The 57,378-nt window shown below is 33.9% G+C and overlaps 4 protein-coding genes across 4 annotated transcripts; 1 reads left to right on the top strand and 3 right to left on the bottom strand.

Annotated features, from left to right (window-relative positions):
* Positions 1 to 10,691: 10,691 nt before the first annotated feature.
* Positions 10,692 to 15,316, top strand: LOC120086310 (protein O-glucosyltransferase 1-like). Its single transcript, XM_039042889.1, has 6 exons — positions 10,692 to 11,086; positions 12,264 to 12,868; positions 13,993 to 14,185; positions 14,345 to 14,409; positions 14,507 to 14,717; positions 14,870 to 15,316. The coding sequence occupies exons 1-6, from the start codon at positions 10,898 to 10,900 to the stop codon at positions 15,230 to 15,232; spliced, it is 1,626 nt and encodes a 541-aa protein (XP_038898817.1). The 5' UTR covers positions 10,692 to 10,897; the 3' UTR covers positions 15,233 to 15,316.
* Positions 15,317 to 15,470: 154 nt separating this feature from the next.
* On the bottom strand, positions 15,471 to 22,569 carry LOC120076526. The gene is made up of 9 exons (XM_039030384.1): positions 22,146 to 22,569; positions 20,769 to 20,910; positions 20,446 to 20,537; positions 20,213 to 20,315; positions 18,063 to 18,211; positions 17,842 to 17,863; positions 16,928 to 17,043; positions 16,182 to 16,441; positions 15,471 to 15,774 (listed from the first exon to the last, which is right to left on the bottom strand). The coding sequence occupies exons 1-9, from the start codon at positions 22,446 to 22,448 to the stop codon at positions 15,624 to 15,626; spliced, it is 1,338 nt and encodes a 445-aa protein (XP_038886312.1). The 5' UTR covers positions 22,449 to 22,569; the 3' UTR covers positions 15,471 to 15,623.
* Positions 22,570 to 24,496: 1,927 nt separating this feature from the next.
* LOC120076518 lies at positions 24,497 to 25,861 on the bottom strand. Its single transcript, XM_039030372.1, has 2 exons — positions 25,528 to 25,861; positions 24,497 to 24,705 (listed from the first exon to the last, which is right to left on the bottom strand). Exons 1-2 carry the CDS (start codon positions 25,859 to 25,861, stop codon positions 24,497 to 24,499), a joined length of 543 nt encoding a protein of 180 aa, XP_038886300.1.
* Positions 25,862 to 38,316: 12,455 nt separating this feature from the next.
* On the bottom strand, positions 38,317 to 40,126 carry LOC120089821. The gene is made up of 3 exons (XM_039047227.1): positions 39,947 to 40,126; positions 38,916 to 39,266; positions 38,317 to 38,796 (listed from the first exon to the last, which is right to left on the bottom strand). Exons 1-3 carry the CDS (start codon positions 40,011 to 40,013, stop codon positions 38,594 to 38,596), a joined length of 621 nt encoding a protein of 206 aa, XP_038903155.1. The 5' UTR covers positions 40,014 to 40,126; the 3' UTR covers positions 38,317 to 38,593.
* Positions 40,127 to 57,378: the final 17,252 nt, after the last annotated feature.

Raw genomic sequence — 57,378 nt, 5'->3', positions numbered from 1 at the left:
AATGCATTTTTCCTGCATAAAATAAGTAAATTAGCTACTTTTATGCGATGGGGCATGCGATCGCAATTTCTTCAATTTAGCGCTTTTGGACATGATATTGTTTATTTTTACCGTCGCATTCTCTCATTGTTTTACTTATTTACGTTGTAATAACGTGTATTTCTACCCGTTATCACACCTCCAAATTTAAAACAATGCTTGTCCTAAAGCATAAACGAAAGATTTTCTTTAAACAGTTAACCGCTTTTACCCTACCTAGATTTCTCATGGTGCCTTATTCAAATTTCATGAATCAACGCCTTCTTAATTTCTATCCTCATCTTTTCCTAAAATATTTCTAATACTTAGGGACCGCAAGTTTAACCTTAAAAAAAACTTTACTCATTTTCAGGACATCGCATGATTTATTTCAAAACATTCTCCAACCGGGGTATTTCAAAATAATTTTTATCCTTGCGTTGTTTAGATATTCCTTTTGTGACCTTGCGCTGATCCAAGTGCCTAGTCTTCGTTTTGGCTTGCCCCCACGAGTGTCATGCGAGCATCTAACTACGAGCAAGGCGCTATTTTTCAGTCTATCTCATGCCTATTTTATTTGCCAACAGATTTGTGATCACTTTTTATGCGTTGATCACGATTCCTACCTTCGTTTTTGTTTGGCCCCACGGGTGTCATGCGGACATCCAACTACGAGTAGGATCCGATCTCAACGTTATGATTTTTTTTTTAGATTGAAATTTCTAAAAGTAGCAAGGTGGGAAACAAATACTAGCACCCCCAAATTTATACACAGCAATGTCCTCATTGCTAATAGACTGAAATAACTCGTGCAATGCTCTTAGGAAATTTTGTAAAAAATCTTTTGAAAGAAAGTTGGTGGACCGCTAACTTCTAGAAATGTTTCATGAATTGACTATCCTGAAATAAAGTTGACTCCAATACATGCAATAAAAAAATAAAGGCATGAGTTTCATCATTGAAATCATAATTGGTACGGGGAAGAATGCGGTGACTAAATAAAGTAATCAAAATTTAATGATTGCGACAAAACAAAGTGGGAGCCTTCATCACTTATTATGACACGTGGGGTACCAAAACAAGTGAAGATGTTTCTTCGCAAGAATCTGGAGGCTGTCGCCGCATCGCTTGCGACACATGATACCGCTTCAATCTATTTAGAGACATAATCGACGGCCAACAGAATGTATTTGTGACCATTTGATGGTGGAAATAGTCCCATGAAGTCTATGCCCCAACCCTCGAAAAGCTCTAATTCCAATATAACATTCATCGGCATCGCATTCTTCCATGAAATGTTTCCTATGTGTTGACATTTGTCGCATTTCATAGAATAGTCTCGCTCATCCTTGAATAGAGTTGGCCAATAATACCCGCTTTGTAACACTTTCGCTGCTGTACGTTGACCTCTGAAATGTCCACCATAAGGTTAGTCATGGCACTGGGAAAGTATGTGCTGATAAGCAGTCTCTGGCATACACAGTCGCAAGATCTGGTCTGACCCCCTTTGTAAAGATTTGGCTCATCCCAATAGTAAGATTTACATTCATGCATAATCCTGTCTCTTATACACATCTAGATGTGTATAAGAGACAGACATACAAGTGGATCATGTCTTGAGTCATAACCAAAATGGTCTGTAGTATATGGATATAGGAGGGAAACCTTATCCTGGTAACGCTACGGATGTGGCCCGCTTTGTGGAAAGGTCACAAGCTGTCTCTTATACACATCTAGATGTGTATAAGAGACAGTCTTTACATAAGCCGTCTCTTTTGGTGGGCTGTGTAATTCTACGAAAATTGCCCACAGACCAGGTAATTGCTGTCTCTTATACACATCTAGATGTGTATAAGAGACAGGCATACAAGTGGATCATGTCTTGAGTCATAACCAAAATGGTCTGTAGTATATGGATATAGGAGGGAAACCTTATCCTGGTAACGCTACGGATGTGGCCCGCTTTGTGGAATGGTCACAAGTGTTGTGACTTGTCACAGATGGTCTGATCTTGATCATTCGTATTGGGGACATGTAAGCGGTGGCATCCTATACAAAGAGTTTGTATAAGACCTGACCACGAAGTGTTAACGTCTCGTTATATAACACCGTTCATGACAGAGTCTTCACTTCACTAGGATGACCATAGGTACAAGCTATGCGATCATGCTACCCACAAACAACAACATGTCATCTCTCAATGCAAATGCCATAATTCCTATTTCTAAAACGCATGCGATGTATAAGAAAAAGTCAATAGGACTTATATCTAAGCCTCTATTCTTGTCTATGCGATAATGCATGATACACACATAAAACAAGGTGACCGCATACTATCATATCCTATTTTTAGGGTGCATACGATGTGTAAATAGCGATAGAACTTATGTCTAAGTTTCAATTTCTTGCTTATGCGATTCTAATCTAACTCTCTCAAGCCTAGATTCTAATCTGACTCTCTCAAGTCTAGATTCTATCTTTAGACTACTCTCTCAAGTATCTCTAAAGGGTGAATGACACATACATAAGACAAGATGATCGCATAAAATATAAATCTTAGGTCATGTAAGCTAAGTACTTCTCAACCCATTCGAAAAATTAGCTACTCATGCGAAATGTGGAGAGATTGAACATAGATTGAAATGAGATTTCCATTTTCTATAAATGAAGTGTTGAATACAAAATAACAATGGAATTTAAAGATAAGAAGCCTGGTAAGTAATGTCTTGCTTCCCGTGGCCTTTTACACTGTCTTTTTCAATTCAACTCTGTCCAGATGAATATTCTTGCTCTCGCAAGTGTTGGCCCTCTCTCACTTTGTAGCGCTTTCCGGCAGTCTCTCAATCTGTCCGGGAATGATCTCTCTGCTTCTTCATCTCCTAGCTCGTCTCTATCCTCTAAATCTAAGTATGTACGTGAACAGACTAACGACTCCTAACTTGTATATGATCTAACTTGTTAACCCCTGTTGCAATGGTGGTCTTCAGTATTTATAGAGCTCAAGGTGAAGCAGCCTTTCTCTCTAATGATTGCAATGATTGGCGGTCATTAAATCTTCTTCTCTAATGCGCCAATTAATGGTCATCGATAGTTGAGTGTACTTGCTACAGTGCAGCTTTAACGGCTTTGTCAACTAAATCAGATTCGACCTTCATCAGCTTTCCATCCCATCATGATTATTATGTTTCACTTAATGGCAGTCTTTATGTGGCCACTTCTTGAGCAACTTCTCACGATCGCAATCATTTTCAAGCGCGTGGACACCTAATTCCTTGGATCGCAATTTACTTGCCAATGCATTTTTCCTGCACAAAATAAGTAAATTAGCTACTTTTATGCGATGGGCGCATGCGATCGCAATTTCTTCAGTTTAGCGCTTTTGGACATGATATTTTTTATTTTTACCGTTGCACTCTCTTATTGTTTTACTTATTTGTGTTGTAATAACGTGTATTTCTACCCGTTATCACTTACTGACAGTACTTTTGAGCTTCACCAAGACACCCTCTGTAGGTAGTGGAAGTTCGAGCACTTCCAATAGGATAGTCTTTGCCTCGAGGCAAAGGCTAGAACTGACTTGCAAAGTCTGAGTAACCTTGTTTCTCAGCTTGCAACTTCAGTTAGGAGGCCGGACGAGTCGTTGCCAGACCATTCCTTGGATTCCCCAATGGCCCAGAACATGAGGTAGTCCATGTCGACGCGGTGGAGGAGGAACCACTTCCTGGAGATTCATGCATAGGTATGACTTTGGAGTTCTTAATTTTTAAACTTGCTAATAGCTTTCTTCAATTTCAGCAAGATGTTCAAGCTCAATTGCAAAGCATGACTGACCATGTTGCCTAACTGACAGAGGTCGTGCAGAGATTGGAAAGCGTCCCAGAGTAGTCCATCATTTGTACCTTGGAGGCAAAGTTCCTTTTGGAGTGCTACTATTCCAATGATGATGAGGACGTCATACCATGCTTCCCAGTTTGTGAGGTTAAGGAGGATCCCAAGCCTTACCGGGCTATATTAACTCATCTAAGAAAGACTAGAGAAATACGAGAATTTCTTTATACCTTGACAAGGAATAGGTCACATCAAGCAACCGATGTTAAAAATTTGTCCTTCCAAGAAGGAGCCAGTTGATAAAATTTACTGCTTTCCTTTACCGCTTTCTAGTTTAACTTCTTGTTTTTCTTTTGTAGGCTCTTTCCACTGCCCTAAAAGAAGAAGAAAATCAATTCATACGCGAGCCCTCATACCACCATCCCGTGTGCGAAAATGTCATTATAGGAGGTTTTCTGTTCCCATAACTCTTTTATTTCATTGGGCTTAGATTAGAGATACATTAGGGACAATGTATCATACTAAATTGGGGGTAGATTATGTTGTGATAGCTTGGGGTCCTTGAGCATTGTGCTCAGACGATGTTTGTATGCTTGAATTGCTTGCTTGCTCTCTTGCTTGGTTTGTTATGATGAATAGTTGATGATGCACCCTCTTTGTGATTAGGTTTTGAAATTATGCTTAAAGAGCATGATCATGATGTTTAGCCTGTTTTAAAATTCTTTCTTATCTGCCATGCATTTTTAAGTCCTTTATCTAACAAAATTAGGTGTTGCATGCTTAGAATTGTATTATGTGGCTTATATTTTTGTTGTCACCCCGAAAGGCCTAGGTAATATGTGTTAAGTGACTGAAAGTTCAACCTAGTAACGCATGCCTAAGTTTTTTGCCAAACTCTTATTTTGTATTGTAAAAGTCAAGTGTAGAGTAAATAAAAAAAAAGTTTGTAAAAGGCGAAGTATGTTGTAAAGTAAAAGCAAGTTTGTATGTTATTTTTTAAGGTGATTGCTCCTCTTTCTTTGGGTTATTGTTAACCTGGGGCGACTATGACACCCGTAGTTTCCCTCTTAATTAAAGCACCCCGAGGAATGCGTAAGCTTTGGCACTTGTTCGAAGACGTTGCTCGTAACTGGATATCTTTCACATAACCTGTGTGGATAAGCCAAAATGAAGGTGACGTGTCTAGATAAGGGTTCCTCTTCTATGTAAAGTAAGAAAATAAAGGGAAAAAAATAGAATAAAAGTTTGGTTTCCTTAAGTGTGTCATTGCATTGTTGAGCCTAGGAAGCTTAGCTCTTGAACCTGTGAGCCAAAGTAAGGGAAAAAAAAATTGAGAGCTTTATAAAACCATTTTAGGTTTTGTCGGCTTAATTAGTAGGGCTTGAGGCTTATTCATGCATGGATGGGTTTAGAATCATTTTTAAAATGTGCTTATTGATTGATTGTGATCGAATTTTATTTTTTGTTGCAAATCTCATCCTTAGAGACCGATGAAACTAGAGTAATAACCTCTGTGATTGAGCAAGCATATATTTTTTATGTGAATGTGTGATTCTACCTTGCTCGAGAATGATCAAGAATTAAGTTGAGGGTGTTTGATAGCATAAAAAATGTGTTATTTTCCTCTTCTTAATTATAGGTCGTTACTATGTGTAATGTGTTTATTTAATGATTTTATAGGCATCAAGCATCTTAGAGGTAGAATCAATTGTTACAAGATATTCGGGGTTAATTTGGAGCAATTAGAAGCTAATTTGAGCAACAGACTTCAGAAGTATGTGAAATGACGAAAATTTTTTTGGATGGAGTGTTGCAATGCTAAAAAAATAGGCATGTGGTGTTGCAACACTCCGAATATTTACGGAGGCGCACGCGAGGCTTCGTAACATTGCAACGCTGCGTTGCAGTATATGACATTCTTCTTCATTTTAAGGCAGAAAAAATGAAAAGGAATCACCTCCAATCAGCCCTCATGTCGGTTTTCTTTTCTTCTCACCTCTCCACTTGTGTTTTTTCTCCATTTTTCTCTCCATCTCATGTAATTAATAAAGACATTATCAGGTTTGAAGGTAAGATCTAACTCTCTAGTTTAGAGATTTAGAATAATGTACTTTTTGAGAATTTTGTTTGAATATAATTTCTATATTCTTGTCTATGGGTTTCAATATGAATTTTGTGTTTATGAATTGCATAATTTTATTATTGATTGACAACCAATAATTTTTTGCATAATTTGAATGCTTAGAGATTGGCTTGTAATATGTGATCTATAATTATAGGTTAATCTCAAATGAAGCAATAGGTTAGTTAGGCTTGCGATTCATTGTGTAAAATGAATAGTATTACTCCCATCAACCTAGAGAGAAACCACATTGAATGTTTGATTAGATGGTGGAAGTCGAACGTTCATCCTAGCTTTATCCTATAACTTAATGTGATTTGTCAATTTGTATGGAGCGGATTCATTTTCTATGCATTTCGATTAATTAGGTAATTAGGACTATTGATTTGGATTCCAATCAATTGGGCTAGGCATAGTCAAGAACCTAAAATTGCATTTAAATAGCTTGATGAACAAGAATTGCAGTAGTTCATTCCATTTTCCTAAACTAGAATGTCATAGTTAATTGCATTTCTATCTTTTACTTTCATTGCATTTTATTTCTTTTATGAATTTCCTGTTCCAATCCATCAAACTCCCCCATTTTACCACTTTAACTAAAAAAGCGCTTCGAGGAACTTATCTTCCATGCTTATCTGAGGTTCAACCCTGGACTTGCTACTTGTACTACTAGTTAATATAAGTTGTTCGTTTGGTGAATTATAAGTATTATTTGATCGGTTATCTCTTGAGATCCACACCAAAAATATTTTCGTCTGTCACTCTCATCTAAGCCTTCAACCTCCTACTTCCCATGGTTAAGGTGTCTTTCAACAGATTAGTTTCTTTCCACCTCCTACTTCTCCTTGCACCACTTGACTAGCTTTCAGCCACCTCCACATTCTTCATGCAAGCACTTTCTTAAGAGCTCTCCATCTCCTACTTCTTTTACATGATGAAGTGTCTTAACCAAATTAATTCTTCTCGAATTCTTACCTTTTTCTTCCCTTTAATCTATTTTAATGAAAATCCACCCATCCCCAATTTTTGGCTTCCAAATTAATTCCAATCTTTTATTTTAACTTTACTTTCTTGGTTAAAATCTTAAATGTATCTAATTAGGGAAAAAAGGGCTTAAAATTAATGGTTTTCATTCATAGCTACTATCAACGATAGCTTTTGATTTTAGAAAACTGAGAAAAAGCACATGAAATCATAGGTTGGGCATAGATTTTTAGTCTTTTACCAAATTTTTGTGCTATATATGCAATTATTTTATTCTTGTACTACATATTCTATTATTTTGGGCTTGAATGTCATTTATGCAACTGACCAAAAAATAAATTATGCTTGAAAGAGTTGAAAGCTAAAAAGATTATATACGAAAAAAAAATATTTTTTTGGTTTTAGGTTTTTGGTCTAATTTACATTTAGTCTCTAGGTTTCAAAAGGTTATCATTTAGTCCTCGAGTTTTGAGTTTGGTTTCAATTTAGTATCTAGGTTTCAAAATGTTACAATTCTATCCTTGAGATTTGAATTTTTTTTTTTAATATGGTCCTTAGGTTTCAAGGTTTACACTTTAAACTTTAATTTTTCATTAAATACTTTTGACTTGTGTCTATTAATTAGTTTAAAATAATTATGAAGTGAAATTTTAAATTTAATTTTAATAGTGATAAACATAGGGAAGCTTAAGTAGTTATAATTCTTTTAGTCCTTTTAAATTAATTAATTGACATTAACAATAAAGATAAAAAGGTCAGTATTTATTGACAAACCAAATGTAAGAGTAAAATTGTAAAATGTTGAACCTAGGGACTAAATTGAAACCAAACTCAAAACTGGAGGACTAAATGTGTAACATTTTGAAACCTAAGAATCAAAAAGAAACTAAACCAAAAACTTAGGTATCATTTGGTAACTATTTTGTTTTTTATTTTTATTTTTTAAAATTAAACCTATATACGCTACTTTCACCTCCAAATTTCTTCTGTTGTTATCTACTTTTTCACCGATGGTTTAAAAAACCAAGCCAAAGTTTGAGAATAAAAAAAATAGCTTTCAAACCGTTGTTTTTATTTTTGGAATTTGGCTAAGAATTCAACCATTGTACTTAAGAAAGATGCAAATCATGGTAAAATATGTGAATGATATAGATTTAATTTTTAAAAATAAGATGATTATCAAACATAATCTTATGGATCAAAAGGTTGTTTTTCTCACAAATATATTAATTAATTGGACAATACTTTCTTTCCATTGTTATTTTTGTTATTATTATTTTATTTTGAACCAACTTTGAACTTTCTTTCAATTATTGATGCAACTATTAAGGTGACGAAAGTTCTCTCAACTCTCTCAATAAATTTTATAATTAATATTTCTCTTAATAAAATTGAATTATTCATTATGGTTCCAAATTCTCTCTCACAATTAATTGAAGAATCAATTTACGAAGCCATCTATTAACATTACAACTTCCTTTCAAATCTCTCCATTAAATTATAATTAATTCTACTAAATCGACCATTAATTTCACAACACAATTTCAACTCATTCTCTCTCAAAACAAATTGCCAATAACAAATATTATTACTAAAAAATTTTACAACTCTCCCAATAAAGTACAGATGCCACTAGGTAGGGAAAGTTTCTCCGTCCCTGCCCCTAAGAGTGTTTGGAAAAATCGAAAACCACAAATCGATCAAATGTGGTTGCCGATCCAAGTTGAAGTCGATCAGTCATATTCGAGTTAGGCAAAAAAAACGGATTGAAAAATATCGAACCGGTTGATAAAAAGGCAAACATATATATATATATATATATAACAAGTGTAAGAATTTATTTCAAAAGGTTCTTCCATCAAGTTGGTAAGGATTCACGCCTAGAGGGTAAGATTTTATTTTATTTCAAAAGGTTCTTCCATCAATTGGCATCTATATCATCTTACCTTGAAGAGTTGTATCCCGCCAACATCAATTGCACTTATTCAACTTAAGATTTAATTTTTTAAATATATAAATTTATTTTGTAAACTAAAAATTTGAAAAATCACCTACACTGTCTTTCAAAAAGACATCTACACTCGAAAAGTCACAACTACTCAATAAAGGGCAATATGGAAATTTATGATAAATTTAAGGACAAAAGGAAAAAGTAAAAATTCTCTCTATATAACCTCTTTTAATACGGTAGTTCTATTTTAGTCCAAATAAAATAAGTAGTATCACTTTTTCTTTTTTTTTTTTGTGAAACATAGGATATCAAATTATTCTTACTAATAAGCTAAAAAAATGTAACAAGTTAACAATGTCTCATCAAACAAAAAATTCTTGAATAATTTTGTAATCACAATACAAGCATTTTATTTTCATTTTATTTATTTATTTGGAAGAAAACAAATACAAGCATTTTAAACACATATAAACTAAATCCTAAACATTATTACATGACTTCAATTTCAAATAACTATTAAGAAGAAAAATGAATGAAGAAGTACGTGAATGGTATCCCTAATTCCTACCAATAATTCTTTGGCTTGTTTGATATGCACTTTTAACTTTTTAAGAATTTTTTTTGTGAGAAAAAGAGGCTAGAGAACTTGGTGTCTAAATAGACAACAAAATTCATCTTCAGTTTGTTTAATAAATTCATAAATTTGAAAAAAAAAATAATAGGCAAAAAGATATAATAAGATGTTGCGCTTCCAAAAGATTAAAAGATTCAAATCTTTGTTACTTCATATTTATAGTATACTTTAAAAAAAAAAAATTGAAGAGATATTACATATGTCCTACATTCAAGCTTAATTCAATTTGTCTAATATGTACATATATTTGTCTAATGTATACATATTTTTTTTAATATAATAGAATAATTAGAAGATACAAACCATAAACCTCTCGATTTATTGTTAATATATATTGTTGAAATATCTTGAAATTGATTATTTGACGCTTTAAATCGTCTAAGTTGTATTTGCGTTATATGTTATTTACAATTTTGAACCTAAGATTTGATATGTGTGATACAGAAACCATCTAATCTTATTTGTGTCTCTATATCTCTAATAATAAAATTATTCTCTCCTTTTGTCCACATACATAACTAATATACTATTACTGAACTATGTCAATTTTTACTGTTTATTAAAGGTGTATATGGGTTGAGTTGATGGTGTTTCCAAAAAAATCTAAAAATTCGGTTTGGTTGGGTTGGTAACCCAAAAGATCCAACTAAAAGTCTCCAACCCAAACCCAACCCAACTCGAATTTGGTTGGGTTGTCGGGTTATAACTTTTTTTTAATTAAAAATATGTAATTTTATATACAACACTTGGCTAATAACTAAAATTTTATAAAATTCAAATGCTAAATACCAAATATGTATGATTTTTATTGCAAACCCCAAGCAAAGATAAATATCGTAATAATTTTAAAAGAAATATGTTAAAAATTTACAAACTAATCACTACGAAGTAATTCAGTTTATGTTGAAACAACCTAAATTTTTTACGACCTAATTCAATCCAACAAAAATAGAAAAATTTAACCGAATCTAATTCAAGAACAAAATTAATCCAACCCAACCGTTATTTTAGATGGAATAATCTAGATTATTTGGATTGTCTGTGTTATTTGATATTTATGTTTTTTTTTTTTCTTAGTATGTTTTGTAGAGTTGTTATTAGACACGTCTACGAATCACATTTGAGTATGTAAAGTTGTAATTTTGAGGATAAAAAAGGGGTATTTTTATTATGTTTATACAAAATTTCTTAATTCAATATATGATTTCAGTGAAAGCCACACGATCCCATCTAAAAACCCGCATTCTCTCATCTAAATATCAAAATTACACTCTGACGTTGCCGCACGGCGGCGGCTGTGGTGGGTCTAAAAAGGCAGAATGTGGGGGAGTGAGTGAAGGAAGAATAAAGAAGTTTTAAAATGAGAGAAGCCGGCAGTTTCCAGCAGAGGTTTTCACATTACGCTTCATCCAACTCTCGCTATTTTTCCGATCACCGTCTGTTAAAGCCATTTCTGAAATCTCCGGCCACTTTCTCTCTCTTCTTCTTGTTCTTCTCACTCTTCCTCCTCACCGGCGTCTTCTTCTCCACGCGCCTCCTTCATTCCTCTGTAAGTTCCCGTCTTTAATTTCATTTATTCTCTGATCATCACTAATTAAATTGCTTAATTCTTTCAATTTCTCCTCTCTTAATTTCCAAGAACAATTGTTTTTTAAACTGTCAAGGTTACGAAACCGACATGTCGTTTTCCAGTGTCATAAGTAACCACGGATTGGCCGAACTGTCGGTTCTACATTTTTCCTGGAACAATAAGGCTGTTCACTTTTCGGACGCCTGTTCCTCCTTTATTTAGATTTTGCCACGTTCTTGTGGACACCACTTTTCCTTTCCCAAAAATATCAATTTATTTTATATTTTGTACTCTGGACAATCAGACATTTTATTGTAATTATATTTTAAAAGTTATTCACGCATCAATTCTCACGTATGCATATATCCATTTTAAAATATGACAATTAATTAGAAGTGATATATAAAAAAATTATAACAAAGAATGGTGCATATAAATGATTGGTAATTATTTTAAATATATAGTGAAATGTCACTATCTATTAGGGAGAGATTGCAATAGATTATAATATATTTTTATCATTGATTCAGTTAAATAAAATAGTTCATTTTCATTTTTTTAAAAATAATTCTAAAAGATGGGACTAAATACAATTATTATTTAAAATTTAAATGGATATAATTATTTGAGGGTTATTCTAACGTGTTTTTGTTTTTCTTTTTACATTGTTCTTAAATCTATGCATGTCTATTCTAGAAAAGTCCTCAACTTTACACTATATTTGAAAAGTACGCATGTCTTTTCTAGGTTTCATATTCTGAGTCTTTCATAAACACCTCAAATTCAAAGCCACTTTTGGAGTACAAATACTTTAAAATTTTCTTACCTAAATTTAGGTTTAATGACTAATGAGTGATGTAGAATGAAGATTTGAATGGTGAAATCTTTTTATTGTTTTGTTTAAGTCAACGCTCCATTGTTTCATGACCATTTTTCTTTTATTCTTACAATATTTCATGTCCAAATGTTCATAGAATTTTTTTTTTTTTAAAAAAAAAGTTATAATTCAAAGATAATTTTGAATGGTTTATGAAACATATTTCTTTTTTATAAAAATGGTTTTTCCTTCTTTCTAATTTCCGAGAGATTAGGGATACTGTTAAATTTGTCGGCAGAAAAATTTAATGAAAATTCGTTGGATTGGATTTTATTTCAGACGACAGCGCATAATTTATCTGGAAACACAATAAAAGGGAGTGCGAAAGCCCAATTTTACCCCAACAACACTTCCCAAATCCCAGAAAACCCAAACCACCGACGACAAGTCGAATTCACACTCGATTGTACGTCCTTCAATAACATCACAAGAGGAACCTGTCCTCCCAACTACCCGACCAAATGGACTGTCGAGGAAGATCTGGACCGTCCATCATCAGCCACGTGCCCCGATCACTTCCGTTGGATCCACGAGGACCTGATGCCGTGGGCCCGGACGGGGATCACGAGGGCCACGCTAGAGGCTGGGAAACGGACGGCGAATTTCCGGCTGGTGATTTTGAATGGGAAGGCTTACGTGGAGACTTATAAAAAGTCGTTTCAAACGAGAGATACTTTTACAGTGTGGGGGATCCTACAGTTGTTACGGAGGTACCCCGGAAAAGTGCCGGATTTGGAGCTGATGTTTGATTGCGTTGACTGGCCTGTGATTTTGACCAGCCATTTTAGTGGGCCTAATGGGCCGACCCCACCTCCTTTGTTTCGTTATTGTGGGGATGATGCCACGCTGGATATTGTTTTTCCTGACTGGTCCTTCTGGGGATGGTGAGTCAATCTTTCACTTTTTATTTCCCCCCTTCAAATTTTGCTTACATTACAACATGCTGTGAGAATTGAATGTTTGTTCTTATTGCTTTGCTTTGCTTTGCTTTCGGTTAATGTCTTGTTCTGTTCCCTTTTTTTAGTGCAATGAATGGGGAGTAGAGATTCAAATATATGACATTTTGGCCCAATAGAATGTATCTTATTATGTTATGCTATAAGAGGTAGGCATACAAACACGGTCATTATGGTTTATTAAAAATTTGTGACACGAACATGATAAAGATATGTATGTAGACACGGTGACATGCTTAAAAAGTGAGATGGTAGATATATAGTGATTCATATCTGTTTTATTATGCATATAAGTTTTCGAGCAGTTGTCGGATTTGTAATCACTTGGTAGAACTTGTGTTTTATACATATCTCACAAGTATGTGATATGTTGGTGCATGAAACTCGCACATGGGCCATGAGCACTCCTCCAGCCCGGCATGGACACGTCGTTGAAGCTAACCTGTGCAAGAGTACTTTCACCAATGTGGTACCGAGCTTAGCACACTCCGATGCTTAAGTTACTATAGGAAGTATTTAGCTCAGCTAAGCACATAGAGAATTAGTTACCCCTTGAGGTTGTTGGTATGGGGCTCCTCCAACATTTGCCTTGAGATATGTGCAATACCAACGATGTTAGAATGAGTGAGGCCCTTGAGGTTGCAAAGTACCAACGGCAAGCTCGACTCAGTTATTTTCCCCTTGATGAAACTTCACAAGCTTGGCTGGTTGACACAGGAACTAAGTGTTTTACTTTCTCTTTTTTGACGTGCGGAACCCTATGCAAACCTCTGCTCCTCTTTGGACTTGAGCCCGCTTGTGGGCTTTGGGCCTTCTCTGGATAACCCTCAACTTGATACATTATCTAAACTAAAGTTTTTGTGCTTCTTGGAAATTAATTGTTTGAGACCGATCATGGGAATTGCCTTTAAGAAGATCAAAATGAACTTTTAAACTTTTGACTCTAACAGTAACATTAGGTCTGAAATCAATAGAATAAGTAAAATGTCGTTTCCTTGAAGCTTTAAGTGTTATGATGATTTAATAATTTATATAGTGGTGTACTTTTGTAGGCCAGAGATCAATATAAAGCCATGGGAGGCATTGTTGAAGGATCTAAAAGAAGGGAATAAAAGGATCCCATGGAAGAGAAGAGAGGCTTATGCATACTGGAAGGGAAATCCGGAGGTCGCTGAAACCCGAAAAGATCTACTCAAATGCAATGTCTCTGACCAACAAGACTGGAACACTCGTGTATTCGCTCAGGTATCGGTTCATGTTTGAATATTGTTGAATATAAAGCCACTTAATGATTCATTCAAGTTCAGAAACAGAACTCGATTGCGAGTGGATCGAGCTTGACTCATAATATTGGAGTAGGAACTAGGACAGGAATTCTTATAATGCTTGAAAAACAATTTTCAGGATTGGATGAAAGAATCCCAGCAGGGATACAAGCAATCAGATCTTGCAAACCAATGTCTTCATAGGTACAATTTGAAGCTCTCTCTTTGTTCATTCCAATATTATTAGCCAATCTCTCACTCAACTCAACTCTGTTTTCCTTTGTTTTAAACACATTTGCAGATATAAAATCTATATAGAAGGATCAGCTTGGTCTGTTAGCGAAAAATACATTCTTGCTTGTGATTCCGTTACCCTAATCGTAAAGCCCCATTACTACGACTTCTTCACAAGAGGTTTGATGCCGGTGCACCACTATTGGCCCGTAAAGGATGATGACAAGTGCAAGTCTATAAAATTTGCAGTTGATTGGGGCAACAGCCATAAGCAAAAGGTAATTCTACAATAGGCCAAACTGGTTGCTAGCTGTATATATTGGTATCAACTTTTGGTTTGAATTCATGTCAAGCTACTTATCGACTTAAATTCTCCTTATACGCTTCGAGTTTCGGGTACAAGGTTATGTATCATTTCGTGGTTACTCAGGCACAAGCCATTGGTAAAGCAGCTAGCAGTTTCATCCAAGAGGAGCTGAAGATGGACTATGTCTATGACTACATGTTTCATCTTCTAAGTGAATATTCTAAACTCCTTACTTTCAAGCCGAAGATACCGCGCAATGCGATCAAGCTTTGTTCTGAGGCCATGGCTTGTCCAGCTGAAGGGCTCACCAAGAAATTTATGATGGATTCATTAGTGAAAAGGCCTGCAGATTCGAGCCCCTGCGCAATGCCACCCCCATATGATCCCGCATCGCTTCATTTTGTTCTTAGTAGAAAAGAGAATTCAATCAAACAAGTAGAAAAATGGGAGACAAGTTTCTGGAATACTCAAAGTAAGCAGCCATAGATAAAGACACCCCTCTACTTCAATAGAGAAAGCTTAATCAATGATGATCAAACCATACAAAAAGTCATCTGGGTGTTCTTCTCTTACATGTTTTCTTCTTCAAGTTGAAATCTTTTTCTTACCATTTTAAACTACACATAAAAACAGTAAGTGAAAGAAGGAAGTCCCTTTTTTATATATAGATATAGAATTACAACAGATCATCAATACAGCTTTAGAGATCAGTGAAACCCCATGAAGCAAAAATAAACAAAGCTGTGAAAAAGATGAAAAAGTAAAAAAAGAAGAAAAAAGGGGGCAAAGAAAGTGAAAGAGTAATGTCACAACATTAGTTATGCTTAGTCTCAAAAATGAAGATGGAGAAAAAGAGAGAGAGGGAGGAAAATCGAGCTTAAAAAGCTCGAGCTTTGATTATGTCGAAGCTCATTTCGCTAGGATCCGTGGCTTGTAATTCCACCTGAATTCCATCCAATTCCCTCTTGAATCTGTCCTTGGAGCTTGCATAAACCATTTTATTTCTCACTTTGGATGTGTCAGGTGACCTTCAAAACAGAGACATCACAGACAACCTCAGTTCATGTGTTTGTCTCCAACTTTAAGGTGTAGTTTATGTAACAAAATTTGATTGAGAACTTGAAATTTTACCAAAGTATGTTGAAATTCTCTCCTTACATGTCCCAAGAGGAAATCAAGAAATGGTGTTTTGTATAATCTTCGTTTGGATTGTTATCTATATCTATATCATAAACTAGTTGTTGTATTACTTTTGACCTTACACAAACGTTTCAAACTACCGTTCGAGTATAAATTCCTTAAATCGTCAAACTGCGTGTTAGCATTCGAGTCTCGATTTTTGTCGAACACTCCGACGGATTTCAACTTTAAAGGTAGTTTTGAAATGCTTACGAAATGTGAAAGGTAAGAATATATTGCAAAGTTGGAAGGTTACCATGCAATGAAGAAAATCTTGCTTTTCTGGCAGTTCTCATCAGTAGTGAAATCAAAATCAAAGACAGCATAGCGACACTCATTAGCAGGAATAGCAGCAGTGAAATCCTCATAAGTCTCTTCAGGGCTTCCAAGTTTCTCCACAACAACTTCTTGATTCTCAATCTTGAATATAATGAATCGATAGTTCCTCTTCGTTTTTAACTCCAAAAATTTCAGCTTGCATTCATCCCTCACAGCCATTCCAGATGCAGAGTTCGCCTAATTCATAACAAACAACCATATCATTCTTATCTTTTTTAATCTAATCATATTTTAAGATTACCTATGAAAACACAATTTTGAGCATTAACATGTACTTAAGGTCGGAGGTACAAATCTTCATATTCTCACTTTTCATCATTCCTCTAATTCAATAATAATAAGGCTAATAATGCTCTTAAACTTTGTTCTTTGTTTAAAAGAATATCTATTCTTTCATTAATGAAGTAGAAATGCATTAGAATGTTGAACAGAAGTTGAGACTTGAAATAGTGTCATGTGACGGTCGTAATTATCATTCCTGGTTACCAACACACTATTTCAAATTCCAATATCTACAGATGTTGTAATTTAACCTAATAATAATGATGACGACGGCAATAAACATGTGTTGAAACTGAGAAAAGGGTAATAAAAGAAGATTGCAAACAAGAACACTTAGCCATGAAAGATGTTAGAGAGATTGAGAGAGAGAGATGAAATTACCATTTTTGTGTATGAAGAATGTGAAAGAAAGGGGAGAGAGATGGGTGTAGGGAAAAATGGAGGGGAAGAATAATGGAAGAAAAGAGAAGAGGAGAAATGTGAGAGATGAAGAGATCCTTATTTAGGGGGAGAGAGATGAGAATAAAAAGGAGTAATTTGAGGGTTAAAACTAAGGTTCACAATTGTTTTCAATGGTGATTATGTCCTCATCCACATTTCTTCCTAAAACACAGCACCATTCTTTCTTTACCTTTCCCCAAAATAAACACTTACCTCTTTAATTTTACCATTATTTTCATATTAATAATATAACATTTAAACCACTCAATACAAAAGTAGATCAATTTAGACATAAATGTCTATGATTTTGTATTGATTTTGTTTCATGCAAGTTTCATATGATTCGACGTATAGGAATTTTTCAAAAATGAAATTATTCATTGTATAAAATTGATCTATTAAAATGTAAATTTAATTCTAAAAAGTGAAAAATTAAACCTTCAACCATCAGCTCTCGAATTAACGACCAATTATAATGTTGTTTTACTAACCATTGTCAAACTTATAAATATTATGGATTTATATTTGTATGTTGTCTTCGGTAAGGACATAATTTAAAAAATAATTGAATGCATATACATTGATACATTTAGCCCAAATATTAAGGATTGAAACACATATTTAGTCCTTCGTGTATGAGAAATAGGAGTTAATTTCTTTTTTTAATTTAAAAAAAAATAAAAAATAAAAAATAAAAAAAACGAAGAACTACACACATTTTTTTAAAAAAATTGAAATATATGTATATAGTTGTTAAAGAACAGAAAATTACAATGAATATATTAATAGTGACTATCAATTGTATTTTCACTCCTTCAAGTAAGCAAGAGATTTAAAGGGGAAAAGTTAGTTACCATTTGTATTTTTCATTCCTTCCTCAAAAAAAACAAAAAAAAAAGTCATCAAATAATGAGCCTCCTTTTGAGACATAATTTGATGAAAATAATAATTAAGAAACACTTGTAAATAATGGGTGAGGTTCCAAAACTACCCAGTTTTCTCTTATGTGCAAAAGAAAAGGTTTTTACAACAAACACGAGAACAATTTATCTCATACAGCTATGAATCAATCCATGAACCTCACAACTTTAGGACCCTTTTTCTTTCCCATTTTTGCATCTTTGATCTGCAAACGATCTTCATCACTCATGAAGTCATCCTCGAGATCATCACCACTGATGCGCTTCGTCTCTGGTCGTCTCGGCATTTCCACATATCCAGATGCTGGGACCAGAAAATAAATACTTACTCATTATCAGTATATTCCATTCATGCTTTTGCAAATATTCTAATAGATAATTTTAGCAGCAGTTTGTCAATCCAGACGACTTGGTTCCTCATTCCCAAGTATCTCCCACCCTTTTAGTCCACAAATTGGAGTAGTAATTTTGAAGGATGACTTTTCTCCTATAACGTTTTTTTATACAAACATCTGTGGAATACTTATTTCCAAAGCACAAGCTTTTTCTTTCCCAAGAATCCATGAAATTCCGATTCCTTGAAACTTATAGGATATAAAATCCTAGGTAGGTGGCTACCAAACCTATCCTTCTTAGCCCTTTATCAAACTCAACGCCCTTTATTTACCACTAAGCTAACCTATGATGGTTGATATGGAAACAAGTACTAATGAAAAACTTCGAAGTATTTTGACTAGTTAGAAGTGCCTTTGGAAGATTCATAATCATTTACTTTGACGAATAATAGGGTAGTAACATACACCTGCAGACTCCTAGAAAAGGAATACAGATCATCATATCAATTTTGTTATTTGATGCTCCTTCAAGCAGGCTTGACCTTGAGTGGGTGGAATAATATCCTAAAGGACCAAAGGTCACGATTTCTATGTCCAACCCACGTATCTCGGTCAAAATGGGGATGGTTAGCTCAGTTATATTAAGTTTGGCTTTGTTCTTCTAATCGAAAACCACGTTTTTCGGAAACCCAAACTTTTGTAAGTGAAAGCCTCCCAATTACTGAAGTGTACACTCGGAAGAATAGGAGAGAGCGAAGGGGGAGGAAAATGATGCAATATGTGAGGGAAGAATAGGAGAGAGATACTGGATTCAGTTAGTTAGAGTTCGGCTATTTAGGGCAAGATGAGGGAAGCTAGTTTTCTTTTATCTTTTGGCATATACGTTTTTTCTTTTTTCTTTTTCTTCTTTTTTTTTTTTTTTTTTTTTTTGAGCTCTTTGAGCATTGAGGAGAAGGGGTAGATCTTGAACTCCCTTGGCTTTTGCCTAAATAGTGAATATATGAGTTCAAATACTATCAATAATCTTAGGACTTGTTTGAATTGACTTTTTATGTGATTAAAAAAAATTTGTTCGTGCTTAAAGACACTTTTTAAGTCCTTGCAAGGTCAATCCTAACATGCCCTTACTTTGTGCAAATGAATGAATTCCAGAAACTTTGGCTTGTGTAACTCTGTATTTCATTTGTAGGTTCATAATTCCTAAGGAGATGTTTGGGGCAAGAACTATCCTAAGGTTATAATAACCACCTCTTGCTACAGTCAATACTATTTTGTATTTCCCAATTAGCTACCGTCAACACTATTTCAAAACCCCATTTGCTAGTATTTACTATTTGTTATAGTTTTTACTATTTTACATTCATCATTTTTTTATTATTTGCCACAGCATTTACGATTTTCTTCTTAAACTAAAATAGTTTACACCTCAAACGCATACTATTATAACTCAAACTAAAATAATCTACACCCCAAACACAAATTATTATAACTCAACTATAATAACCTAGAACTATAATAACCAACTCTTTGCCCCAAACGTCCCCTAAAAGTTAATATTTTGTAGCTTGTATAAAAGAAGTTTAAGTAGCACGTGGGATTAGAAAAACTAGCTTGAGATGAATAAATCGACTAACCAAACATACGCTACACTTCTTAGCCCAATTTACATGCATTTAATTAATGAGTTAAATATCTTCAAGAAAACTGTCTGCACGGATAACGAAGCTCTATTTTTTTATGTACATAATATCCCAATGAGAAAGAGAGAATTAATATATGAAGAGATTATGACATCTTTTTAAAAAAAAAATTATAATTTTTGGATTTTTTTTTGAAATAGAATAATTTTTAGATTGTTTGTATCGACAAAACATGTCACAACAGCACACACAAAAAATGAAATGCTTGAAACAAAGTTGGAAACTGATAAATAAAAATAGAAATAAGAAACTAGAAGCAGGAAAACTTACATCTGTAACCAGATTCACCAACCCTATCAATCACTTGGGTGCCTTTGTTTGGACAATCCTTAGCTAAATGTGTGACTTCCCCACAAGTTTTACAACCACCACCCTGCAGAATATCATACAAGGAAATTCTTAACTGTGGGAAATCCTAGAATTTATTACAGTGAAGCCAAGAGTCTGGTGTGTGACCATCACCATCACATGAAAGTTAAATATGTAAAGGTTAAATCAAATACCTTAGGGTAGATACCATGAGTATTCTTTGGACAGTTCTTGCTCAAGTGTCCACTTTCATTACAAATAAAACAACTGGCGAATTTAGTTCCCCCTATAGATCCAAGATGGAAAACGAAACATATAATTCAGAAAATAAATAAATAAAGCCTTAAGAGCTCCATAGCATCTGTATCACAAAAGCGCTGCATTTCATAGGAATATATGAAAGTCACTTGGTTTGGAAAAATTGAAAATCGAATGCCACAAGGAAACCGAAAAGGAAATATTCTACATATTATGCAAAGCACTGATAAATATGAGTTTGAATTGTAACAAAATTTACCATCTTGAATGGGTTGTGGACAATTAGCCAATGAATGTCCTGTTTCACCACAATTATAGCATAACTTCTTATCCAGAGTCCCTTCATTTTTGTCCGGGCAATTTTTTAGGCTGTGCCCTCGTCTTCGGCAAAGCAAGCATATCTGTGAATGCCAAATAACAGAGATGGACATAAGACTCCCTTCAGCATGACACTATTACAAAAACTTTGTTATTAATGTCCTCGAATGCAAAAGCCAAAAACAACCTTAAATGCTATTAAGAGGCATGATGGAAGGACTGGATGTTCAACCATACTCAAGAAAATAGGAGATTGCAAGAACCAAAGGAAGAATAAACGAACAAAGTCCACCCTAACTATGAAAATGTGATATTTTCATTTCCATGTATTGTATAGTTAGTCATACAGTTGGTCATTTCAAGGGTATATATCCTTGTTCCATTCATTAATGAGATGGGCAAGATTAATTTACTCTCTGAGTCGTTAATATGGTATCAGTTGAGTTTTATTTTTCTCTCCGACAGTTCTTCATCTCTTGCGTGTTGCTTCTCATGGTTGAGCCTTCTCTCACAAACCCTAATCCTGTTTTTTCTTCTTCTACTGCAAATCAATCTACCAATTCTTCGATCCTCAAACAGTATGCCAATCCTACTATCTTCATCATTCTGATTCCACCAATGTCGTTTCTTGTTTCGTACCTATTGACTGAAACTAATTACACATCATGGAGTAAGGCTACGGTGACTGGGCTCACTGTTAAGAACAAGTTTTGCTTTGTTGATGGATTTCTGCCATGACCCACTGGTGAGTTCTTGAAGTCATGGATTGTTTCCATGTCTTGTATAGTTAGTCATACAGTTAGTTATTTCCGTGTATTGTACAGAGTATATATATATGTCCTTCTTCCATTCATTATTGAGATGAGCGAGATTAATTTACTCTCGGAGTCTTTAGTACTACCCTAGCATAGAAAGTTTCAAAAATCTTTGTTCAAAACCATTAACATGCCATAAAAAGTATCCCCACATATCCCCATATTTGTCTAAAGAAATTCTTTAATTTCAATCCTTCCACTTTCCAAAAAGATTATCATCACAGAGCTTCTTCCATATAATCCATGTCACTCTAGCCCAAGACCTCTAACAACCTATTTCAAAGTGACAATAGTTGATAGAAGAAGCCTAAGCATGGGCCCAACTATATTAAGAAGTTTCCCTAAAATTGGAGAGCAGAATCCAATCCTAACCACTGTCAAGGATAGCACATTCCTTACAGTAGTAGCTTTGAAAAGAGAACCCTATTCTTTGAGCAAAATTTCCATAAACTCAGTGAACAGTGAAACAACAGAAGAACGAAAGGTAAAACAGAAAGACGAACCTTGTTCTTCTCCCATTGAGCCTTTTCAGGGCAAAGCTTAGCAATGTGGTCTTTAGCTTTGCAGATGAAGCAGCTTTCTCCAGGCTTCATCCCAGGCACTCTAAGAGGGTGTTTCTTAAAACCCTTTTTGTAGGGTTTATTTGCGTCTCTGTTTGAAATCGATTCTTCCTTTTTGCGCTTGAATTTACTCTTCTTCTTCTTCTTGTCAGGGTCTTTTGGTGGCGTTGGCTCTGCTTTCGGGAACAGTTCTGGGTGTTCTTCTCTGTACTTTTTCCGAGCAAGTCTTTGCCTTTGGCTTACCATCTTCAGGATCGGAAGGTGACGGCTCCGGCGAAATCCCGACGAAGGTTTCTCAACAAACGGATAGACGGCGAGGTTTATGCGAATGGGTATAAACTAAAAACTACATGTCGGTTTCTTCTCATTCTAATTGGGCTGATTTATAAATCAAGGCCCAGTCAAGTCTTAGTCTAAGAGTTTCAAGTCTGAGATAGTGTACCAACAAACTTTATTAAAGGATAATTTCAATGATAAAATTATAGTAAATATTTATAAAAATAGTCAAATAGATAGTAAAATTTTGTTATATTTATAAATATTTTGATTCATTAATAGTTAGATAGTGAAGTTTTGTTTATATTTGTAAATATTTTGATTAATTTTCTATATTTGAAAATAGTTATTAATCTTTCATTTAAATTCAATTTTAGTCCTTCAACTTTAAATCTGGTTCTACTTTGGTCCCTAAAATTTAAAAAACATTTGTTTTAGTCCCTAAACTTTTTAAAAAATATTTATTTTAGTCCGTACTAACAAAAATACGATGAATCTTGTAATTTTGGATGACTAGGCTCTAGATGTATTGAGCAAGATGAAGGTGAAATAAGATGTCACCAACCAATACATCAAAATACTGAACAACCAAAATTATGAACTAAAAATGTCTTCTAAAATCTCTCTTTTTGCCATCTTATTCAAAAGTGTAACTCAAGATTTGTTAGCGTAGCTAACTTATTTGGTAGCTTAGACATTCAAAAATACTAGTCATCTCGCCATTTTGGTAAAGAGTTAACAAAGTTTTAATAGATCAGGGACCAAAGTAAAACCAGACCCTATACTGTTTAGACACTTTTTAAAAATTTAGAAACTAAATGAACATTTTTTTAAAGTTTAGGGACCAAAATAAAATAATATTCAAAGTTTAGGGACTAAAACATATATTTTTAAAAGTTTAGAGATCAAAATAGAATATTATTCAAAGTTCATAAACCAAAATAAGATTTAAATTTTAATCTATTAAATGATACATTCATTTAATTTTCCTTTCGGTTTTTGGCTTTTTTATTGGGTTTGAACTTAGAAACGTTAAATTATCATTATAGTTTTTAAACTTCAAAAGGTAACGAATTGGATTTTCAAATTTGTATGTAATAGATCATTATTCATTAAATTATAAAAAAAATATCTAATAAGTCTCTAAACTTTTTATTTGTGTAGTTGTTTTGTTTTAATTTTATGTCTAAAATGAATTATCACCCTATTCAACACATTTTTAAAATAAGCAAATATATTTTTACAAAATCAAAAGTTTAATATCTTGCTAGACACAAAATTTAACTTTATATTTAATAGATTCGTCAATTTTAAGAAACTATTAAATATGTTTGAGACCAAATAAAACACGGAATTGAAAGCTCGGGTATCTATTTGAAATTTTAAAATTTAACGAACCTATTAGACATTGAATAAAATGTTCAAAGACCTATTACATATTTTTAAAATTTTAAGGTTTTAGTATACACAAAATGGAAGTGACTAAACTAGTAATTTAACCATTAGAAAACTAAGGTAATTTTGTTGAGTTAGTACAAATATGTCTATGTTGAAGATGTATTCATTCAATAAGTATCATTGATGTTATGCAAAATTACTAAGGTCCCGTTTGATAACCATTTCGTCTTTTTTATTTTTTATTTTTGAAAATTAAGCTTATAAAAACCACTTCTACCTCCAACTTTTTTTCTTTGTTATCTACTTTTTACTAATGGTTTAAAAAATCAAACCAAAATTAAAAAAAAAATGATTAAGAAAAGGAAAGAAAAACAAAAAACGAAATGTTTACCAAACATGACCTAAATAGTTCAATTTAATTTTCAAAAAATAAAAATAAAAAATCATATACTTATTGAATGAGATTATTTCACAATATATCTAAATTTTATTACAAGAGACCAAACTAAAAAAAAGGGAAAAGAAAATGAAAAAGTAAGCCTGAGAGACCATCAACAAACAACCAAGAAAGCCATACACACACAAAGCTCTTTAGCCTTCTTCTCTAATTATAATTTTTTTTAGTAAAGATGATCATTTGCAATGGGAGTGAGTGCCGGAGCAAATGACAGAGAGCTAAACTGAACCGGCCCTTGTGCGACTACAGGAGCAATCGAAAAAGAAGCCGACTGAATCGATCCCGATGCAACCATCCCAGAACTTCTAATCTCCGACATTTCTCCTTTCACATTTCCTCCTTGAGCCTTACAAAGCTTCGGAAGAAACAAACCTGCCAATTTCAACAATGTTACGAAATCGATAATTAAAGAATACAAAAAATGTAAAAAGAAATAGAGAAGATCGACACATTGATTTACGTAGTTTACTAACAATATGTTAGCTACATCCACGGGACAGATGGAGGACAAGATTATTAGAGAGAATATTATAAAAAATATAGAATATGTCAAATAATGCATATAGGGTTAGAGAGTTTATATAGTGCACTTCTCTAAATTCTAAGTGGAAAAAGAAAAAATTTAAATAATTAAATATATCAAATACCAATTCTACTTAGATGTAGGATTCAAGGCATTCCAACAAATCTCCTAAACTAATTTTGATTAAGATTCAAGGCATTCCAACACCAAAAAAACAAAAGGAAAACAAAAAAAGAACTTTGTGACCGTACTTTTTTTTTTTGTTCATTTTGGTATCTATATATTTAAAATGTTCATTTTGCTTATTACACTTTCAACTTTAGTTCATTTTAGTCTCTATATTTTCAAGACGTTCATTCTTGTTAGTTTCTTTCAACTTTTGTTCATTTTGGTTTTTGAAGTTTCAAAAAGTGACCATTTTGATTCCTTAAAAATGAAAATAGAGATACCAAAATATTCACTTTTTAAAAGTAAGACCAAAATGCTCCAAAGTTGAAAGTGTACAAAAATAAAAAGTTTTGAAAATAAAGCAAGAAAAATGAGTATTTTGAAAGAACAAGTACTAAAATGAATTAAAACTAAAGGTACAATGAGCAAAGTAGTATTTAAATAAAAAAAAATAATTGCAAAAAACAAAATTGTTATAAGACAAGGTGCGGTAATGTAATGACCTTCAGCAGCGGCGAGGTTGAAGAAGAGGTGGACGACATTAGGGCAATGGTCATAGCAACGAGAGGAACAGAGAGTGTGAGTGAAGCGAGCATCGAGAAGGGAGTCAGAGGAGATGCCGAGAGTGTTTCTGTCGAGGCCACAACCTTGGACACACTCCTCTGTTTCCACTCTGTTCCTTAATTCCTTCACTTCCATAATCTCTGATGTCTGACATGTGAATGCTTCTCCTCCGCCGCGTTTCACTGTCTTTTCAAGCACACATCTTTTTTCTGACCATGACACTGCAAATGCATACTTGCTTTTCTCTAGAGCCTCACATTTTATCCTCTTCATGCTTTTCGTTTTTCTTGATTCTCCTGCATCATCATCGTTGTTTTTTCAATTGTGTTTTGGCTTTCCAAAATTTACATTTTAATCTTGCGTTTTTTTTTAACTTGGTAATCGCTCAAAATACCTTTTAAAATATTCTTAAAGTGTTTTTTGAACTGTTTTTTTTTTTTTTTTAAATGTTGAAGTAAAAATGACTTTTCTAAAAGACATTTTCTTTTTTTAGTCAATCCAAATAGTCACTCATACTTAAATGTGATTTTGATTATTGTACAAGCAACACGTTTTTTCTTTTACATATATACGAGCAATACTTAATTACATCCTATGCTCTAATAAAAAAACAAAATTTAATTGAAAAATATATCAGAAGAATTTGTCATGTGACAAATTAGGATTGAACAGTTGGATGAGATATGCACAAAAGCCAAAGGGTAATTTGGAATGCACCATGATGTTTAGTTTTTGTTAAACTAGTATTTTGATCCCCAAACTTCGAAACTTGTTCAATTTTAGTTTTTGTACTTTCAATTCCGCAGTTTTAGTATTGTATTTTTAATAAATCTTAAATTTAGTCCCCTCAAATTACAATATGTAATTATGTTTTCAAAATTTATAGTAAAAATGTTAATAAATAATAATTTTTTTAATCAACAACAAATTAGTAGTGGGAAATAAATTTAAGATTCTTTGAGAGTAGATAAACTAAAATTGAAAAAACTTCAAACTAGGGAACCAAAATGGCATTTTAATACTAGATTAAGTCACGATATATGATAACCTAAATTATATACTTCTAAGGATATAGAACTACGAAGTAACGGATGAATAAGTAGTTACATCACCAAAGCAAGTTTGACCTAGTAGTATTGGTACATGACTTCCATCCCAAGAGGATGAAAGTTTAATCCTCCACCTCACAATTGTACTGACAAAAATCAAAGACCTATAATTATAAGATGCAAATTTGAATGTTTAGAATCATATTTGACGTAAAATTCAATTCTATAATAGATAGATTGGTTCTTTTTTTTTTTTAATTTGTGAAAGTGTGTTGGTGATTTGTTAGAGAGATAAAATTGAAACGTGATCTATATTTTTAAAATTTAAGAATTTATTAGATATTTGTTTACGAGCCAATAGACATATACTTGAAAGTAACTTTTTAAGCAAATGATTTATCGATTCTCTTTGAAAGAAAAATTTTACTCCACCCATGCTCACAAATTTTGTTCTTGAGTTGATAGCAATCAAAGAAGAACAACTTATATACAAAAATGTAGACTAAAAAAGGTTATACAACATATATAGTTTAAGGTAGAGTTTATATAAGTGTACCTATTGTTGCTTGGAGGGAGAGAGCCATGAAAAGAGCCGCAATTGCAAGCTTGCTAATACAAAATTTAGAATTATTCATTTTGGCAAAGCTAGGAAACAACATCAATGGAGGTTAAAGGGCACAAAAACTTTTAAGCTTTTTCAAGCTTTGTTATATGGAGTTCTTGTGAGCCAAATGCTATTTCTGAGCCCTCTGGAACTTCAAGGGGAGTTTTATAGATATTTACAAAGCAAAGGGACTTTTATATTGGAAAAAATAAGATATTTTTAAAAATTATTCAGAAAAGAAAAAGTTGTTATAGATGCTTGCATAGGGGACCATAACCGAAGAAAAAGAAAATTTTAGGGAAATTATTTCAAATGGTAAAATTGCTGAAAATATTTACAAAATATAACCAAATTTCAAAATTTATCAGTCCAATAGACACGGATAAATTTCTATAAGTGTATCAATAATAGGTTTTGGAATTTACTATATTTTGTAAATATTTTGGTACATTTTTCTATATTTGAAAACAACCCAAAGTTTTTTTAAAAAAAGTTCTATTTTCAGAGGTTACATTTCTATCATGGTGAGAATGATAATTTAATTTTGCAAAAACAAAATAAATATGATGTTCAAGACAAAATGTGAATCAAAGTTGACTAACATAAAAATGTACTCTTAGTTATCAGTATTAAAAGTTCAAATATTCTTATCTGCATTATATTATTGAACTAAAAAATTGTCAAAACGAACTATTTGGTTTAGATTAACGCATGGTCATTCCATGCTAAGATTAACGCATCATCATTCCGACGCATGACCTCAGACGCATGGGAGCAAACGCATCAGTTATGTCTAACACGTGATTTCATGTTCAAACTCATCCGTTTTTAATAAATAAAATAAAACAAAGTCGTTCCCTAAATTATCAATAATAGCTTTGACCCATTCATCCCAGTCAACATCCTCCATTGCCTTTTTATAGGATAACGGATCCTCAACGTCACCATTTGTCACCATAACTAGGATTTCCATAAAACCCAGATAGTGATCAATCAAGTTCGTAACCCTTCCACTGTGTCGAGGTTCCCTCAACTCTTGAGGTGGAACCGACCTATCAGATGAACTATCATCAACATGGTTGATGAAGCAGGTCCTTCAACAACTCTTGTTGAAGTTTCAGTAGTTTCTTTGGAAAGCTCACTTAACATGACTTTACTACGTGGATTGTGCTCCTTGATATGATCCTCCTCCAGGAAAGTAACGTTCGTGGAAACAAATACCTTGTTTTCGGACGGTTCATAAAAGTAATCTCCTCGTGTACCTTCGGGGTAGCCTACAAAGTGGCATAACCTCGATCGTGATTCTAACTTTTTGGGATTTGCCTCAAGCACATGTGCTGGGCAACCCTATATGCGGAAGTGACGTAAACTAGCTTTACGCCCATTCCACAACTCCATATCTGTTCTTGCAACGCTCTTAGAAGGAACACAGTTGAGAATGTATACCACAGTCTCCACTGCGAAACCCCAAAACGAGTCCAGTAAGAAAGCGTAACTCATCATCGAACGAACCATGTTCAATAAGGTTTTGTTTCTCCCCTCTGCTACATAATTTTACTGAGGTATACCCTGTGCCGAGAGTTGGAAAACAATTTCCTGTTCTAATAAATAGTCCCGGAACTCAGAATCCAAAAACTCTCTACCTCGATCTGATCGAAGTATTTTTATTCGTCTATCCAAAGCATTCTCAACTTCGGCCTTAAATAGTTTGAACTTTTCAAAAGATTCAAACTTTCGTTGCATCAGATAGACATACCCATATCTCGAGTAATCCTCAGTAAAACTGATAAAGTACTCATAGCCTCCTTGAGCTCGCACATTCAAGGATCACAAAGATCAGAATGTACTAATTTTAGAGGCTCTTTGGCTTGATAACCTTTTCCAGTAAAAGGTCTTTTAGTCATCTTACCTTCAAGGCAAGATTCGTACATCGGTAAATAATTTTCCTCTAACTTTCTTAGAAGGCCATTCTTCACCAATCTCTCAATCCTATTGAGATTGATATGCTCTAATCGAAGGTGCCAAAGTTGGGCATTTTCTTTTGGAGAAACTCGTTGGTGTTTAGATTGAGTTACGAAAGATTTAAACATCTCTATGTTATGGAGGGAACTTAAGGCTAAAGGTCTTAGCACATACAAGTTATTTTCCAGTTTAGCTGTACAAATTTCAACACCATCCTTATGAATAAACACTTTATTCAATTTAAAAGAAAGAGTGTAAATGTATTGTAACAAACACTTTACAGAAATGAGGTTCCTTTTTAGTTCAAGAACTACAAAGACATCTTTTAATATAAGAAACCTGTTCTGTAAAGTTAACGGGATGCTTCCCACTGCCACAACTGAGACGACGTGCCCGGTGCCTACTCGCAACGTCATCTCACCAGCCTCCAACTGTCGTCAAGATCTAATCCCCTAAAAAGAAGAACATACATGATTAGTTGCACTCGAATCTACTATCCAAGCAGAATCATCATTCTCCACTAAACAAGTTTCTAATACAAGTAAATCATATTTACCTTTGTCTACCTTAGCCTTAGCCTTGGCTGCCTTTTTTTCCTCCAGATAACGAGGACAATTCCTCTTCCAGTGTCCATTCTGGTTACAGTGGAAACATTTTCCTTTTTCAATCGGCGGTGGACGCTTCTTCTGGGCGACAGGTGGTAGGTTAGCAGGCGCATTCCTTTTCCCTTTACCACCTTTCTTTCTCTTCCCCTTTCCAGAGTTAGAAGTTGAAAGTGCAGACTTTGTTATTGAGGTCGAACCTCGATAGAACCTTTTAGAGGACGAGACAATATTTGCCTCACCTCCCTTTTTCTCCTTACTTTTCAGCAAGGATTGATAAGTCTGTAACTCGTTGAAGAGAGTGGTGAAGGAGTAGTCCACTTTGTTAAGAATCGTATTGCTAACAAAGTAGAGGAAGCTCTCCGGTAATGAATGCAGGATGATGCTAACTTGACTTCCCTCATCGATTTTAGATCCATTCATCTCCGCCACGTTAAACTGGACCATCATATTCAGCACGTGTTCACGAACAGAGGTGCCTTCCTCTATTTTGGAGCTGAAGATGTGTTTCAAAGCCTCATGCTTGAGTTGTTCAGACGGTTGTCCGAACATTCCCCGCAAGGACTCGATGATCTCATGAGTTGAGATCAGGACTCATGTTTCTTGGCCAACACGTCACTAAGACTGGCCAGAATATAGGCTCGAGCCTTCTCGTTTGCTCGTGTCCAACGCTCGTATACAGCCAGAACATTTTGAATAGCGTCCTGAGGTGGAATAGGAGGACATTCCTAATAAGAACAAACTTCATATCCTCGATGATGAGTATCGTCATGAGCATATGTTTCCAACTTGAATAGTTTTGGCCATTCAGTTTTTCGGCGCTAAGTAAATTGATAGTGGCTGAAGCTATTAAAAACTATTGCTGAAAAAAATGAATAACCTTTTATAAGACTTTGCAAAAACCACATTTTTTTAACCAATTAGTTTTAGCAAAACAGATTCCAAGTATCCTAAGTGAAAAGACTTCTATTTTGTAATGATGCCCTAGCGAGACAGGACAAACATCACCTAGGGTGATCAGATGTCCTTTCACTGGGATGAGACATTCTCATCCATTAGGAAGAACCAACTCTTGGAATTAAACCTAATAGCCATCATTTGTTCGGTCCAGAATAGTTAACCCTTAACAATTCTGCATAAGTGTAACCCCTCGTTTTCGGCCCCAGAGTCCCGCCCTAATGCGCCCACCGTAGGGAAAAAATAGATTAGGACAAGAGACTAAGTAACCATATGCTCTTACAAGAGATCAAATAAAGAAACATGCAAAACAACTATCCTATAGGTGGACATACCCAGGGTGCTATGAGGCGGTGCGTAGAAACTTTATTCAATCCAACGAGGGAGACCGAGAGATATGTTATCGCACTTCCTGCTCCCACTTATTATGAACACTCTCTCCATCTACCTTAATATTGACCTACCCAAACACCATCCATTAGGAGGACACGCCAAAGGTGCTTCGAGGCTGAGGGTAGATCTCACGGTGTAGACTATGAGGGAGAAACGCGAGAGGTGAAAATGAAGCATTAAATGCCCCAAGTATCTCAAACTGAATGTTCTACCTAGGGGTTTATTAACATAGACTATCCAGCTACTGATAATGATCTAAGTCATTTATTAAGTTTGCTCAAAAACAACTTTTGTCTTTGAAATTTATAAAAAAAAAAAAAAAAAATTCAAGTAGTCACATTAAACTCTTTAACGGACTGGCCTTAATTTGCACGCATGCATTAAATCTATCTAAATTACCTTTCCAGGTAAGTTCCCAAGTAGGGGTGTTCTGTTGCCGTCATCTTAAATATCCTAGCCTAGACAGAACCCTTCTTAGACAAAAGGTCTATAATAGATAGATTTGCTACATATTAATCTTTTACTAATTATTAGTTCTAATTTCATTTTATAACCATTTATAAAATAAACAACTAAAATACTCATGCCACATAACGAAGTATTTATAACGCTTATAAATATAATGTTAAATAAATAAAGTATACATAAATATAACTCTTATATTATATGATGCATGAGCATGCACTTATGTAAATTAAATCATGCTTCACTAAATCATAACACTTATAATAAAGAGAATATGCGTGACCTAAGGTAGGATTTATCTATATGTGCATACCATATGACAAAAAAAATATATACATCACATGTATAAAACTATGGATTAATGAACCGGGATGAACCAAAATAAAACTAGAATGAGAAAACAATCTATTTACATAATTCAACTGAGCAAACCGGTTCACAAGCGAACCGGGTCTTGAACCATCGGGTGAAGCTCCCATTTTGTAGTAAACGCCGCTAGGTAAACGATCGTGTACCGCGCACTAGACGATAGTATGAAAGCTAAACGATCGCATTAACAACAATGAGGTCGTGAAGCCTGATCGTCTAGACAATCGCTTAGCACGCGAAAGGTATATGATTTACCATGCAATTACTCCGCGATCGTATAGTCAGTAACTAAGCGATGAGGCTTGCTGAGCTATACGATCATCTAGTGCACGCGCGCGTTAAACGACAGTCGAACATCCGATATCAGCGATCGTCTACACCACTCGACAGACACTTGATCGTCTTCTTCCACGAAGAATAGCAACCCTTGCTCTGAACTTCATCACGAATGACTTAAGACCCAAAGTAACTTTGAATTTACAGACTCGAAAGCAATTAATTGTACCCAAAAAATGCAGGGGCCTTAACAATTAACTAGAGAATTCAACAAACCGAGGTTACATCCCAGAAATTTCCATTAATCCACACATCAACAAACAAATTAATAATTAAAACAGAGAGTAGACATGCTGCACCCACCGTGAATATAAATGCAATTCTTTTGCAGCAATGAATTGGAATATCAGAAACTGAGTGCTCTGATACCAATTGAAGGAACTCTTAGAGTTCCTACGAGCGGATGCAAATCTTTCTAATTCATTATGATAGAATTACCACATATACATTCAAACATACTAATATGCATTCATAATGCTAAAGAGATAAAGAGATCATACCAGATGAAGATTTCTTCTTCACGACAAGTCTAAAACTCAACCGTCTACCTCGAACAATCACCACTCGAACAAAAGGAAACGGAGATGACACCATCACTCAGAAACCTTAGTATTCTTGGAGTGAGAATCCAAAGTGTGATTTTTGTTCGGATTTGGTCGAGGGAAAGAGGAAGAGAGACCCACAACGATCAAGCAAGTGAGAGATGAGGTCGTCTATTGCATAGACAAGATGCTTGATTGTTTAGGTGAAGTATACGACCGTGAAGGAAAAAATAAGCGATCGTCTAAAGGATCGTATAGAAAAAACTAAGCGATCATCTATACGATCGTTTAGTAAATATCGAGAGCTTAACAATCACTTAGGAAAAGGTAAACGATCATTTAATTAATAGCGCGCAAAGGTGTAATCAGTAAGTGATCGCTTAGCAATATCGTATATGTAAGCGATCGTGCAGGCACTATTGTATAGGAACTGATTTTCTAAGCGATGACACTCTCTTTAACACAATGTCTATGCATCTCATGCTTAACACACCGTCAGCTATTTAAGTGATCTTTCAATACACTCATTCGTTATTAGAACAGAAGACACGCCGTCTCATTTTCTTTATAACCATATAATGAATATGATCTCATCATATTCATAACATATAAATTAATATCATATATTAATTATAATATTTTACTCTACTAGATATAAATCATATTTATATCCAATTTTCTCAAAATTAATGTATCTCATACATAAAGTTAATTATATCATATTTAATTAACTCGTTCAATTATATCATATATAATCGGACTCACTCTTGTCAATTCGAACATTTCAAACTGACTCTCAACTTGTATCCAAGCTACCAAGGGGACCTTATGGACCTATGGCTCGAAGCTCCAACAGTACATGAATAGTTGACTAAATTCTTTAGTCACGATGTCCACCATCCGTTAACTGTCAGGCATTCCACTAAAGACCGATAGTTGAACTCTTCTTGTCATAGGTATATTTTTAAGTCCATTAGATATAACCAATCATCAGTACAATGACCCTTCACAGATGCTCGTAATTACAGTAGGCCAATTTACCATTTTGTCCCTGTAGTTACATCTTCCTCCTTAAGTACCACTGATCCCTCTAATGAACAATACAACATAGTCCTACTATGTGTGAATACCTCTCGGGCCATGAGAAGGTATGTGGCACCACATCGTTTTAAGCTCTGGGATCAACCCTTAAGAAATCAATCTATCTACTTACCCCTACTTTGGGGAAGGAGTGAACTCCATCTTGTGAAGCTAAGTTCCCAACTCCCAAATCAGATGAAAATCCCCAAAATGGAATTTGAGCGGTGCTTTGGCCACTCGCACTAATGCAAATCAAAAAACGCCCCTCAATGGCAGGATTCCCACCCTTCCCAGGATTGAGGCATTGTACCTATGGTCATCCTAGTAATGAAGTTCGACTCATGAAACGGAGTTATATGACAAGACATTAACACTTCGAGGTCAGGTCTATACAAAACTCTTTGTAAGGACGCACCCCGCTCATATAGCTCACTACACGAATGATCAGGATCGACCATCTGTTGACAAATCACATGATTTGTATGCGTCGTAGTGTTACCAGGATAAGTTTCCCTCCTATATCTATATATACAGACTATGTTTGGTTTCACTAAGACATTGATCCACTTGTATATCAGTTACATGCATGCGTATAAAGTTACGTAAAGCAACCAAGAGATTTTTAAATTTATTGTTTGTGAAAGGAAAATAAAACATCTAAATGTGCAGATCAAAACGTGACAGAAATATCATATAATTTATACATCGCAAATTTCGTACAAAGTTGTTCTATAAACTATAAGACACGAGATTTATGGAACAAATCCCAACACTTGCCACAAAATAGTCTTTACTCGGTTAATTTGATTTTCTCTGAATTTTATTTTTTTTTATAGGGATAGAAGAGGAAGATGAACGAGGAAATCGAGGCTGGATGGACTTAATCTTGGACGGTTGAAGGATCCAACGAAGATAACGATGGATTTATTTAATGGGTCGAAGGATGGACACGGTGTGGACTAGTGAAAGATGGCTTGGAAAGTCTTATCTTGACGTCGAAGGAGGGTGAAGATGGAACGGTTGAAGGATCGGTCTTGATCTTGACGTCGAAAGAGAGCATGGACAAGGAGCATCTAGACACGGTCCCAAATCCAATTATTTGGACATGGTTGAAGGAAGGTGAATTAGTGTGGTAGCGTGCGGTGGCTCAAAGAGAAACACGAGAAGCAGGAGAGAAGAGCAGAGGGAGAGACTAAGAGGGACGACGACTACGTCTTAGTTTTCTTGAGGATGGACAAAGGAGCGATTGGACACGGTCGAAGGTCACTTAGCCATGGTTGGGTGGTTGACATACAGGTGGCATGAGCATCAGGTTGGTGAGTTGATGGTTGCCGATGAGGAGAGTGTGGGCGAGGGAGAACTTGAGGGATGGAGAGAAAAATTGGGGGAGGGGGGTGCTGCTTTGAGAAAGAAAGAAAAGTAAGTTCTTAATTTTTTTTTCTATTCCCCCTCCCCCTTTATTCTTTTACAATTTTCTTTTACCAATTTACCCTATTGTTTTTCTTTTAGGAATTAAAGCTACATACTGTATTCAAGGGAATAACTTTTTTCTTTGTCGACTGCTGCATACTTTGCAAAGGTCTAAACCTAGGGAGTAACTTTCGCATACGATTTTCTTTTTGCTTTTCTTTTCTTTTCTTTTTTTTTTTTTGGAAGAAATACCTCGATACGTGACCGCCACCTTGACATACATAGGGATGACCCCAAAAAGTCTAAACAGCCCTATTATATCAGTTCTTGATCAACATAGGGATGACTCTGAAAAAGTCTAAACCAACCCTATCATACCAGTTCTTGATTAACATAGGGGTGACTCCGAAAAGGTATAAACAACCCTACTTTTAACACTTCTTTGATCAACACAGGGATGACCCCTGAACAGTCTAAACAACCCTATTATATCACTCATTGATTCACGTAGGGATGATCCTAAAAAGGTCTAAACAACCATATTATATCATGTACTAAGGATGGTGATATTATAAGATTAATGCATGTTTTGATGATCTCATTCATTAGTGCTCTCCATCCATTTGGGCTTAGAATATAATAAAGCCTTGTGGAGCTCACCATATTTTGGTCTTTCATGTCTATTTCTTTTGGATTATTCCGTCGAGATTCATTCTTTTATGGTGATATTTTTTTGTAGAATGATGGTTCACTTTATTAACACGTCCCCAATTCTTGTAGATAGAGGTCAACTAACAAAAGATGGGCTTAGCTTTCTTATGGACAAGTCTCTTTAGCCTTCTTCTATGCATCTACAGTCCGTCACATAATGTTTTTTTTTTTTATTTTTTTTTTTTGAAGCAACCCTATCACACATTCTAAAACTATATAATATTGAAATTTATACTTTCTATATTAAACTATCTAATATTATAGTCCTTTTTCCCTCCACGTAAAGGTGATCAAGCTCCATCCATTGTTGGAGCTAGTGCTGCAGCAATCGACAAATTGACTACTTGAACCTAGTGCAACTATATCGGTGTGATCGACAAAGAGACCAGTTGAATTGGTTCCGGTGCAACAATCCTCGAGTTTCTAATCTCCGAAAATTCCTCTTATGACATTTCCTCCTTGAACTTCATACAACTTTAGAAGAAAAGCACCTACCAAATAAAAAACACTTGATGTTAAGTTACTATTAATCATAGGAATATGTTAAGCCTAATTTTTTTCATTCAAACACTTAAAAAGTCACTTTTACCAGCAGTCGGGTTGAAGAAGAGGTCGACAACATTGGCACAATGGTCGTAACAACGAGAGAAACAAGATCTAAGCGCCAATACAACTTCACCGATAAACAACCCTAATGTTTTTTTAAACTAAACACGTGAAATTTAAAGAAATGTCATTTCCTTTTCCCCTCAACTGTTCTATCTTTTTCGGTTTTATTTTTTTATCTCAATATTTTAGACAGAAGAAAAAAAAAACAAAACAAAATTTTTATATGATCTAATTTTTAAAAAACGAATTTAAAATATCAGCTAAATTTTTTAGAAATTTCTTTTATATATTTAACCAAGAGTTCAATATAAATTAATAAAACATAAAGAGTGGTAGTAATTAAATAATAAAAAATACTAAAATCAACATAATTCAACTAGCATAGTGTGCTTGTATTATCGATTGTTTGCTACCCTTGTCCAAAAAATATTAAATAATAAAAAACATAACTTTTTTTTGTAAAAAACAATAAAATAAAAAGTTGTTCCCGTAAACTTTTGAAAGTATATATATATAAAAAAAAACTTAAAAAAATTAAAAAAATTACATGAACCACCCAAAATAGCATAAAAGCATGTTTGATAATAATTTTAGTAGAAATAATCTAATAATAAGTAACTTTGTAATAGATAAATAATAAAAAAATTATGTTAAGGTGTATTTGTCTTTGATTGCTCCAGTGTTTAATTTTGAAAATAATGAAGTACTTGATTCTATTCAAAATAATTTTTCAAACACTTTTAAAATTTATTTTGAACTGTTTTTATTAAAAGAGTTTAAATAAAAATAACTTTTTTTCAAAAATAATTTTTTTATCTAATCAAATTCAAATGAATTTTTAGTATTTGATTTTACTCCTTATACATTGATTTTCATATAATCAATTTAATGATATCAAATTACTTAAAAGTCCAACCATGAATAATGGTTTTTTTCCATAAGTGATTGTTGTGCAAAACATCAGCCTCCCAAGAGAGAAGTATAAAGTGATTTGGGAGTTTTTTTCAAAATCAACCCTACAATCAAACATTACTATTTGAAAAGTAAAGGGAAAGTATTAAATTTCAACTCGTAAACTTGTTATGTTACCGTTGTATATTATTGTATCAATTTTCGTAATAAACTTTCAATTTCATCAAATTACACCTCAATTTATATAAGCATCACAATCTAAATTTGTAATAAGTTTTCGCTCTCTTCAATATTGTTTTAAAAAAAATTTATCTTATGTGTTTAATAAATTATAAGACATGTATGTATGATATGAAATTACTAAAATTTTAGAGAAAATGACATTAGTGTTTTTTCTTTTCTTTTTTGAAATTTATAAATTTTAGTAAAATTATTCCAAGGCTAATTTATGCCTTGATTAAACTTATCTTTTCGAAAAGCTTCATTTGTTTTGTGATTTTTTTTCTTTTTGTAAATTAACAAAAATTGATCCTATATTAAAATTTGCAACATTTTTTTGTTAAAAAATAAAATAAAATTGTGACACTTCAAATATTTAAGTACAAGTAGATTGCATCTATCTTTTTGTAGTCTACCTAATTGTTTAATTAAAATTTATCATGTCACAAACATTAAATTATTATTTTTCTACTCTATAACAAATAGACTTAAATAATTGAATCCAACATTTCTCACCAACAATATAAACACTATTATTTTTATTTCGTAGTATATCTAAATCCCATTACAATAGTATAAGAAATGGAAAGGCCGCCGACCAAAAGGCATATACACACAAGCTCTTTAGCCTTCTTCCATGCATCCACACCCTATCACACAATCTTTTTTTTTAAGCAACTCTATCACACAATCTAAAACTATATAATATTGAAACTTATGTTTTCTATATATAAACTATCTAATATCATAGTCTTTCTTTTTCTTTTCCCTTCATGTAAAGATGATCAAACACCATTCATTGTCGGAGCTACTGCTGGAGCAACTGATAAAGAGATCGGCTGAATCGGCCCTGGTGCAACTGCCGGTGCAATTGACAAAGAGACCGGTTGAATTGGTCCTGGTGCAACAATCCCCGAGCTTTTAATCTCCGACATTCCTCTTCTCACATTTCCTCCTTGAACTTCACACAACTTTGGAAGAAAAACACCTACCAAATTAAAAAAAAAAAAAAAAAAAAAAAAAAAAAAAAACATTGAGGTTAAACTACTATTAATTATAGGAATATGTTGAAGCATTTTTTTATGTTCAAAACACTTAGAAAGTCACCTTCACCGGCGGCCAAGTTAAAGAAGAGGTCGACAACATTGGCACAATGGTTGTAACAACGAGAGGAACAGAGGTTGCGAGTGAAGCAAGTGTCTAGAAGGGAGTCGGAGGAGATGCCGAGGGTGTTCCTGTCAAGGCCACAACCTTCGACACACTCCTCTGTTTCGACGATATTCTGTAATCGGTCGGCCTCGATCTCCGACGTCCGACATGTGAATGCTTCTTCTCCGCTACGTTTCACTGACTTTTCAAGCACACATCTTTTTCCCAACCATGATACTGCAAATGCACACTTGCTTTTCTCCAAATCCTCGCACTTTATCGTGTTGCTGTCTCTTGTTCTTGATTCCCCTGCACATGCCATCCCAATAAAGTAGGAAAAGTTTTATCGTTTGTCTTTAAACTTTATTTAACATATTTTAGGGGAGTTTTTTTTTTAAAAAAAATATTAATAAAATTTAAAATTAATATAATAAACTAACATATATATATATATATGATTTTAAATATAGAAAAAAATTTGGGTGCAATAGTGACTACATCCATCTCTACGGCAACTAATGAAAGATGGTCATTAGTCTATTTTTTAAAATAAATTTTTTTATTTAACTTTTACTATGTAAAGGTAATGGAACATGGAGATTAAGCTCCACTTGATCATTACCTTTTAAATATATATAAAAATAACTAATTATAACAACGATGATTTGATTGATCTTTTATATTGTTGTAAATAATATCACATTTATCTTCAATCTAATTTTACACATCACGTCCAGTTTCATCTTTTATTTTAATAATGAGGACGGTTTTTGTTTTTAACCATTTCAAATTTCAAGGACATTTTTTGTAACAAACTTCAAAATTCAATGATAAAAATGAAAATTTTGAAGCTTTAGAGATATGATTAAAACCTACTACAAACTTCTAAAATACTTAATTCGTATAATTTAACCTTCTAAAAATATACGATACTACAAGAAATATATATATATATATATAGATAGAGGATAGAGTTTATATAAGCATACCTAGTGTTGTTTGGAAAGAGAGAGCAAGAAGAAGGACTAAGATGAAGCCAAATGTAGAATAATTCATTTTAGCAAAGCTTAAAAAGAGCACAAATGAATGTTAATGGGAGACTTTGACAGAGCTTAATTAGCTTTGCTATTTGTTGTGACTCAAATGTTGCTTCTGAGTCCTTTGAGGATTCAAGAATAATGGGGGATTATTTATAGATGGTTTACAAAGGGAACGGGAAAAAGAAATTAATTAAATAATTAAATAAATTAAGAAAATAAAATATTGGAATTCTATAAGGATTTAATTTTCCAAAAAGAAAATAAATATGTTCTTCATAGTCAAAACGAACTACTTTGATTAAATTCTCCTCTCCAATTTTATGGTATTAAATATCTAGACTTTGACTTCTATGGCCGTCGGATACGCTTTTTTTTAGGTGATGTTAATTAATAAACTAAATTAATTCGATTGCTGAAGAATTGGTTGGGTATTTATTTAAGTTTTAATTATTAATACTAAACTAGATGATTCACTCTAAAATAATTTTAACAGTTCATGGTCTTAATTGGAAATTTTATATTTTATTTTTACACTTTTATTCAATTTATGTCACTTCGGTAAAATATATATATATATATATATGTTACTGAAAGACAAGTATAAAAGTAAAATTTTACTAAACTATAAGGACTTATTGCAATAATTAACAAATTACAAGGGTTAAATAATTAAATTAAAAGTTTATGGATGTAATTATAACTAGGTCAAGAGTAGTTTGTGATTTTTTTATTTTTTTCTTTGGACAAAATACAACATCATTGTTTTTTCATAATTTGTTGTAATTCAACCGTTGAAAACAAATTTAAAATATCGACTATTTTTTATAACACTTTATTTTAATTTTTAGATATAGCTAAAAATTTGGTAGTATTTTTAAATATTGTGAAAAATGATGCATAAAGAGCTGAAACAATAAGATTATAGAAAACATAAAATTAACAGTAACAGTGACATGTTTGAAAGTGATTTATAAAAATAATAATAAAATGTAATTTTTTAATGATCTCAAATCATGAAAAAGATTATCATCAAATATTAATTGATTTGTCTTATGCGATCCTTACCATTCTAAAAATCAAATGATTTTAACACACTATATATAGAATTTGAATTTTAGAATTGTTTTTAGAAATTAGGTTACAAACCAAATAAATTAGTAAAAATAGAAGATGCTATTTTATAAAAATCAAAATATAAAACTAAAATTATTGTCAAACCAACCATATTAACCCTTGCTTGTGCACCAAACCCTAACTATTAAGGGTTCAACCAATATTATTGAAACCATATGGGACTTCCATGGAAATGGTCAAAAAGTAGGCTCCCCATGGGCACCACAATCCAAAATACAGTTACTTTAAGGTCAATGACACCACCATTAATGGCGGCAATAGATTTTAATTTATATTGCTCTCTTTAACTTTCCCATTTTTCATGAAATCCTAAATTGGTGTCAAAGGAAACGAATTTGGTCGATATTGATGGCTTCCATGTTCCCACTTTTTCCTCCATATAATTAACTTTTTGGAAAAATTCCTAGCATTCTCCTAGTGCAAATTCTCTTTGTTCACATTATAAATTCATTTTTATAAAAAATATCATATTAACATTACTAAATCCTACCCTATTTTTAAAAGTATGTTGACGTGAGACATAATAAATGAAGGATGAAATATCGTGGCATAAGAAATTTTCTCTAACTTTTTCATAGACCATCAATATTTTTTCAGTATAATCAAAGGTAGGAAATTCGATCAACAGACCTCTTAGTCGTTAACATATATTGTATGTCAGTTGACTTTGTTGTGGCTAAAAACATCAATATTGGCATTGTATTTCATAGCTTTCATATCTTTCCAATTGGCAGATGAAATTGGTTTATTGGAATATTCTTAAAGTCCTATGTGATAATTATTTGGTTTTTAAAAATTAAGTTTATGAACATTTTATATATATATATATATATATATATATATTTGCTTAGCTTTTTACTTTCTACTAATGTTTTAAAAAATCAAGTCAAATTTTGAAAACTAAAAAAAGAAAACAAATAATTTTTCAATAATTGGGGAAAAAAAAGGAAAGACGGTCGGATAGAGCTTGTTTGGCAACACCTCGAGAGGTTGGAGGGAAATCGACTTTTTCTTTTAGTATTTGACCTAGATTTCAAGTGTTCTTCTAAAAATGTGAAAAATTATAGTATGAATTTTTTTAGGAAATTGAGAAGTAAAAAAATTATTATAGTTCTATATTGTTGGAATTATCCAAGAGACTTTTCCTCCCTCAAACAAAATGGGAAGATTAAAAGTGATAAAATAATTGTACTTGGGAAGATTAAAAGTGATAAAATAATTGTAGCACATAAAATGAGTCAAAGACTTGTAAGCATGCTTTTGTTTTACCTTCCCTTGTTTGTAATTGAAACTTCATTATAGAAGCAAAGTTAGGCAAATAGCGAAAGAGACAAAGGGGTGTTTAACTCACCAATATGAAATAAATTGAGTTGGTATAATATACCAACTTAATGTTTGGCTCGCCAATTTTAAATATTGGTAGAGTTGAGTTGGTATATTTTACCACTCACCCCAATTCACCCAACTCTCCCTTCTTCCAATATTCTCAATGGCTCCACCCATCGGCCATTGTCAGTAATTATTGCTATCACATCCCAAGAACTAACTCCAGGCTCCGATAACTACCTCCAATGACAACTTCGGACTCTGATAACCACCTCCGATGAAAACTCTAGCGAACAACTTTGTGCTTCAACATCCACCTTTGATGACAACTCCGACAACTAACTCTGGGCTTCGATAACCACCTTCAGTGACAACTCCAACAATCAACTTCAGGCTTCAACAACCACCTCCAATGACAATTTCAATGACCAACTCTGGTCTTCGCACAACCTTCGCATGACCAACTACGGTAACCACCTCCGATAACAACTCCGGTGATCCAACTCCAACGACCAGTTTCACGCGACCAACTCTGATGACCGATTTCAGGTTTCGACAACCACCTCCAACAACAAATTTTAATGACTAACTCCGACAACCACCTCCGAGTATAAACTTCGACGAAAATCACCTTAGACGAGCACCTTCGAGCAAGCAACTTCGATGACCAACTCTTCAATAACCACCTCTGACCACTGTTGGGTTTTATGTTCTAAAACTTGTAGTTTGTAAACAATAAACTTATTCTATTAATCAATAAAGATGTTATTGAAGTTTGATTCATTAAAGTAATATATGAATTACTCATTTCATTTTAGAAGTAAATCCAATAAATTTAAGATTCATGGCTATTACATGAGTACTTGAACTTTATGTGGAGATATAAGAGTGGATCAAGTTCGAGTAAATAGCCAAAATGATCTATAGTATACGAATAAGGTTGGGTACCTTATTCTGATAACACTATAGGATGCAACCCACTTTGTAGTTATTACAATCATTGTAAAGTGCTACAAATGAAATGATCCTAATTCGTTCATGTGAGGACATGAGGAGTGAAGGTGTCCTATGCAATGAGTTTTCATAAGATCGGATCAAGAAATAAGTCACTCTTACTTTATAATGTTGTTTACTATGTAAAGACTGAATATTTCAAAACGATGACCTAGGTAACTTAACCTTAATCCTGAGCTAACTATGAACTCCTGTTTATTCGGAATTATCCTTAAATTTGCATGTGAGGGTTGGCTCAACAACACTGGCTCAATAAGCCTCCCATTTTAGGGGTAAGACCGAGTAGATAGCTGGGAATATAGGGTGGAAGATGGAATTCGCTTCTACCCGCTTTTAGGATAGTAGAGAGGTTGTTCCCTTAAGTGCTGACTCCGGGTCTTGAACAAGGGATCTCACTCTCTTATTGGCCCGAGAGGGACTCAGTTTTATGATTGGATCATAAACCTATTGTTCATTAGAGGATCAGTGAGACTTAAGAAACAAGAGGTAATTTCAGGGGTAAAACAGAGATTCGACCCAGTCGTTATTATGAACAACCTATGAAGGGTTAACTTACTAATTATAGTTATATCAAGTAGACACAATATATCTAGAGTGAGGGGAGTGCAACTACTGGACTTTAATGGAGTGACATGGTAATTAACGAATGGTGGTTAATTAGGTTAAAGAGTTTAGCCAGTTAATCTCAAATCGTTGGAGCCCATGATCTGTAAGTTCACTAGGTCTCCCTACTAACTCACAAATGGATAAACCTTAGAATAGTGTAATGAGTGAATTTGAAATGTTCAAATCGAATTAAGGGAATTAGTAATTATATGAGATATAATTACGAATTTAATTATCGAATTAAATGAAATTGGAGAATAGGATAATATTTAAATATGATTTAAATATTAATTTCATGGATAGGGATTCATGGTAGTGGAATTGATGTTTAACTAATTTAATATTTGATATTAAATTAATAAATTAGTTAAATGGTTTAATTAATTATTAATTTTATTTGAGAAATTAATTAATTGAATTAGTCTTTGTAAAATTAATAAATTTCAATTTAATTATAGAATTAAACATTGAAAATTGTCATTAATTTTGAAAAAAAAAATCAAAATTAAAGAGAAAATGATTTTTGGAAAAACTCACTAAAATGTGGGATTTTCCCACTTCGAATAACAACTCAACCAATCAAATCCATTTAACTCAGCCAAGTAGTTGTTTTCTTCAAATCAAGCAATTGATTGCATGAAGAGGCTAAATAAAATTAAGCAAATTTGAGCTGAAAGGATGGCCATGCAACTGATTTTTTAGGTTAGAGAGGTTGAAGAAGAGTTCTTCAACATAACCCAGAAAAACTGCTTCTCTTCTCAAATTCTTCCCCAAATTCTGCTTATTTTGAGTCTCACGACTCAATTTAAAGTCCTAGAGAATAGTAGGAAAGATCTTGTGGTGGTTCACAACCAGTTGCTGAGGAGATTGGAGCTGAATTTGAAGATCAAATGTGTTCTTCAAAGGTATTTCTAAAACCCTCTTCATATTGTATGAACATGCTTAATTTGTTGATAAAATTAATGAATTAGAGTGCTTAATGATCTTGTTTTCTTCCACTGCTTGATTGCCTAAACCAACAACTAGTATCAGGGCATGATTAAGTACTCAATTCGTGTTAATTTTAGCTTGGTGGGTGTTTTTCATAAGATGTATGAAAATAGTTTACTGATATAGTTTTTCTCAGTTTTGGCATTAAATTATCTTCAATTATATTGTAATTCTTGTAATTGGCTCTTGTTTGATGGGCCTTAATGTGTGTTTAAATGACAATTTATTAGAGCCAATAGAGTTGAACTAGGATGTAATTGAAGAAAGAAGCAAGAAAGGTCAGCAGCAGGTTTCTGGTTTTGAAGATTCTGTCAGGCAACGTCGCGACACTGCCTCTATATCATTGCAACACTATTCATCTTTCAGCCTAAATTTGAACGAGCAAACCCATGGCGTCACAACGATGGGATGGAGCGTTGCAACGCTGCTCATCGCAGCCCAGAAAGAACACGCGAGCCTAAACCAACGGTTTAAGTGAACCAGTTCAGTCGAGTTGGGTCAAGAAGGTCTGGTTCAACACTTTCCAGACCGGTTCAACCTATTTTGATGCTTTAGAGGTCTGGTTCGAGTGGTTCGGATTTGGTCCAGGTCGGTTTGTACAATCCATAAGTGTTTTGGAGTCGGTTTTGCTGATTATTGTAATAATATAGATTGTTTGCTTGCTTGAAATGCCAAATATAGTCCATATCAGCGTGTGTTTAATTATTTATACATGTGGTGTATATTATAATTAAATAAATTTGATATGTGCATATAGTAGGCCATGTAGATTTAAAATCTCACCACAGGAAGCATGTTGCATGCATTGAAAGTATGTTATAAGGAGTTATAATATATAGTATACATGTTTAGGGTTTCTAGTGTTTTAATATAAGTGTTATATTAAATCATGATACATTTGATTAATGTTATGGATGCAAAGCATGTCTAAAGTTTTATAAGTTGTTATAAAATTGGGTTAGACATTTAAAATCCATAACAAAGATAAGTTGCATGTTCGCGTAGGATGACCACTTGTTTTAATTGTTAAAATAGGTCGTTATCTTGTAAAATTGTAGTTACGAACTCAACCGGTATATGATCCTGTCTAAGGCTGAAGGTACTTAAGTTGACGGTCTACAAAACACCTCCTACCTGAGAATTATGGTTGAGTAATTGAACGTTGTTAACCTGGTTTTATGAGCATACGCGAGCGGTGTGAGGTTTTAAAACTGGTTTATCACCTAGACTTAGGTTGTTTAATTAGCCAGAACATACCTAAGAAAGGATTTACCCTAAAAAACAAATAGAACGCTTTAGTGGGAGATTAATAATATATACAATATGTTGTTCTTAGCTCTCACATCCCTAAAAGTTCACACTGTGAGATCCATACAACGCTTCGTGTCACCCTGGGAGTGACCTCCATTCGGAAAGTGTTGTGGGTCAATAGCAATGTGAATAGGGAAAGTAGTTTATAGTAAGTGGGTGAAGGATGTGTGTCAACGTGTCCTGCGGCCTCTTCCATTAGTTTAGACCGTGAGATTCCTATGTTGCGCCTGCTTGTCGACTTTATGCGATCTACGCTAGTTTTTTTTAAACGACTATCCCTTCGTAGGGTTGTAACATAGGATTCAGAACAACTCAAACTTCAGGAATGGATAGGATTTCTTAGGTCAATTCCCAACCTTGATTCTCCAATTCGGTAGCATCGTTGGGGCCGCTAACCTCTAAGATCTAGAAATGGAGGGTACACTTACTGAATTACTAAGTGCTAGTAAGTTCTTGACTGAAAATGGTAACTAAATGACTATCGGAATATGAGTTATTCTGGAGATAGTATTTAGTCAAGAATGTCTTGCTTAAGTGAATGAGTATTTAACTGCCCCTCCGTAGCACTTATTCTGACTCACTATAGTATCGTTGCAAACAAAATAATGAATTTTGGGTATATTTTACTTTGCTAAAATTTGATTGGGTTTAAGAGCAATATAATTTATTTATGATTTCAATATGTTGAATTCTTCAAAATTAATCGCTTCTAACATGGTTAACAGTTATTCAATATGGAAATAGAATATACTAGCAAATGATGATTTAAAATTTATTTTAACAAAGGAATGTCCTCTATCACCCAGTTTTTCTGCAGACTAGAAGGCACAACAAGGTAAATATGATTTACTTGTCATTGAGACATGCTTAGTGGAAAATGATAAATTAACCTCGATAATATATTCGGGTGCCACTAATCATATGTATACTTTTGCTCAGGAAACTAGTTCCTGGAGACAGCTTATAAAAGACGAAACAACATTTAAGGTAAGGACCGAGGAGGTTATTTCAGCTAAAGCAGTGGAGATATAAAGCTATTTGTTGGAGATAGACACATTTTTCACTTGAAAATATTTATTACATTCCTTTTATGAAAAGGAATTTAATTTCTATTTTATTACATTCCTTCTATGAAAAGGAATTTAATTTCTATCTCATGTTTGTTAGAACAAAATACAAAATTTCTTTTGAAAATAATGAAGTGTTCATTATTTCAAAAGGTAATAAAATATATTCTGCAAATCTAGAGAATAACTTGTACATGTTAAAACCAACTGAAGTAAGAGCCGTTTTGAATATAGAGATGTTTGAAACAACTGAAACTCAAAATAAGAAACGAAAGATATTTCCAAATGCATATCTTTGGAACTTAAGATTATGACACATTAATCTCAATAGGATTGAGAGATTGGTTAAAAGTGGACTTCTAAACCAGTTAGAAGGTAACTCTTTACCTCCATGTGAATCTTGTTTTGAGGGTAAGATGACCAAAATATTTTTTATATAAAAAGGTCTTAGAGCCAAAGAATCTTTAGAGCTAGTATATTCAAGCCTTTGCGGTCCAATGAATGTTAAAGTTAGAGGAAGGTATGAATATTTCATTAGCTTTATAGATGATTATTCGAGATATGATTATATTTACCTAATGCATCATAAGGATGAAACACTTGAAAAGTTCAAGGAATATAAGGCAGAGGTGAAGAACCAATTAGGTAAAAAAAATAAAATTCCAGGACTATTTGATAGAACACAGAATTCAGTTTCAACTCACAACATCTGGTACACCTTAACAGAATGGTGTAGCAGAAAGGAGAAATAAAACCATGTTGGACATGATTCATTCTATGATGAGTTATGCTCAGTTGGTTAGTTCTTTTTTGGGACATGCAGTAGAGACTACGGTGTATATATTGAATATGGTTCCTTCGAAAAATGTTTCAGAAACAACTTACAAGTTATGGAGAGAATGTAAAGGTAGTTTACACCACTTTAAGATCTGTGGATGTCTAACACATGTGTTGGTGCAAAATCCAAAGAAATTGGAACGTTCTTCAAAGGTATGCTATTTATAGGCTATTCTAAAGAGACAAAAAGGTGGTTAATTTTATGATCCCCGGAAAGATAAAGTATTTGTATTGACAAATGCAACATTCCTAGAGAAAGACCACATTAAAAATCATCAAACTCGCAGTAAACTAGTATTAAGTGAGATGTCTAGAGAAACTACATATAGGTCAACAAGAGTTATTGATCGAGCTAGTCCTTCACTAAGAATTGTTGATGAAACTGGTACTTCACATTATTTTCAAGAGTTGAGAATGCCTCGACGTAGTGGGAGGGCTGTTCAACAGCCTGACCGTTATATGGGTTTAACAGAAACTCAAGTCATCATACTTGATGATGGGTTAGAAGATCCATTGACTTTTAAAAATGCAATGGAAGATGTGGATAAAGACCAATGGTTAAAAATCATGGACCTCGAAATGGAGTCAATGTATTTCAATTCAGTTTGGGAACTTGTAGATAAACTAAAAAAGGTAAAACCTATTGGTTGCAAATGAATTTACAAGAGAAAACAAGACCAAGATGGTAAGGTGCAGACCTACAAAGCTAGGCTTGTGGCAAAAAGGGGTTTACCTAAAGATAGAAAGTAGACTATGAAGAAACCTTCTCTCCGGTTGCCATGATCAAGTCTATTAGAATACTCTTGTCCATTGCTGTCTTTTATAATTATGAAATTTGGCAAATGGATGTCAAGACAGTTTCCTTAATGGCTATCTTGAAGAGAGTATCTATTTGTCTCAATCAGAAAGGTTTATAGAATAGGATTAAGAGCAAGAGGTTTGTAAGCTTAATAGATCCATTTATGGGTTAAAACAAGTGTCTTAATCTTGGAATGTGAGATTTGACACTACGATAAAATCTTATGACTTTGAACAGAATGTTGATGAACCTTGTGTATACAAGAAGATCATCAACAAAGCTGTATCTTTTCTAGTTTTATATATTGATGATATTCTATTCATTAGAAATGAAGTAGATTTTCTAGCTAACATTAAAAAATGGCTAGCCATGCAATTCCAAATGAAGGATTTAGAGAAACACAATATATTCCTAGGATTTAAATAGTTCAGAACCGCAAGAACATGACGCTAGTATTATCTCAGACATCTTATATTGACAAGATATTATCCATTTATAAAATGCAAAATTCCAAGAAAAGTATGTTACCTTTCAGGCATGGAATTCATTTGTATAAGGAACATTGTCCTAAGACACCTCAAGAGGTTGAGAACATGAAATGAAATCCATATGCATCAGTAGTCGAGAGTTTGATGTATGTCATGTACACGACCTGACTGTGCTATGCAGTTGGAATTATTAGCAGATTTCAGTCCAATCCTGGATATGATCATTGGACCGCCGTTAAAAACATCCTTAAATATCTTAGAAGAACGAGGGACTATATGCTTGTGTATAGTGCTAAGGATCTAATCCTTACTAGATACATTAATTCTGACTTTCAGACCGATGTGGATTTAAGAAAATCAACTTTAGGGTCAGTATTCACTCTAAATGGAGGAGTTATAGTATAAATGAGTATCAAGAAAAGTTGTTTTGCTGACTCCACCATAGAAGCTGAGTATGTAGCTGCACGTGAAGCAGCTAAAGAAGTAGTATGGCTAAGAAAGTTCTTGACTGATTTGGAAGTTGTTCCAAATATACATTTGCCTATCACTTTGAAGGAAATCAAACTAGAGGATTTCCATAAGCAGCAGAAGGGATCGTTCTAAATTCTATTTGAATGAACACAAATAATTACAGTGTTAAACAGTAACTAACAGGTCATGCATACACATAAATTACAGCGTGCTACAATAAGATTCAAGGGATAGAGTATGCGTACCTTTGAAGAACCATTCTTCAAGAATCCCTTGAAAGTTCGCATCCAAAAACAGCAACACTCGAACGCAATGAACGAACCACCAACAACACAAACAACTTGATACTTCTCGAACCCAATCGAGTCCAGCTCGATTCATGAACAAAATAAGAACACCACCACAAGTGTTGCCTTGGTATTTTGGGTGTGAGAATCCAGGAGTTATGGGATCTGTATGATCTTGGCTTGAGGAATAGAGGAGGTATGCAATCGAATAGACGATCGAGTAAGTGAGAGATATGAGGTTGTCTATCGCATAGAAGATGTACTCGATCGTTTAGTAAATGAAGCCTATCACATAGACTTTTCTACTCGATCGTGTAGCAACGATCAGCTGAGTAATTATCATATAGTCAACTTTTTACACGATCGTTTAGACTTTGTCAACGATATCGCTTAGTAAAACTCTTTTACTTGATAGCTTTTTTCAATTTTCCTTTTATCTCACGGTTACCATAATACTTCCAATAACCTCCCACTCAATCGGTTATTAGAGAAAAAGACTTAATTATCATATAATTAATATATTATAAATAAATATGGTAACCAACTTATCGTATTATATTTATAACCTATAGTTTTAATATTTCATCATATAAAACATATAAACCATAGTTCTTTTTCTATTTTATGGTACTCAATATAAATCATATTTATATTAATTCCTCCAATTAATGTATCTCATACATCACATCAATTATATCACATATAATTGAATTTTCTCTTGTTAATTTGAACACTTCAAACTAACCCAAAATCTGATTCTCAACTTGAACCCATTGAACTACCAAGGGGATCTTATGAACTTGTAGCGCGAAGCTCCAATGGTACGTGAATAACTAATTAAACTCTTTAATCACGAGATCCACCATCCATTAATTGCCAAACACTCCACTAAAGACCCACAGCTACACTCTTCTCACTACAGATATATTTATGTGTCCATATAACCAATTAATAGAGCAATAACCCTTCACAAATTGGTTGTAAGTATAGCTGGACCAATTTACCGTTTTGCCCCTATAATTACATCTAACTCCTTAAGTACCATGATTCCTCTAATGAACAATAAATCATAGTCCTACTATGACCGAGTCCTCACTTCCAAAAAAATTCCTACTGTGTTCAAGACTTGAAATCAGCCATTAAGGGATCAATTTATCTACTTACCCCTGCTTCAGGGAAGGAGTGAATTCCATCTTGTATAACTGAGTTCCCAGCTCCTCAATCAGACAAATCCCCAAAAAGGTAGGCTTGTTGAGTTGGCAATCTAGTCACTCTCACCCATACTAATCAAATGACTGTCCTCAAAGGCAGAAGTTCCTAAAACATTCAGGATTAAGGTCATGTCACCTGTGGTTGTTTTAGTGAAATGTAAGTCTCAATTATCAACGACGTTATATAAAGAGACTAATGATCTCGTGGTCCGGTCTTATACAAACTCTTTGTATGGGACACCCCCGCTCACATGTCTCGACATGAATGGTCAGGATCACACCATCTATAACAGTTTACAACACTTGTAAACATCTACAAAGCGAGCCATATAGTGTCACCAGTATAAGGTATCCCTCTTTTATCCTTATACTACAGACCATTTAGGTTATTACTTAAGGCATGATCTACTTGTATGTCTTGTTGGGATTGATGTCCTAATTCTCCGGAGTCTCATTGTTTTGTAAAGATATACATTGTTCAATGAATAAAATAAGTTTTATTTAATTCTGGCATTTACTCATATCCAATAAAAAAAAGCTCCTTGGTTATCTTATGTGAACTTAAGCATGTATATATGATATACAAGTTGATCATGTTAAGTCATAACCTAAATAGGTATGTAGTATAAGAATTAAGGTGGGATACCTAATCTTGATGACAATACGGATACGACCAGCTTTGTAGAGGTTTGTAAGTATTGTTAACTACTATAGATGGTAGATCCTGACCATTCATGTGGAGACGTGTGAGCGTGGGTGTCTTATACAAAGAGTTTGTATAAGACTTGGATCACGAGATGAATAGACTTTGTATATAACGTCGTTGATACTAGAGACTTACATCTCACATAAACGACCATAGGTGGCATAACCTCAATCTTGAGTGTTTTGGGAAATTTTACCTTTAAGGGCGATCCTTTGATTAGTATGGGTGAGAGTGGGCCAGATTGCCAACTCAACATGCCTACATTTTTAGGGACTTGTCTGATCTGGGAGTTGGGAACTCAATCCACAAGATGGAATTCACTCATTTCCCGAAGCAGGGATAAGTAAAGAGATTCTCCCTTAAGGGCTGATTCCAGGGCTTGAACATAGTGGCCAAAGTTTCTCTTTGAAAGAGAAGACTTAGTCATAGTAGGACTATGACTTATGTTCATTAGAGGGATCAGTGGTACATAAGGAGACAGATGTTACTACAGAGGCATAACGGTTATTGGCCCAGCTATACTTACGAGTGACTTGTGAAGGGTTGTCGCACTGCTGATTGGTTAAAATGGACACATAATATAACTGTGGTAAAGAGAGTTCAGCTATCGGTCTTTAGTGGAGTGTCTGGCAGTTAACAGATGGTGGATCTTGTGATTAAAAAGTTTAGTTAGTTATTCACGTCATGTTGGAGCTTCGAGCTACAGGTCCATGAGATCCCCTTGGTAGCTCAATGGATTCAGTTGAGGATCAGTTCTTGGTGTTGATTTGAAATGTTCAAATTGACAAGAGGTATTTTGATTATATATGATATAATCGGTATGATGTATAAGATACATCAAGTGGAGGATTGATGTAAATGAGATTTACATTAAATACTATGGAATAGAAAAAGAACTATGGTTTATATGTTTCATGAGATGAAATATTAAAACTATAGATTATAAATATAGTGTGATAAGTTGGTTATCATTTATATTTATAATAATATTAATTATTGGATAATTAATTCTTTTTCTTTAATAACCAAATGAGTGGATGGTTATTGGATTCATGGTAACCGTGAGTTTAAAAAGAAAATGGTTTTCCTAATTTTAGTATGATTTACAAATGTTGAAAAGTTTTCGTAAAAAGTTTTTTGAGTTTTCTCTCTCGCGCAAAAGAAACTCACGGAGTCGTCAAGTAAATACAGATTTACTAAACGACGGCTAGAGTAAGCTAAACGATTGTGCAGTGACAAGCTAAACGATCGTACAGTATTTATTAAATGATCGCATAGTTTTACTAGACGATCGCGTGCCCAAAGTAAACGATCGTGTAGAGTCTGTAGGTGACAGACCAAGCTAAACGATGAGCTAAACGACTGCATAGCTTTTTCTAGACGATCACTTAGCTTTATCTAAACGATTGGGCATCGACCTATATGATAGGTCTTCGCTATCTTCCACTTGCCCAATCGTGTACACAATCAGTGTTTCCTCTTTCGTCTGCCTCATACGAAGTCCGAATAGAGCCCACCCTCTGGATTCTCACACCGAGAATACCAAGGTAGCCTTGTTGGTGGTATCATACTCAACTCGACATCGTCGAACTTTTCTAGAGGCCGTTCATACTGTTGCTGAGGAGTTCGTGGCCAAGGCAATCGTTGAGGACGAGCGTGAAGTGTTCGTGCTGTATTGTGGTCATGTAGATCGATCGTTCGTGGTTACTGTTGTTCGAGTGGTCGTGCGCAAAGGAGCGTGAAGACGCATCTTCAATTGTTCGTATAGTTTTTCCCTTTGTGCATTTGTAGTTATTCATGCTGTAATTTCTATATGAGTTGTATAACCACTTGTTTGAAGTCGACTGTAAATGCATTGTTCATTCATGATTGTGATTTGGAATAATCTTGTTTCTGCTGCTCATGGAAATTTCTCACATATATGCTTAAGTTTACATGAAATAACCACGGATCTTAGTTTATTGGATATGAGTAAATGCAAATAAAATAACATTTATTTTATTAATAACAATGTGTACAAACTGTTTACAAACTACGAGACTCTGAGAGAATTAGGACACCAATCCTAACACACTCTTTGTTGTGACAATAGTTGAGCAGTTGCCAATTCCAAAGAACCTAGAAGCCATAAGCTAGGAAAGCATATTGAGCGCAAGTACCATCTCATCAGGGAAATCATACACCGAGGAGACATGATCGTCACGCAAATAGCCTCAGAAAACAACTTAACTCATCCATTTACAACAGCTCTCCCAACTAAAGTGTTTGAGGGTCACATAGTGGGACTAGGACTACGAGGGAAATAGAACAAGGGCAAGTGGGAGAAATACTAGGTATCTGATGCCCTAGTTTATTGTATTTATTCTCTTATTACTCAATATTGTATATATTTGTATATATATGTGTGTGTGTGTGTGTGTATCCACTAGAGTTTTAGTCGAAGTGGGAGTTTTTTGGGTTTTATGTCCTAAAAATCGTGGTTTGTAAACAATAAACTTATTTTGTTAATCAATAAAGATGTTATTGAAGTTTGATTTGATAAAGTAGTTATTGAATATATAAATTGTTCATTTCATTTTAGAAGTAAATCCAATAAACTTAAGATCCATGGCTATTACATGAGTATTTGAACTTTATGTGGAGACATAAGAGTGGATCAGGTTTAAGTAAATAGCCAAAATGATCTATAATATATAAATAAGGTTGGATACCTTATTCTGGTAACACTATCGGATGCACCCCACTTTATAGTTGTTACAATCGTTGTAAAGTGCTACAAACGAAGTGATCCTAATCTGTTCATATGAGGACATGATGAGTGGGGGCGTCCTATGCAATAAATTTGCATAAGATCGGACCAAGAAATAAGTCATTCTTACTTTATAATGTTGTTTACTGTTTAAAGAATGACTATTTCAAAACGATGACCTAGGTAACTTAGCCTCAATCCTAAGCTAACTATGGACTCCCGTTCAACTGCATCAGCTCAATAAGCCTCCCACAAGGGTAAGACGAGATAGATAATTGGGAACATAGAGTGAAAGATGGAATTCATTCCTACCTACTTTTAGGATAGTAGAGAGGTTGTTACCTAAAGTGCTAACTTTGGGTCTTGAACAAGGGGTCCCACCCTCTCATTAGCCCGAGAGGGACTCAGTTTGATGATTGGATCACAAACCAATTGTTCAATAGAGGATCAATGGGGCTTAAGGAATAAGAGGTAATCTCAAGGGTAAAACAATGATTGACCTAACCGTTATCATGAACAACCTATGAAGGGTTAATTTACTAATTATGGTTATATCAAGTGGATACAATATATCTACAGTGAGGGGTGAGTGATGTTGAGTGCAAGCGCATATGTCAAATTATAATATAGTAAAACGGTCAAGAGACCGAGTATCATCCTCTGAGGAATTGGTTTGTCTCTTTTAGCTATTCAGAAATTCTTCTAATTTTATTTATGGGACTGAACTGTGATGTGAACCTAACTAATCTAATTCTAAAAAGCAAGAAAAAAATAAATTTGGAGTGAAACTAGTCAAAGTCACGTTCTAGGATATGATTTCGTTAAACATATTAACCAAATTAATTACTTTGACCTTAGATTGATTCATTCAAATTATAGATCTAGGAGTCTTTTATCCAGGTATCCTCTCTCGAGCTCAACCCTTTCTAATGACTAACCATCGACCAAAATCTCTTCTATCGCTTGACTAGCCACAACATTAAGTTCCTCCGTTGACAATCTCTATTAATCTCCTATCACTCTCGTGCATACTCGATTAACAGTTTAACATGCTAGTCCAACTCAACACCTTATCTCTTGAGATAGACATTAAGTAAAGAACATTCAGTTAGTGATCAGTTAATCAAAAGCATTACGAATAAACATGCTAAAATAAGTAAAATAATTATGCATAAATTCAATCCAAGAAATAACCAAATTAGTTTTCGCAATTCATAAAACTAGATCAACACCCTAGGAACACAAATCAATTACTCATGGTTACAATACAAACATAGATCATTCATGAGGTTTCCAAACACAAAGGAACAGAAAATAAAAAAAATAAAAAAGGGAAGAAATTGCAAGCCGTGTTCTTGACTCTCGTCCTTGAATCTGGAATCGCAACCAACGATGTCTTCAAATATTCGATCCTTTGAAGATTTGAGATGTCGCCTCTATCTAGAATTACACTCCCTAGGGAGGCCTCATCGAAATATTGCTTTACATTCTCAAAATAACCCTAAAAGTGCCTCTATTGGCCTCAAATCGGCCTCAAATCAGTCTCTCCCAATCGTCTCGGCCATAAACTGCTTATATAGGCAGCAATCGCAGTGTTGCAACGCTCTAGGGTAGCATTGCAACGTTAACGTTAAATCATTTATAGCACGTCTCTTCTAATTGTAGCATCAGCATTGCGACGATGCCCTATTTTCATGAGCTCTCTGCCTTGCAGCGTCACGGGGCAGCATTCCAACGCTTGTTTAATGCTGCTCTGCCTTCGAATTCTGCATTTTCTTTCCTTCCTCTCCATTGATCAATGCCTTAGGTCAAAACTTTGACCTTTTTGGGGGTATTTTGGTTTTTAATCTTCCAAAATTGTTTCTTCTCATCCAATTGCTCGATTTTCTACAATCCAACGATAAAAGCATAAAAGATCTCAAATTAAGCATAAAGCTAACTGAATTCTAAGTGATGCATTTCACCCAACTAATAGACTTTAGTGGAGTGACCCGGTAGTTAAGAAATTGTGATTAATTAGATTAAAGAGTTTAGTCGGTTAATCTCAGATCGTTGGAACTCATGATCTGAAGGTCCATTATGTCCCCTTACTAGTTCACAAATGGGATAAACCTTAGAATAGCGTAATCAGTGAATTTGAAACGTTCAAATTCGAATTAAGGAAATTAGTAATTATATGCAATATAATTATGCATTTAATTATCGAATTAAATGAAATTGGAGAATAGGATAATATTTAAATATGATTTAAATATTAATTTCATGAATAGGAATTCATGGTAGTGGAATTGGTATTTAATTAATTTAATATTTGATATTAATATAAATTAATTAAATGGTTTAATTAATTATTAATTTTATTTGAAAAATTAATTAATTGAATTA

Source organism: Benincasa hispida, chromosome 1, assembly GCF_009727055.1.
Source record: "Benincasa hispida cultivar B227 chromosome 1, ASM972705v1, whole genome shotgun sequence".
Classification (NCBI taxonomy): Eukaryota; Viridiplantae; Streptophyta; class Magnoliopsida; order Cucurbitales; family Cucurbitaceae; genus Benincasa; species Benincasa hispida.
The sequence above is the reverse complement of the archived record's forward strand: the minus strand, read 5'-3'. Positions and strand labels throughout refer to the sequence as shown.

Excerpts from the sequence above, each read along its gene's own strand:
- LOC120086310 (XM_039042889.1), top strand. The coding sequence starts at position 10,898 with ATGAGAGAAGCCGGCAGTTTCCAGCAGAGGTTTTCACATTACGCTTCA. Across the intron at positions 12,869-13,992 it reads GACTGGTCCTTCTGGGGATG|GCCAGAGATCAATATAAAGC; the intron begins GTGAGTCAATCT and ends GTACTTTTGTAG. Across the intron at positions 14,186-14,344 it reads ACACTCGTGTATTCGCTCAG|GATTGGATGAAAGAATCCCA; the intron begins GTATCGGTTCAT and ends AACAATTTTCAG.
- LOC120076526 (XM_039030384.1), bottom strand. The coding sequence starts at position 22,448 with ATGGTAAGCCAAAGGCAAAGACTTGCTCGGAAAAAGTACAGAGAAGAA. Across the intron at positions 17,044-17,841 it reads AGGAATGAAAAATACAAATG|GATCTCTTCATCTCTCACAT; the intron begins GTAACTAACTTT and ends CCCCTAAATAAG. Across the intron at positions 16,442-16,927 it reads ATTCTTCATACACAAAAATG|GCGAACTCTGCATCTGGAAT; the intron begins GTAATTTCATCT and ends GTTATGAATTAG.
- LOC120089821 (XM_039047227.1), bottom strand. The coding sequence starts at position 40,013 with ATGAATTATTCTACATTTGGCTTCATCTTAGTCCTTCTTCTTGCTCTC. Across the intron at positions 39,267-39,946 it reads CTCTTTCCAAACAACACTAG|GGGAATCAAGAACAAGAGAC; the intron begins GTATGCTTATAT and ends TGGCATGTGCAG. Across the intron at positions 38,797-38,915 it reads TAACTTGGCCGCCGGTGAAG|GTGTTTTTCTTCCAAAGTTG; the intron begins GTGACTTTCTAA and ends TTAATTTGGTAG.
- LOC120076518 (XM_039030372.1), bottom strand. The coding sequence starts at position 25,861 with ATGAAGAGGATAAAATGTGAGGCTCTAGAGAAAAGCAAGTATGCATTT. Across the intron at positions 24,706-25,527 it reads CAACCTCGCCGCTGCTGAAG|GTTTGTTTCTTCCGAAGCTT; the intron begins GTCATTACATTA and ends TGAAATTGGCAG.